This window comes from Papaver somniferum, chromosome 1, assembly GCF_003573695.1.
Source record: "Papaver somniferum cultivar HN1 chromosome 1, ASM357369v1, whole genome shotgun sequence".
In the NCBI taxonomy this organism is placed as follows: Eukaryota; Viridiplantae; Streptophyta; class Magnoliopsida; order Ranunculales; family Papaveraceae; genus Papaver; species Papaver somniferum.
In genome coordinates this window covers 50,143,607-50,215,695 of record NC_039358.1, presented here as the reverse complement: position 1 = coordinate 50,215,695, position 72,089 = coordinate 50,143,607, and the positions used below count along the sequence as shown (strand labels likewise).

Genomic DNA, 72,089 nt, shown 5'->3' with positions numbered 1-72,089 from the left:
TTACGAAGCAATCCATATTCACCGTTAGATGAAAACCTGATTTAGATTCAAGATAATATTTCTCAACCGTTAGATCGAAAACTTAGCTTGTCACACACACTTGGGTAGATGTTTACTGGGTTCGTGAAAACCATGCCCAAACGTGTACGTGTATGTTGGTTCAACATAGTAACCCAAAAGGTTAACCATATGAGCAATTCATATTAACCTAGTTCTTCTTCACCATAACTAGTTCAATTGACTCAAATGAACTAGTTAGAGAGTTGTTCAATTGCTATGAGATCTTATTTAACTACATAAGACACAGTTGAAAAAAAGATGATTCGATTCGATGAATCGGCTCATGAACTTTATAGCCACGGTTTGCATAAAGCATTCCTTAGTAATTTAAGTTTCATGTCCAGAGAACATCTTTAGATCATAACCACTTAAGCTCACAAACAAGTTCACGGACTTAAGGAAACCGAGAGATTTTTCCAAACTCAGCAGAAAATCTCGGCAAAGAGACTTCCGCCAGTTCGCGGACTAGGTTCGCAAACTGAGTTCGCGGATTAAACACGCAAACGAGTTTTTGGAAAATCCCAGCAGAAATTCTCGGCAAGAGAACTTCCGTCAGTTCGCGAACTGAGTTCGCGGACTTGGCAAAGCCAATTCTTCCGGTTTCTCTCAATCAACAAAGTTCGAAAACTTAGGATTAAAGAATACATGGTTATGTAATCTAAACTCTCATTCCAATCATTGAGACATTCTCAGAGGATGTTATATAGACGTTATTCACAGATTGTTTCACGTCAGAGCAACTCTCAAAGTAATTGAAACTTTTCATGACTTTCGTCACTAGGTGAAGATAAACTTGATCAAAGCGAAACGCTTTACCAACATACGATTTCGAGAAAAAGATAAGTAGTGAATACTCAGCTCGAAATATCAAATGTGTATGATCAAGTATATATATCATACGACTTTTTGTCTCATAAGAAGTGGGAGATAGAAGAGATAGACTTTTGAGTGATAGATAAGTTCAAGTCTCCACATACCTTTTTGTTGATGAAATTCCACGGTTCCTTGAGTAGATCTTCGTCGTTGTATGATGAATCGCCATGAAGTCCTTGAGCTCAACTACACTTTTTTATCCTAGTCCGAGACTTAGCTATAATAGACTAGAAATCAAGACTCATAGTTTTGATCACTAACATTGACAAACATGCTTGATATAGCAACTCATTCGAGGTCGACCGAGCTATGCTCTAACAATCTCCCCCTTTGTCAATTTTAGTGACAAAACTATTAATACATATGGAATACAAAAAAGATAAACTTTAGTAGCTCCTATTCCATAGTCTAATCTTCAACGTTCCTTGAAATCTTTGTCCTTCCAAGTACTCCAATGATCCCAAAGGTTGTAAGTTTAGCACCACCGTTGTTCAAGATCCATATCTATAACAATGGGAGAAATCGAGATTCCCGATCATTATTATAAAATGTCATAGTATCATTATGTAACATCAAATTCCAATTGCATCACGACTTTAACAACAATACTATGGTGATATATATCACTCCCCCTTAGTCAATACTCCATCTCGATCATGGAAACCACTCCCCCTTACACAATGATCCGAAAACCATATGTATTTGTAGTGTGAACTACATTATTTCTCCCCCTTTTGGTCAATAAAATTGGCAAAGGTAAAAGAACGGGATCATAATGAAATTTCCACAAGAGACATTTCATAGACTAAAACAAAAATACATACCAACTTAATTTAGATGCAATCATAAATCCGAAGCTAAATGCATTCATCAAGGAGTTTTAAGATACAAGATAACCCCTATAAAATTCCACAGCCGCACACCCCGCAAGATATTACCATTAAGCACAAGTTCAAAAGAACTCTCCCCCATTTGATGTCATTCCCGAAAGAACAACAAGAGCGACCTTAATTTCGAAAGAAAAGAAGAATTTTTTAATTAGACACCAAAAAACATGGAAATGATTTTCTATATCCAAAACTCAACCAAATTAATCACAAGTAAACCCATGATTAACTTCATCGGAATACTCAACTAAAACAAACCACAAAAGTGATCAATTTAATTGATTGTGCTCAACATAAGAAAACTCACGGAGCTACGACTAAGATAACCACATGGAGATGACTACCTTAATCGTTCAAATACTCAACATAAGGAAAACCTTACGGAATATACGACTACATCAACCAATAGAACATGATTAGTATAGCCGTTCATATACCTAACACAAGAACTTGTGGAATATATGAAAAACTCAACTAGATTAATTACAAGAGAACCTATAATTAATCTAATTGGAATACACAACCAAACTAATCACCGAGGAAATCAATTTAATTGTCAAAAGATTTTGCTCAACAAAAGAAGACTTTCGGAGCAAATAACTAAATAACCAATCAAGATGATTAATTTAGTTCAAGAATGCTCAACATATCTCATGGAACAACCAACAAGGCCAATATTAATCGACATAGTTGTAACGTGCTCAGCATAAGATACACAATGGAGCCTTCACGGTAAAACATAACAAAATGTATCAATGAAGATCAATACCATGGATAACATACAAGGATCTATTCTATTTTCCATCACTATTTGCATAACGACATAATAGACTTTATCCTTGTCAAACAAAAGATTTCATCCTATTTTCCATCAAATAAATGACCGCATAGGCATAACTTTTATAATTGTCAAAAGTCCATTCGTCCTTTCATAAATACGAATATCAATTTATGAACGACTTTACTTTTGACACAATATGGGACCTTCAAGTTCACGGACGCAAACAATACATATCCCATAGAAATATTGAAATACTTCAAAACAGATTAATACTGCAATAATATCATCCTCCAAATATTTTTAGAATTTAAAACAAATAAACCTAAAAAATAACATAAGAAGATGAAAACAAAAATAGCTATGTGTAGTCACAATCTTCGCTATTAAAGCTCTAGTTATTCTTCCAACTCAACCAAAAAGAAGACATACTAGGCAACAAACTAGAACCAAGATCAGACGAAAAACTAAATCCTGTATGCAACCAGGGATTGAACAAGAATGAGTTCCTCAGTTTCCTTCCTTAGTTCGCCTTTTAGGTAGTCAAGGTTCCTTGTTGCAAAACTGAGTTGTTCTCGAACGACCTTAAAGTATTCAAGAAGATTTCCTACCAGTTGTGAAGAAATCTGAACTGGTAGTTTGTCTTCGTTTTCATGATCAAGAGCATGAAAGCACGAGATATCAATAGGACAAATCTCAACATCATCAACCTTGTTGCTTCCCTCCATTGTGCACCAAAAAGACTTTTAGAAAATCTTTTTGACTTCTGGAACACATTATATATATATAAGGAATTCTATCAAACCCTAGGAAACATGCCGTTCGTGAGGGTTGGTGCGTGATCTGGAGAAACGGGCCTAAGATAGACCAAAGAATCCCAAAACGTAAAAAGAAATAGATGTTGAGGAGCAAACGGAATAAAGTAACATCGAATGCAGTACAATCCTGACAGGTTTCCCAAGATGAAAATCCTGAGAATCATGAGCATCCCTTTTTAACTAAACATAATTAAAAGAGATGCAATATGAACATGTAAGGGTGTAATAAGATGAGCATCTTGCTCATCATTATTTACTTCTTCTTTTTCCTTTTCATCGGTATTTATCAAGCTATCTGGTATAGTTGAAGAAACATTATCAAGAGAAGATTTAGAAGTACCTGTGTTAACAACATTCCATGTTTTCTTGATATTCCGTCTTAGTTTGTTTATACAGATCTTCAGATCATACACCCTATTGTTGACGTGTAGAAAATCTGAGTTGGAAGACTTGAATTCACAGTCCTTTTTGAGAAGATTAGAGGAACTTAACTCATTTTTCTTTCAATTGTTCCTTTTTCTCTTTCCAGACTGATTTACAACACATGTCACACTTTTGTTGTTTTTTCTTCCACCGTTGTAGGCATCCTTCGGTTTGAAAACATAATTAGGAAAAGCCTTATCACAGTATACCCCTTGAGGCCGAGCAAGGTTGATTCCAATCTGTGATATAGGTTTAAAAACTTCCTTAGACATCCAAGTAAGAATGTTGTGAATTTTTGCATTCCTTATCCGAAGACGACACCTTCGCTCAGAGTGTCCTTTGTTTCCGCAGTAATAGCAGTTGAAGGACTTACGTTCAGTAGTTCTCTTTTGAGTAGGTTTAGAAGAAGTAGAATCCTTGTTTTTGCAAGCTGACACAGGTTCTTCACATGGAGAATTATTAACATCCTTAACAAACTTAATATTACCATTGTTAGGAGCGTCTATTCCTTTATACCCCAGACCACGTTTATCATGATGTTCTTTACAGGCTCCCAGTGGTGGGCCCGGGAAAGCGTATAAAATTTGAAGCGAAATGAAACGCGGGCCTACAGTAATACCGCAAGTGCACGGTCGTCAGTTGTAGCTCGTGCAAGTACGGGTCGATCCACAGAGACTGTGGGTGTTTGGAGTTTCTAGCTATTTGGGTTCTAAATTGCTATTGGGCTTTAGGTATCAAAGGGTTGTGGTACCAATGGGTTATGAATACCCTTTGGAACTGTTGGGCTTTGAATACCCTTTGAGTAAATTGGGCTTAATGGGTTTTTGGTCTTTTGATGTGAACTGGGCTTGGTAACAGTGAACTGGGCCTTAGGTTTTTGGAATGAACTGAGCCTTGGGCTCAGTTGGCTGGGCCTTTAGATTAGCTAGGCTTCTGAGCTATGAACTAGGCTTTAGGCCTTAACCTGGACTTTGAACCTGGGCTTTTAGCCTTTGGTTCTAAGCTAACTGTTTGGAGCAGCAGCAGACAAGGCTGGGCTGGAGAAGAAGCAGCAGCAGCAGTGGTGGCTTCAGCAGCAGCAGAAGCAGTGCACAGCAGCAGCAAAAGCAGTAGCAATTAGTAGCAGCTGGGGGAGAACAAGGCAGCAGAGCACTAGGCAGTGAATGCAGTAACAAGAACAGGAGAAACAAAAGAGAAGAAAGAGCAAATAGTGGCAGTGAAACTGTGATATTTACAAAGCAATGAAGATGGTAGTGAAATAATGAGACAATGGAAATGAAGCAAAGAGAAAGACCAAGGCAGTGAAGTAAATGTGACAGTGAAGCAAAGGTAACAGTGGCAGTTAACAGGAAACAAAGCCAAATAAACCAAGGCTGTTAGCCAAGGGCAGGGAGGAGTTTGCAGCTGTGGCTAAGCTAAGGCTTAGAATCCACCTTGTGTCCTAGCTAAACAATGCAATTCTAGATTTAAAAACTTAAGCATCCAACTAGAATGGGAAGAGAATCAGCTTGCTCACTGATTTTCCCCTAGCATTGACTGTCTTTTGACAGAACAATCAATCACAGGCATATCAGAGCACCAACTTCTTCCCATTACTCAAGCAAAACAGGCCTTCCTAGCAATTCATCATTCAATAGAACTAAGGTTTCATCTGAGCCTCAGCAGTGACTCAGAACATAATTAACACTACAATGGAACTAAACATGATCATTTAAACTACTAAACAGTGAAAGAAAATTGCAAAAGAAGAACCCTAAAAATTAACAGTGAAATCAAATTGACATTGAGAATTAAATTAACCCAATTAGGGGGTATCTCGGCTAACCAAGAACAACTTTTAACATCCTACATCACTTCCCTTTTATAGCTTACAACAAAATACAAAACCCTAATTCGAAACCCTAATTTTTTGGGGAAAATCAAATTCTCTCACCAATTTCCTGAATTGAGCTCGACCCATGCTTTGGGTATGTCCCCTCTGCTCTTCTGAAGCTTTTCCTGCCCTCAATTTTGTCTTCTCCTCGCTGTTGGTGAAACCCTAGCTCGAGATTTCTTGTCAAACCCACACCTAGGGTTCAGAGATGTGAATTTGGAAAGAAGTCTAGGCTAGGGAGAGATGTCGTGTTGTTGTCGGGTGGTTGTGGTGGTGGTGTGGTTCGAGAAAAAGGTGTAGCTGGTGGAGGTGATGGAGTTGCAGAGCTGTGGAGCAGCTCTCTGCAGTTTGGGGAAGATGAGAAGAAGAACCCGATGGAGAAGAAGGGTCCGTTTGGTTGGGTAATAGGGTTCGGTGACTAGGGTGTGAAGCAGGGATAGCGAACTTTGATGAACATCGAGTAAAGAGCGTTGGATGATCCCATATAGATTGAATCGAACGGCTACGATGGAGAGGTATGTGGCGACCGTTGGATTATGAGATACAACAAAATTGACGGCTTCAGATGGAGTTAGGTACTATGGTGTTTGACAGGAGCTTCGGATTTTGATGCACAATGATGAGGCGACCGTTGGATGACAAGATGGATCCAATCTGACGGCTCTCATGGAAATGGGTGTGGATAATGGAAATGGATTTGGGTAAGGGTTTTGGGCCTTGGGTATGCCAAGCCCATATCTTCTTTAAGAACAATTCTTCCTCTTCAAGCCCACTTCTCGTTGATCCGGCTCTTGCAAACATCATTCTTCGCTTCCTCCTAGCGGGAGTCTTTGCCGTTCCTTTGCTCTTTTCGCTCCGTGAGATAACCATGCTTTATTTAGTACCTAAAAAGGCAAAATTAATTAAGAAAAGTATTTATTCTTGAAAACAACAAAAATACAGAATATGGGATAAAATGTAGAATCAATGCACAAAAGATGAGCTAAATGCCAACAAAAAGATATAGAAATATGCACTTTTTAGCACTCATCACCCAGCATAGAAGACAGTTTTTTAGAGCTAGAACCGAACCTATTTAGATTCTCTTCTAGTGATTTTACCTTATTAAGAGCAGCAGTGACTTTGGTTTCCAAGGATTTCTCTTTGGTAAGAAGACTGCATTCTTTGTCATTGAAACAATTATGTTGAGATTCACATCTTGCTTCAGTTTCGGCAAGTCTCTCTTTTAACATACAGAGGTTACGAAGAAGATTATGACATTCAAATTTTCTTGAGTGAACCTCTTCTTCATGATAATTAACGGTAGATTGTAATCGTTTGTATCTACCATCATAACCTTTGAAGAGTTTTCTCAACTTTCTGTTTTCTTGACAGAGAGGACCCATGTACTTTCTCAAGCAAGCAGTTGTCCTTGTTTCTTTCAATTCACGATTAAACAACTTGATGTATTGAGAAACTTACTCATCAAGACATGTCCTTCTTCTGAATCACTATCATCTGAGAGATCATCCAACTGTTCATCAAGAGATTTTCTCCAGTTGAATGCAGATTCGGATGGAGGAGACTTGAAGGAGTTTTCCTTAGTGGTTTCAGATCTTTGAAACTTATCTGAGCAGCCCTGTACTGATGTTGCATTGTCAGAGATAGTACTCTTGTCCATAGAGTTAGATCGCTACAAACACAGACTTATGAGGTCTTTAACGTGTTTGCCTGCTCTGATACCAATTGAAAAAGTGGGGTCTAACAACAACACCCAATAATTCGATTAGCAATTTGTATGGACGAACTCCGAAATACTTTGCTAGAGAATAAACTAGACAGTCATACTCAATCTAGATTAAAGTATCTCAAGGAGTCAATATCTCTCACTTGTTTTGATTTACTCAAGCTAAAACAATAACGAGTCTTTAATCAAACACAAGGAATAACTTGGACGGTACCAAAGACCAATATCCAAGGATGAATCAATATCAATCAACAACCAAATGTTGGATTTCCAATTGATGATCTTACAGCACAACCTGTATTATTTCAATTATATAAAATATAATGCGGAAAAGAAATAACAAAGACACCAGAAGTTTTGTTAACGAGGAAACCGAAAATGCAGAAAAACCCCGGGACCTAGTCCATATTGAATACACACTGTATTAAGCCGCTACAAACACTAGCCTACTACAAGCTAACTTCGGACTGGACTATGGTTGAACCCCAATCAGTCTCCCACTAATTCAAGGTACAGTTGTACTCCTACACCTCTGATCCCAGCAGGATACTACGAACTTGATTCCCTTAGCTGATCTCACTCACAACTAAGAGTTGTTGCAATCCAAAATCGCAGACTTGATAATAAACAAATCTGTCTCACACACAAAAGTCTATCAAACTCTCACAGAAAAACCCTAGGTTATTGTTCCGTCTTAAGATATAAAATCAAGGTAAACAGGAACCAATTGATAATCCGGTCTTTTATTCCCGAAGAACAGCCTAGATTAATCAATCACCTCTCAACAATCTTTCTTGACTACACAAGCGGTTTGTTGAGGAATCACAAACAGTGAGACGAAGATGTTTGTGACTACTTTATCTTGCCTATCGTAGAACTCTCACTATCTCAAGCCAATCAATAGATTGTACTCGTACGATATAAGATGCAAGATCGGATCACACAACTACGATAAAAGTAGTATCGGTCTGGCTTCACAATCCCAATGAAGTCTTTAAGTCGTTAACCTGGTTTTAGAGAAGAAAACCAAAGGTTAAAGGAGAACTGACTCTAGCGAGCGCACTAGTATCACACAGACGTGTGGGGATTAGTTTTGCACAATGCTAGATGTCTCCTTTATATAGCCTTCAAATCAGGGTTTTGCCTTAGTTACAAAGCAATCCATATTCACCGTTAGATGAAAACCTTATTTAGATTCAAGCTAATATTTCTCAACCGTTAGATCGAAAACTTAGCTTGTCACACACACTTGGGTAGAAATTTACTGGGTTTGTGAAAACCATGCCCGAACGTGTACGTGTATGTTGGTTCAACATAGTAACCCAAAAGGTTAACCATATGAACAATTCATATTAACCTAGTTCTTCTTCACCATAACTAGTTCAATTGACTCAAATGAACTAGTTAGAGAGTTGTTCAATTGCTATGAGATCTTATGTAACTACACAAGACACAAATGAAACAAATATGATTCGATTCGATAAATCGGCTCATGAACTTTATAGCCACAGTTTGCATAAAGCATTCCTTAGTAATTTAAGTTTCATGTTCAGAGCACATCTTTAGATCATAACCACTTAAGCTCACAAACAAGTTCACGGACTTAAGGCAACCGGCAGATTTTTCCAAACTCAGCAGAAAATCTAGGCAAAGAGACTTTCGCCAGTTTGCGTACTAGGTTCGCGGACTGAGTCCGCGGACGAGTTTTTGGAAAATCCCAGTAGAAATTCTCGGCAAGAGAACTTCCGTCAGTTCGCGGACTGAGTTTGGAAACTGAGTTCGCGGACTTGGCTTATCCAATTCCTCCGGTTTCTCTCAATCAACAAAGTTCGAAAACTTCGGATTAAGGAATACATGGTTATGTAATCTAAACTCTCATTCCAATCATTCAGACATTCTCAGAGGACGTTATATAGCCGTTATTCACAGACCGTTTCATGTCAGAGCAATTCTCAAAGTAATTAAAACTTTTCATGACTTTCGTCACTAGGTGAAGATAAACTTGATCAAAGCGAAACGTTTTACTAACACACGATTTTGAGAAAAAGATAAGTAATGAATACTCAGCTCGAAATGTCAAATGTGTATGATCCAGTCTATATAGCGTACGAATTTTTGTCTCATAAGAAGTAGGAGATAGAAGAGATAGAATTTTGAGTGATAGATAAGTTCAAGTCTCCACATAACTTTTTGTTAATGAAGTTCCACGGTTCCTTGAGTAGATCTTCTTCGTTGTATGATGAATCTCCATGAAGTCCTTAAGCTCAACTACACTTTTCTATCCTAGTCCGAGACTTAGCTATAATAGACTAGAAATAAAGACTCATAGTTTTGATCACTAACATTGACAAACATGCTTGATATAGCAACGCATGCGAGGTGGACCGAGCGATGCTCTAACAATCTCCCCCTTTGTCAATTTTAATGACAAAACTATTAATACATATGGAATACAAAAAAGATTAATTTTAGTGGCTCATCTTCCATAGTCTAATCTTCAACGTTCCTTGAAATCTTCGTCCTTCAAAGTACTCCAATGATCCCAAAGGTTGTAAGTTTAGCACCACCGTTGTTGAAGATCCGTACCTATAACAATGAGAGAAATCGAGATTCTCGATCACTATTATACAGTGTCATAGTATCATTATGCAACATCAAAGTCCAATTGCATCACGACTTTAGCAACAACACTATGGTGATATGTATCACTCCCCCTTAGTCAATACTCCATATCGATCATGGAAACCACTGTAAAGACCCTCAAGCTCGTCAACGCTATTTGACTGGTCTAGCGATGATCATGAGACGATTAAGGCGCTAACGACTTGATTAATTTGAGACGAATGTTAATTAATAGCAATTAATCTAACAACGATCTAGATATGAAATTAGTACCATCGAATACATCACGAAAAGTTAGCGAAATAAACTACTCGAACGTGTCATTCGGACACTTGACGAAGAAGATATCATCATATAAGTATGAAGGGGTAAAATAGTAATTAGGACGTACACCGCTTGGCTGCCCATATCAATCTTCTGGGTGCCTAGAGTATTTTCATTGGCCTTATCACCCAGACGTGTCGCAGATAAATTCATTTCTCTCTTTTCTTTCTCTTTCATCTTCTTCTCTTCCCTTCTTCTATGTTCTTCGTCTGTTGGCGATTTTGAGAATCAGTTCATGATTTTGAGTTGGTTTAAAGCTTGTATATATCAAAGGTTAATTGATGGTGGTAGTTCTGGTTGATCTGGTGAAATCAAACCCAGCAGAGAAGGTAAACAAAGATTTAATTTAGGGTTTCTGTTTAATTGATTTTCTTTATGGAATTGAGAGCGTTTTGATGTTTTAATTCTTGGGTTTGTTGTTAATTAAGTTAGACATGATCGTGTAAGGCTTAATTCCAGTTTCATAGAGAGTTAGGGTTTGTTTGTTCTTCCCTAAATCTATCAGAAATTAGGGTCCATGTGAATTAGGGTGTTTGAATTGGAATCATCAGATGGAGAAAATGAATTGGTTTGTGGGGATTGAAGTTGGGTGTTGATTTAGGGTTTTACAATGAAGAGTTAGAAATCAGGGTTTGAGTTTACAATTGAGGATCAATTGAATGGTGCTGGAAAGAAGAAGAATTGGTGATTTGGATTTGATTAATGGTGACATTTAATTACATAATGGAAAGGATTGCAATTCAAGGGTGGTCTGAATTGAATTGAGGTTGTGTTGTGGTTCAAGTTATAGATATTGCAGTTCTGGTGGTGATGGTGGTGTTGATTAATGCAGTGAGAGTTATGTTAGAACTGATGTTGGCAGTGGAGTTGAACTGTGAGTGTGGCTGATATGGAATGCAAAGTTGAGTTGGTGGTGTATTGGGTGATTGTAGGATGCTGGAGTTGTAGGTGATGTTCAATTGGTAACAATGGTAGTGGTTCTGTAGCTGTTGGTGATTGGGTATGGAGATGGAGACGATTTCAGGTGGAAGATGTATGTGAAGTTGTTTAAGTGTGAGTTGCTGCCAGAGACAAAGAATGGAGCAAGGTGGTGAATCTGTAATGAATTGCAGGTGTTGATGAAGAAGTTTTATTAATGGTGGTTTTCTTAGCTGAGCTTGGAAATTTGAGATGTTTATGCATTACAGAGGAGGCCTAAGATGTGATTAAAATAAGCTGAGAAGAATGGTGTTGCAGACATGAAAATGAAGAGATACTGATGATTGCAGGTGCAAGCTGAGCTGAAGTTTAGATGTATGAATTAGGAATGTGTTAGAAAGTGCTTGTGAAAGAAGATGTCGTTGTTGTTGTTGTGTATAATAGTGGGTGGACATATGAAGTGTGGGTTGTGAGTGAATTACATGTGATATGAAGAACTAGTATGGATTCTAGCTAAAGAAGTGGATGTCTGAATTGTTAGAGAATGATGTGAGGTTAGCAGAATTGATTGAGATTCAAGTTCAAGTTTAAGAAATAAGAGTTGTAATTAGGTTAAGTTGTAAAGTTGTATTGAAGTTAGAATTGTAATTTTTGGTTCATGTCTTGGCATGTTTCGTATTGCATCTTGTTTGTGCAGTAGTATTCTCTGGCCTGTGCAATGGCTCTGGCCTGTGCAAGGCTTTTGGCCTTGAGCTTTTCAGCTTAGTCAGAACCTGACTGACCTAGCTTACCCTCACTTACATATCTGAGTGAGTTCAATCGTTTTGACTCACTGAGTTCCTATCTTGACCCGAGTTGACACAGTTGACCGATTTGGAACTGACCTTTTGACTTTGACTAGTTGACCTGGCCTTGGATGTTGACTGTTAATCGACTCTTTTACCGGCTGTGACCGTTAGTTGATCGAGTTGGATTACACCTTGTGTTAATGGGCCGAGCTTAGTGTACTTGGGCTTAGTCCTAGTTTTCCCATGTTGATTGTTTGGACCCTTTATGGTCCGAACTAGCTTTTGGTTCCTTCTACAAAGTTGTAGATATTCATAAGAAATACCTAATGGACTATAGAACCAACCTAATCGGATTAGTAAAACATTGGAAGTGTTAAAGATAGATAATGAAAAGGTGTACAATCATAAATGGGTTTAGAACCATTAGATAGTTCACTTAGCTATAACTAGATAATTGTATGACATTGTGTTATGAGCCTTGTATGAGCCTTTTGGCTAATCTTTAGAGTGCTTGTGTGATTAACAGTTAGTCGTTATTAACAACGATCGATTCAAAGGATGATCCAGTGGATTGAACATCTCGAGGTAGGCGAGACTTGTCATCAAAAGAGGTGGGAATCAATAACGAACTCTCTTGTATTCATTGTTGTTTTAAAAATCCATCTTTTATGAAATGCATGCATGTATTTGTTACTATATGATATGTGTACGCATGTATTATTTATGTGTATTACAAACTAGTTTTCTTTTACATTTTGGGATGGGCTTGGATCTTTAGAAACAACTAATATCTGTATTTTGGTAGTATTTACTTATTTCCAAAAATGTGATTCATTCCATTGACTGGAAAGTGGTTACAATCTTTTTTTGTTGTTAGCATAAAAGGGAGAAGTTTTCCTTTTGATTGGTGTGATATGTGTGCTCCCAAATGTTATATTTATTTATTGCAAACCTAGATAGGCCTCTTTGGGCTGAATATTATATAGGTCTGGTTTTAATTTGGCCATTATACCTTCCCTATTTCTGTACGGGGGCAACGCATGTCTCATACGTGAATGTTTACTGTTTTTTTTAAATTACTTTCAAAAGCTATTTTATTATGTTTTGGTGTTTAGAGAGAATGATTTTGAGAATATTATATAAGATTGTTGGATTTACACGTGGGCGGATTGTGGGCTCTCCATGGTGTAAGGACTTCGGTCGGATATAATGTTGTTACCATTTGTTTTCTTTGAATACTTGATATGTAGAGTGCGCGTACAATGAGGTACTGGTAAGGTACATATAGTTTATGACTTGAGGACGGAAACCTCATGGACGCTTTAATGATCATTGAAGAATCCGCAACAGTCATGCCTTGCTACTCCGAAGGAAGACGTCGCTCAACTGTTATTTATGTTGTGAATGTGTGCCGATTTATTGGTTGGTAAAACTTTATATTTTCGGTACTACTTATTACTTTAATATGCTTTACAGTTTTTCCGTTTTTATCGGTTTTCAGTAAAACCTGCATTGTCTTTAAATCATTTTAGTGGTTACTTGAAAGTTAGTTGTTATTTCTACGGGGCACCCCTTTTAGGGATGATGTGCCCATCCATTCCCACTTTCAGTTTCAGAGACAGATTCAGTTCAAGTGGTGCACGTGGCGATGAAAGCTTCGAGGAGTTGGTTTCGTTAGTTGGTTAGATTTCGCTATATTTATTTTTTGTTTATATTCTATTTGTAAATCAACTCACTATTGAATATGTATCATATGAGGGGAGTTCTTGTAATTATTTCATAGAGGGTTTAGATTCGGGTTAATCTTTGATTAGAACTTCTTTCTTACTGTTTAAATAGATGTTTTAGATCGTTAGTGCCTCACTTTATAGTTAATCACTTGGATTAGTCAGCTGCTAGCTTAGGGGGCGCTACAGACTTGGTATCAGAGCTCACTATTAGATCATACATGGGCGACAATAGGATTAGCCAGTGATAGATAGTGAACTAGATTTATTTAAAACTGGGTTGGGTTTGTGAGATAAATCTTAATTCACTAAAAAACAATAAAGAACTAAAATATTCTTGAATTGAATGATTGATTTTTTCAGCATGTTGATTGTTTGCTTCTTTTTTTGTGTGTATATATCTATGAAGTAAAAATTGTAGGTTGAAATCTATTGTGGTACAAGTTATAAATTTGAATAGATAACTAGAAATTAGTTCGTCTCAATTGAATGATACTTAAATAATCTAGCACTGGAGAATACTGAGGTTTGTAATTCTGGTGTGTTTGTGTTGTCTTTGTTCGTAGGAAACCATCGTCGGGTCTTGCTAACCTGGACATGCCAACTACAAGCATGGATTACCATTCATAGTAGGAGGAATTGCTTCTATTAGTGAACTGATAGATCCCAAATTTTATTTAGAAACCGATAGAGTACCTTTTCTCATAATTAGAACCATTAATTTATTGAATTAGAAATGAAGTTAAATTATAAAGGTAATTAAGATAATAGTTCGACCATTAGTGTTAATAATAATAAATGATAATAGGATTACTAATAATCATAGAAAAAAATAATATTGACACTTATCTTATAGTATTGTATTGAACTTTATCTAATTAAAAATCTTATTAGTAAGTGTATAACGATAAAAGTAATAATTAGGATCAAGTGGCTATACAAAATTGTTAGTAATTATCCACAGTCAGATTTCATAAATTAAATAAAATTAGAAATTTATTCTTGTGCATTGAAACCAGATAGATAATATAAGACATATCACGTCAAGACTTAAAAACATGCGGTCCAAATATCTTAATAATCTTATACCCAAATCATTTTTAGTTCGGGGACACATCTGATTTAATAAATCATTAGAAATGAAACAAATATACGTGAAGAAATAATAATAGTACTTGAATGCTTAGTATAAAAAAAAACTTAGACTTGAAAGTAAATAAATTCATATATTAATAGGAATTTACATTAAAGACTATTAGAATACATTTATAATTTTATGCAGACTCAAATTGAAATAATATTAAGCAACCAATGCTAATATTTAATTAGATAAATATATATATAGTATAAAGACTCGATACGATTAGGTAAAATTAATTATAGTCATACTTAGAAAATTAAGACTTAGTGTACCAACGAGGCTATAAACAAACTAATAACGGTAATAATAAATATATAGAAAATAGTAACACTAGAGTATCTATATGAATAAATGTATAACAAATATGGAACTACGTCAAATTAAGAAATTTTTAAATATTAGACTATATTTTTAGCGTGGAGAGCCTAGACTTACTTATCTGTTAGAATCAAATTCACCATAATGAGCTTAGAGACAACCATATTATGAATTAGAAAATTAGTTTATTGAACCTAGAGCTACAAATTATAAATTTTAGTTGTAGAAACTCAAAAAGGCTTGTGTTTCTTTCCTTGTTGTTTTGACTCATTTAAAATGAGTTGTTTTCTTTTCGTGCGTTTGTAAGTATGAGCAGTACTTGCACTTAGTTGAGAGATAGTGTTTACTTATAAGGTGGGGAGTTCTAAAGACCGAAAAGGCTGGTACGATTTTCGAGGAAGAAAATTTTATAAGGTGAGGAGAATGTAAAGACCCTCAAGCTCGTCAACTCTATTTGACTGGTCTAGTGACGATCAAGAGACGATTAAGGCGCTAACGACTTGATTAATTTAAGACGAACGTTAATTAATAGAAATTAATCTAAGAACGATCTAGATACGAAATTAGTACCATCGAATAGATCACGAAAATTTACGCGAAATAGACTACTCGAACGTGTCATTCGGACACTGGACGAAGAAGATATCATCAGATAAGTATGAAGGGGTAAAATAGTAATTAGGACGTACACCGCTTGGCTTCCCGTATCAATCTTCTGGGTGCCTAGAGTATTTTCATTGGCCTTATCACCCAGACGTGTTGCAGAGAAATTCATTTCTCTCTTTTCTTTCTCTTTCATCTTCTTCTTTCTTCTCTTCCCTTCTTCTATGTTCTTCGTCTGTTGGCGATTTTGAGAATCAGTTCATGATTCTGAGTTGATTTAAAGCATGTAGAGATCGTAGGTTAATTGATGGTGGTAGTTCTGGTTGATCTGGTGAAATCAAACCCAACAGAGAAGGTAAACAAAGATTTAATTTAGGGTTTCTGTTTAATTAATTTTCTTTATGGAATTGAGAGCGTTTTGATGTTTTAATTCTTGGGTTTGTTGTTAATTAAGTTAGACATGATCGTGTAAGGTTTAATTCCAGTTTCATAGAGAGATGGGTTTGTTTGTTCTTCCCTAAATCTATCAGAAATTAGGGTCCATGTGAATTAGGGTGTTTGAATTGGAATCAACAGATGGAGAATATGAATTGGTTTGTGGGGATTGAAGTTGGGTGTTGATTTTGGGTTTTACAATGAACATTTAGAAATCAGGGTTTGAGTTTACAATTGAGGATCAGTTGAATGGTGCTGGAAAGAAGAAGAATTGGTGATTTGGATTTGATTAATGGTGACATTTAATTACAGAATGGAAGGGATTGCAATTCAAGGGTGGTCTAAATTGAATTGAGGTTGTGTTGTGGTTCAAGTTATAGATATTGCAGGTCTGGTGGTGATGGTGGTGTTGATTAATGCAGTGAGAGTTATGTTAGAACTGATGTTGGCAGTGGAGTTGAACTGTGGGTGTGGCTGATATGAAATGCAAAGTTGAGTTGGTGGTGTATTGGGTGATTGTAGGATGATGGAGTTGTAGGTGTTGTTCAATTGGTAACAATGGTGGTGGTTCTGTAGCTATTGGTGATTGAGTATGTGTTGATGGTGGATTTTCATTAAAGGCTAAAATTGTAAAATCCAAAATTATGCGTTGATATCCTGCAAAGGATAAAGCCACTGATAAAACGATGAATATTTCTTCACTTAGGTAATTTACTTAGAATGGAGCATGTAGAAACAATCCCATGTACCCTATGAATTTATGGCATCATGACCAACCTTGTATTTCCTGTGTTGTTCCTACTGAACTCTCATTATTGGTGCGGCATGACGACTGAGTGTTACTCTCAGCAGAGTAACACGAATCTCCAAGTGTCACTAATGAGGCATGCAAGAAATACCTGTACAGGATACAACTCTCGGTGTGTTATACTAGCCCGATTAAGCATATTTGAATCTAGACTGACCATATCAGTCTCAGAAACAATCACGACCACGCAAGTTGGTTGTATGATTTAACCACCCTAGACGATCCTCAGCAGGAGCATACTACTACATTAATGACCACCAGCGGGCCCACTTATTCCCTTGTCGGTCGAATACCTACCATGCCTCCAAAACTACCACCGAACACCAGCCTGAAGTTGGATGTCCAGACTGGTATGGAGAAGCTTGGAGGAATCGTACAAACAAAGGCCGCCTATGGCAGTCTCAAGTTCATCACGTCCGTCCAACTTCAGCCCATGAGTGAAGTAATGGAACTCTTGGAGGCATGGATTCAAGACGATACTATCAAGCTTCCTCCTATCAGACGCCCGCCAACTGAGAAAGACATGGAGGACCCCAAGTACTACCGCTACCATAGGTTTGTCCATCATCCAACCAAAGACTGCAACAGGCTGAAACAAATCTTCAAAGAAAAAATAGAGGCAGGAGAACTCCAGCTTGGAAATGAAGGTGTTAATAGAGATCCTCTCCCTATCAGGAACTGCATGATTTCCGGGGATTCTGTTCGCAAGACTGTACAATCTATGATGAAACGTTTGTGCGAGATTTTATATTTCTCCAAGGCGCAACGTCAGGACATATTTGCAGCCCTCAACCGCGTTGTCTCAGGCAGGCGTTTGTATCTAGAAAGGGAAGCGGTCTCGAAACCTCAGTCTTTACTAGAAGATTCAAGCAAGGGAAACTGGGGACTCCTAACCGTCGCTCGTTCGAAGGATGTTAAGTTCGATAACACATTGATTGATACGGTCTCCGAATTCAACATCATCATTGTCAAGATCTTGAAGGCAACAATGATTTCAAAGAAAGAAGCTACTCGCAGCCCAACTGTGATTAAGAATCCAGAGGGAGAACTTGGAGATGCATATGGATACATCGATCTTGAAGTAAAATTGGGTGATGCCTCGACGCAAGCAACATTCTACATAGTCAAAGAGCATTCCAATTACGACATGGTCCTGGGACGCTCTTGGATACATGACAACAAGGCAACGCTGGGAGCTTGTCCTCTACCGGCTACGATACCCGAAAGAATCTCCAACAAGCCGTCCGGACCTGAAGACTGTGTGTTACAGCACCTGCATCTTGCCAATGTGACACAACTTCCTGGAGAGAGCCCATCAGCATACATTAAGAGGTTCCGAGCTCAAGTAAGTCTCACCACGCAACCCTTTTTGCAACCAATCACTCCTCACTCTGACAAATCCTTGGGACTGTTTCCAACCAACAAACCAAGCCCGGCTAGGAGATGTGAATGGGAGGCCGGCCCCTTCAAACGTTTTATCAATAGATTAGAGGTTGTCTCGATCAAAGACGATAAGACCAAGGTCCAAATATCTGCACGCCCAAACCCATTTGGAATTGGACATCTGGTGATGAAGATGACTACATTCAAGGTTGGGGGCATGACAGTGAAAATGACCACTCCACCTGACTCGCCCACCGAAAGAGAGGATGAACCATACTTGGTAGCAGATGTTATCCTAGGCGGCTACTGCAAGCTCATCAACGCTGACAAGCTGGAAGGCATAACAATTCACTCACGATGGCTCAAACCCTACCATACTTAATACGTTGTGCTACCACTTTCCAGCGTCCTCCACACTTAAAAAAAAACGTTGTGCTATTTCCTCCAGCGTGTTTCTTTTACAATTACCTTTTCATACCATATTTGTAATTCCTCCAGAAAATGATTGCAATACTTGCATTCATAATTAGGGTTTCAATGTTCAATTTTCAAGTTAATTGAAATATTATTTCCATCTAAGAACTTTTTTACCCCCTAAAGGAAGACACAAAATCTTGAGTCAGCCTAAATCAACCCACTAGAGCAAGCCAGGAAGGAAACCCTAAGCAAACATTTCGTAAGAAGTCAAGAATATGTGAATAAAAGAAGATGCTTTGAGCCATTTATCCCAGCAAGACCAGGGAGATCTCGCGTCAGGAGCATATACAGGTCGTTGGTATTCCATTATGGCATTATTTCTTTTATCATGAAAAATCACATACATATGAAGGCACACCATTTTTCCTGAAAAGGTTCAGATGTAGTCTTATGGAAGATTGTAACATAAAAACCTTTATTCAAACAAGCAAACAAAAGAAGAAGATCTTGAACTCAGCCGCCACTGGGTACAAGGAAGATTTTCACGAATTACGGGAATATATTTGAAAAGAGAAAAAGAAGCAAAGAGGTTTAGCCATCAAGAAGGTCGACCGCGCCTACACCACCGCTAGGACCTGCTTCAACACCATCGCCATCGTGGACCGCTACTGCTTCTTCCTCCGGATCTGCCTCAGCTTCCGCTTCGGATATTTCTGCAGCAACGCTATCCGCCTCAACAGCATCACCAAAGACAGCTTCCACATCTTCCTCAAGAGCCACGACAGCGTTATGAATTGTGTTGAGCACTTTCAGACACTCAGGTTCTTCTGTGTCAGAATCGAGGATTATCACGCCATCATGGATTGGGTAATCATATTTATATTCACCGAGAGGCCGTTTGTGTTCAACCCTCCGCCTCTTTAGCCGTGCTGCAAATCTCTCAGCTCTTGCGCTTGTTGATTCTCGCAATGCTTCTGACCGGTTGTCAGCCGTGCAAATATAAATATAGTATGTGATAAGAAAGAGTTCGTTCCCACAGAGAGGTCTTGGATTGTCAATATGTTCCGGTTTCCTATATAAAATAATGGGGGGATTTTATGATTTTTATAATCTAAAAGTAAAATAAAAGCAAAAAAAACAAATAAAGCGAAGCAAACACGCAAATCAAGATGTAAAGAAATTGATTAAGGATCAGTTTTCATCCACAAACATGTTTTTCAACAATAACAAGAATTGATATTTAATCTCAATTTTTATCAAAGGCCCTAGGATACCTTGATCGCAAGAATATCCCGCTAATTTCCTCCTATCATCAACAAACACATTAAAAGATACGAATATGAATTCTACCTAAGAGAACAACCTAACGTGTAAAAGCACTATCAAGTTTAATTCCCTAGATGCACTAAGTTTTATGAAATCAGGCCAATCAAAGCAATCGAACGTGTAAAAGCACTAATCCGATTTAACAAAGGTTATGACTCACATGTAATTACTAGGATGTATCACTACAAGCAATAATCACAATTATACTACTTGTATTCAAGGTGTATCATGTTTACGTATAATAAACCCTAAACTAGTAATAGATATGATTACGAGTTCTACCAATTTGCAACTTGACGAAACTAACAATCAATCATACATGCGATATTTCTAGTGAATCATAATCGATAATTGTGAGACAAAACTAATTTATTGAATGAAAACCCATATTTGGAAATCCAACTTATTCCTTAATCAATAATAAAATCTAAGTACTCATGGCATAGGAGTTCATCACAAGAAGAAAAAGAAAACCCATGTTTCGAAACCCCAGGATAAAAGTAGAGAAGAAGAGATAATAAGATATATAGGTTTAGAGAAAAACTTTTCTATTTATATGCTTCTCCCAATCCAAAGGATACTCTTTCCATTATTAAGTCTTCTAAAAACCCATCTCCAAGTGGTCCACTAGGCCCATGTATGAGAAATATGTCTATGGAATTTTGGGTCCAAAACTGGTCGCCGGAGTTGATGACGTCATCGCCGGGATCTGGCCAGAAAAGACACCGTCGGCTACCTGAATATCATTGCCGCCGCCACCTGAAAGTTCTTCTCCGTCGACGGATTATTCCGTCACTAAGTCGTCAAAGATAACGGTCTTTGTTAGTCTACTGGGTCAAAGGAAGGGAAGTCAGCTACTGAGTCAGCTTGTCTTGGTCAGGCTGCGTTGGCTTACTCGGCTGAGTTAGGATGCATCGGTCATCGCCGAGTTGACTCACCGGTGCATAAAACTGGACAGAGTTTCCTCTTTTTCAGGTGTATTCCCAGGCCAAATTTCAGGCCTATTTCTTCACCTGCTAAGAAGCCTATTATTCATCTAGTTTCAAACATCATTCACTCATTTCAGGCTTCAGCTGTAGTACTAACCTAGTCTTCATACCTCCCACCAGATTCAATTACACACAGACCCGTCTTCCAATCAAACCCATTTCTCTGTAACACCAGTTCGTAGCAGCAGAACCTTCTTTTATCTTGCAGTTTCTCAAATTTTATCTTCTCTCTAAGTTACAGCTACACCCATTTGATTTTAATTATTTCAGCAGAACCCATGTTTGGGATCGCCAGTAGCAATTCCTCTTCACTGTATCTCAATCCTCTCTGAGATCGACAACAACTTCAATCAATGGCAGTAGCAGACTCATCTTCTCCTAGCCCTTCTCGGCTTCATACCCATTCCACCGAAACTTCAACAGAGACTACCATCTTCGATTCAATAGCAAGTTCATCACCATCTTCAATAATTCTCAGAATCAAACAAACCCTTTTCTTCTTCGATTCAGAAACAACCTCGAACCCTAATTTTTGGATCTAATTCATCTTCATCAATTGTCTTCGTCTTGACAGAAACACAGCTCAGATTTATCATCTCCTTCTCTCTGTCAAATTCCTCAAACCCTTGTTAGCAACAACATTACTTCTTCTTCCAATTCCTTGACAATCACCATGAACCCATCTTATATTCGTTCTCAATTCAACACAGATCCCCTTTTCATCTCTCGAGTATCAACGACAACAGTCACCCACAACTCTCGATCTCTCCATGGCTGCGCCTTTCAGGTGTACTGATGATTGAGAAAATGAAGAACGAGAGAATAAACTCTCGATTTTAGGGTTAGGTGGTTTGGGTTTGGATGGTACACCCCGCTGCTGGATACGACCCACTTATTGACAGCCCCCTTATCCTCAGCTGGTATGTGTTTAGTACTCCTCCAAATAGATTTGCCCCTTAACCTTGACTTGGCTTCAGATAGTGTTCACTCATGAAATGACAATTTTGCCCTTTTCTCTCAAATTGAGTGATTTCTTCTTCTTTTGCTTCATATGTCTCCAAAACGCCTAAAAGGTCAAAACAAACGTAAAATACACAATTCACACGAAAAATAGCAAAGAAAGCATAATCAATAGATAATAAATCTAGGTGTTTATGACCCCTATCAGATTCCCCCACACTTAGACTTTGCTAGTTCTCGAGCAAATCAAACTAAAACTTACAACTTCAAAGCGTTCCAGCGTCCCAAGCATCCATTGAGATATGAGGACATAGAGTTTCTGCATGCTAGTAATAAGAAGTTAGAAATACGAAAGAACATATTCTCATTCTTAAATGTTGAGTGAGAAATAACCACACCATAATGAGAGAACGCGTGTTTGAGAACGATCAATAAGCATTTCGCCTCGACTTCTGCCTCACCAAAAAGGATTTTATGAAAATTGTACTCAAAAAGACGGCTTTTTTATGGGTCTCACATGAGTGCAGGTAGGAATGAAGAGAGAAATCCTGCAGCACGTTGAATGGTGGGAAGGATAACTCCCGAAATATTTTAAAAACCCACATCTTTTAACATTTTGAAAAACCATTTTTTCTGACGATCTCTAAGAAAGGAAATCAACCACTATTATCGAGGATGAGATTACTTACTCACATTCACATCCGATTGCCAATTATCATAACACCACTCTCACGACATCCAATAGAAACGTCTTCGCTCCTCGTTTTCATCTTCTTCATCTTCGTATTCGGCTTCAACTATTGATGATAAACACTTGAACTTCTAATTCCTTGACAATTTGTAACTCTTTATCTTAAATCCTTGTCGCTTGAGACTTCCTTATAGATTTTCCTTCCCCACGGCTTATTAAATAAATAAAAACCCAAAATACCAAAATTTCTCTTATCATCGTTTTTTTTTTCAATAAGAGAAATAAAATACAAAACAAAATAAAACAAACCATGGCCGTGGCAAAAGTACTTTACCGCTTGATTCTTCACAACTTGTATCGTCTCGAAATCATAAACTTCAATAATTCTCACCTTTTGCTTTTCTTTGCTCTTGTAAATAAGTCTTCAACGTATATGTAAAAATCTGCTCATTGTATGTTGCTTTACTTGGATATAAAATTTGCTCTTTTTTCTCGTTCAGTTGCTTGTAAACCTTGAACGTCTTCAACTTTCCTTGTAGATTTTGATGTTGCTCCTTGTTGTTGATGATAGTAGTGTTTCTATGGATCCGTTGTTGTCGAGAGAGAGAATGGTGCTAACTGCAAATCGAACTACAAGAAGGAGGCTTTCATCCATAGACGTCACCCTCATGATTGACAAAATTAGCACTCAAGAGATCAAAAATAGTGCTGAAAATTGGTGTGAAGTTGGGTAGCTCACCATTCTACCCGGAATTAACGTACGGTGACACACACTCAAAAGAAAGCTCTTTAGTTAGATGGAAAAATTTCTGGTCGGTGCCTCACATGATATAAATAGGGTAGTCTCCACTAATGATTGATCAACAACTCTAATAATGCATTTCTCCCTGCTCCTAATTTGCATCACCGACATGATTAAATCCATTATTTAACACTCTAACAAGTAAGAAATCCGAACGTAGATCCCTAACACTTCCAAGTTCAGTTATGTCGGTCAGAATTCTCTATGTAAACATACCTAGAAGTATGCTAGTGACTCTAAAATCTCTAAAAGTTGGAGGTTTTATGCAATACCTTTTTTTTTTTAAATTTTTTTTATAAAATACATGCTTAACCACTCCCCCACACTTAAACTTTACATTGTCCTCAATGTAATTGAATCGTCCTAGTAAAGTCAAGGTGAGAAATTTTAACATGATATGTAAATAACAAAATAAAAATCAAAAGGATAAGAAATAAAAAACCTATGGGTTGCCTCCCATTAAGCGCTTGTTATAAAATCGACGACCTGACTTAAATCTTGTAAGATTTGCTCCCCATATACTAAAAATCGGAAAATTTGGGGATCCACCCATAGAACCTGTTTTGCACACAATAACTCCATACAAATATTAGCACAAGAAAATAGAAACGAAGCTATTAACCGATAAAAGTTTCCTCCACACTTATTCTTGTCCACACTTGGAAGTGTATAATGAATGTTGAAGTCGGGTACTTCCACGGTTTCTTGTTCCAAAACCTGCATAGTATGAGAATCAAGTATCTCTAATGGTCGAAATCGAGAAACAAAGTCATTCAACAATATTCTCGAAGCACATACATTCAAACCAATAAGAGGTAAAGGAGAAGAATCAATATGCAAAGGGTTAGACAAACCTTGCACAATCTCTTGTATCACATAATCCTCTTCATCCTTGAAAAACTCAAGTGAATTATGCACCTCTTTTATATCATGGTCCTCTATCAAACCTTGCAACCATTCTTCATCCGTTTCTACCTTAACTAAAGTCTCGGCATCAACATCTTCATTGCAATCCTTTGCAATATCAATTGGGTCTTCCATAATATTGGTCATATCGGTTTCATTCTCAACACACTTCTCTTTGTTGTAAGGCACATACTCTTTTGCGGATGCAATTCTGTCCATAAGGAATTTCTTTAGAACACTCATTACATCATCCTCAAGCTTTAACTTTTGAATAGGTTCTTGATCATTATAAAGATCAAGGCTTGAGTAAGCTACACTGTTGTCATCATATTCCTCTTCGTCTTCATTAGACTCAAACCTTGTTGCAACGAAATTCTGTAAAACACTAGTTTCATCATACTCATTTACCTTTTGAATAGGTGCTTGATAATTATAAAGATCAAGAGTTGAGTCATCTACACTAGTGTCATCAAATATCTCCAAAGGTTTGCCATTTTCAACAAAATCATTCTCGTCATCATTTTCAGACTCATCATAATAAGAATCTTCATCGGTTTCCCATCCTTTATCACGACGCCGTTTAAGCTCCATATGAATGGTCCTACTAATTGCATCGACAAGCTCTTCCGAGTTTCCATCATCTTCCAACTTGTTTAATTTTTGTGCAAGTTTTCTAACGTTCACACGCTTACCACCATTGGCTACAATAGGTTCTCTTTCCCATGACTCTTCCCTTTGAATGGGTGAATGATCATAACTACGATCTAAAGTCGGGTAAGAAAAAGTATTGCAGAAATTGGTTTGTGCAACGTTCCTTTATCACTGTCAAGTTGGTCTAGTCCATTTATAGCACTCATACATCTCGGATAAACAAAATAAGAAGCAGAATTGTCCCACCTAGGTGCTTGACTTACATACCCACTACAAGGTTGTTGTTGGTATGTATGAAAATCACCATATGCTCTTGGATATTGATCATAGCCAATAAATTGGTTTTGATCGTATCCCATAGGTGGCGGACAATCATCATAGTGTTGAGGAGGTTGAAAACCGTATCCATTGTTCCAATATGCTCCTTCCATAATAGGCACCTGAAACAAGAGTTCTCAAACCAAGGTTAATAACCAGAAAAATAAGAAAAACAAAAATAATAAACAAACTAAAAACAAAAATAAGAAACCAAAAACAAGTGACAACCGCTGCCTCCCCGGCAGCGGCGCCAAAATTTGACCGGTTGTCAGCCGTGCAAATATAATTCATTTTCTCGCTCAACTAGATATAAATATAGTATGTGATAAGAAAGAGTTTGGTCCCACAGATAGGTCTTGGGTTGTCAATATGTACCGTTTTCCTATATAAAATAATGGGGGGATTTTCTGATTTTTATAATCTAAAAGTAAAATAAAAGCAAACAAAACAAATAAAGTGAAGCAAACACGCAAATAAAGATGTAAAGAAATTGATTAAGGATCAGTTTTCATCCACAAACATGTTTTTCAACAGTAACTAGAATTGATATTTAATCTCAATTTTTATCAAAGGCCCTAGGATACCTTGATCGCAAGAATATCCCACTAATTTCCTCTTATTATCAACAAACACATTAAAAGATGCGAATATGAATTCTACCTAAGAGAACAACCTAACGTGTAAAAGCACTATCAAGTTTAATTCCCTAGTGCACTAAGTTTTATGAAATCAGGCCAATCAAAGCAATCGAACGTGTAAAAGCACTAATCCGATTTAACAAAGGTTATGACTCACATGTGATTACTAGGATGTATCACTACAAGCAATAATCACAATTATACTACTTGTATTCAAGGTGTATCACGTTTACGTATAATAAAACCTAAACTAGCAATAGATATGATTACGAGTTCTACCAATTTGCAACTTGACGAAACTAACAATCAATCATACATGCGATATTTCTAGTGAATCATAATCGATAATTGTGAGACAAAACTAATTTATTGAATGAAAACCCATATTTGGAAATCCAACTTATTCCTTAATCAATAATAAAATCTAAGTACTCATGGCATAGGAGTTCATCACAAGGAGAAAAAGAAAACCCATGTTTCGAAACCCCAGGCTAAAGTAGAGAAGAAGAGATAATAAGATATATAGGTTTAGAGAAAAACTTTTCTATTTATATGCTTCTCCCAATCCAAAGGATACTCTTTCCAATATTAAGTCTTCTCAAAACCCATCTCCAAGTGGTCCACTAGGCCCATGTATGAGAAATATGTCTCTGGAATTTTGGGTCCAAAACTGGTCGCCGGAGTTGATGACGTCATCGCCAGAATCTGGCCGGAAAAGACATCGTCGGCTACCTGAATATCACTGCCGCCGCCACCTGAAAGTTCTTCTCCGTCGAAGGAATATTCCGTCACTAAGCCGTCAAAGTTAACGGTCAAGATAACGGTCTTTGTTAGTCTACTGGGTCAAAGGAAGGGAAGTCAACTACTGAGTCAGCTTGTCTTGGTCAGGATGCGTTGGCTTACTCGGCTGAGTTAGGCTGGATCGGTCATCGCTGAGTTGACTCTCCGGTGCATAAAACTGGACAGAGTTTCCTCTGTTTCAGGTGTATTCCCAGGACAAATTTCAGGCCTATTTCTTCACCTGCTAAGAAGCCTAGCATTCATCTAGTTTCAAACATCATTCACTCATTTCAGGCTTCAGCTGCAGTACAAACCTACTCTTCATACCTCCCACCAGATTCAATTACACAAACCCATCTTCCAATCGAACCCATTTCTCTGTAACACCAGTTCGTAGCAGCAGAACTTTCTTCTATCTTGCAGTTTCTCAAATTTTATCTTCTCTCTAAGTTACAACTACACCCATTTGATTTTAAGTATTTCAGCAGAACCCATGTTTGGGATCGCCAGTAGCAATTCCTCTTCCCTGTATCTCAATCCTCTCTGAGATCGACAACAACTTCAATCAATGGAAGTAGCAGACTCATCTTCTCCTAGCCCTTCTCGGCTTCATACCCATTCCACCGAAACTTCAACAGAGACTACCATCTTCGATTCAATAACAAGTTCATCACCATCTTCAATAATTCTCAGAATCAAACAAACCCTTTTCTTCTTCAATTCAGAAACAACCTCGAACCTTAATTTTTGGATCTAATTCATCTTCATCAATTGTCTTCTTCTTGACAGAAACACAGCTCAGATTTATCATCTCCTTCTCTCTGTCAAATTCCTCAAACCCTTGTTAGCAACAACATTACTTCTTCTTCCAATTCCTTGACAATCACCATGAACCCATCTTCTATTCGTTCTCAATTCAACACAGATCCCCTTTTCATCTCTCGAGTATCAACGACAAAAGTCACCCACAACTCTCGATCTCTCCATGGCTGCGCCTTTCAGGTGTACTGATGATTGAGAAAATGAAGAACGAGAGAATAAACTCTCAGTTTTAGGGTTAGGTGGTTTGGGTTTGGATGGTACACCCCACTGCTGGATACGACCCACTTATTGACAACCCCGTTATCCTCAGCTGGTCTGTGTTTAGTACTCCTCCAAATAGAGCTGCCCCTTAACCTTGACTGGGCTTCAAATAATGTTCGCTCATGAAATGACAATTTTGCCCTTTTCTCTCAAATTGAGTGATTTCTTCTTATTTTGCTCCATATGTCTCCAAAACGCCTAAAAGGTCAAAACAAACGTAAAATACACAATTCACACGAAAAATAGCAAAGAAAGCATAATCAATAGATAATAAATCTAGGTGTTTATGACCCCTATCAGATTCATCGCGCCTCCATTGCTCCTCCATATCGATCGCAGCTGAAAGGGCACAGATGCGTCCCCTAGTAATACGCAGGTGCAGAATGGACATCCCCTGTATAGCACGACCGACTTCACGAAGTGGGATATCAATTTTATCCATTACCTCCTCATGTGCACCAGCCTCCTCAGGCTTATTGACTTTGAAACTTTTTTCTGGAGAAGTTACAGAGTGATCATGACCAATCGCCTCCATGATAAACTGCGGAGAAGAAGAAGTTATGGTTACAAAAAAAAATCATCATTATTGTTGATCGATCAGAAGATCAGATAAGCGCAGAGCAGTACCTGGAATACAAAAGAAAACGATTCTGTGATAGGAGGAGTCCTTAGAATTTTCTTTATACTTTCACGATCCAACAAAATCCCAGGGAGAAACGGAGTCTTCACTTGCCACCTATAAAGGATGCTAATTTGGGATAAATATCAACAATGCTTATCGGATATATTTGAGAGAAGCCGCCGTATAATGGAAGGGAGTACACCCAGTCCAAGAAGCGGTCCAAGCTCTGTCCAGATATGTGCGGAGGAAACCAAAGGGAACCGACTCACCTGACCAAGTCCTGCTTCCCCCACAACCCTAATCAGGTTCGACCATCCAGACAACACCTGACAATATCTATCTATGCGGTAAATGCGTATTTACTCTAGCTTAATCATTTCAGTATACAAATTTGTCACCATCTCATGCCTACCCCACAATAGCGTTAACCATTATGCTATAGGTAGGGGACTTAATATTGATGGTGGATTTTCATTGAAGGATAAAATTGGAAAAGCCAAAATTATGCGCTGATATCCTGCAAAGGATAAAGCCACTAATAAAATGATGAATACTTCTTCACTTCGCTAATTTGCTTAGAATGGATCATGTAGCAACAATCCCATGTGCCCTATGAATTTATGGCATCATGACCAACCTTGTATTTCTTGTGTTGTTCCCACTGAACTCTCATTATTGGTGCGACACGACGACTGAGTGTTACTCTCAGCAGAGCAACACGAATCTCCAAGTGTCACTAATGAGGCATGCAAGAAATACCTGTACAGCCTACAACTCTCGGTGTGTTATACTAGCCCGATTAAACATATTTGAATCTGGACTGACCATATCATTCTCAGAAACAATCACGACCACACAAGTTGGCCGTATGATTTAACCAGCCTAAACGATCCTCAACATGAGCATGTTACTACATTAATGACCACCAGCGGGCCCACTTATGCCCTGGTCGGTCGAATACCTACCATGCCTCCCAAACTACCACCGAACACCAGCCCGAAGTTGGATGTCCAGACTGGTATGGAGCAGCTTGGAGGAATCGTACAAACAAAGCCTCCTATGGCTGCCTCAAGTTCATCACGTCTGTCCAACTTCACCGGCGTGGTTGGACAGCGTGGATCATCCCAAATCCGGTCGAACAAGCGTCGTGGTGTACACCGACGGACCTTCTTCCTACCTACATGATCGACTCTTCCTTAACCTGACCAGATTGCGAATATACGATTGTATTAAGTTGTGTCAGCGTGAACAATTGAGGGTCGCAGGAAATTCCACTAAAGGTCCCAAATTGATCACGACCATCCAATTTCACTGGCATGATTGGATGGCTTAGATCGGACCCATAGCCACCAGGCAGGTATTAGCGCGTTCACCACCGGCCCAACGTGGGCCCCACATGGTCGGCCTCCCCAAAGGAGAAGCGTGGCTTGCCAATTCGTCCAGCCAAAGCAGTGTGGACGTGAAACCCTAATTAGGGTTTGCGGCACATCACATGTGTCGCAAATCAGTCTCAACCATCCATCTTCGCAGGTATAGACGGAGGGTGTAGATGTAAAATCAAAGGGCCCAGAACATGTCAACACAATCACCGTGGGCCCGCATACATACATGACTAATCGGTCAAGACCAACTATGGTTGGTCGTCTCGATTTGTGCGCCCAAACTAGGCATGGCCGCGCGTTTTCAATAGCAAATCGATCTCGACCACTCAACTTTGCCAGACAAATTGAGTGGCTTAGATCACATCTTCACGGGATAGTGAGGTACGGACGTGTACACTGGCCTGCCGACTGCACGCCTGACTGATCGGCCAAGACCGACCATGGTTGGTCGTCTCGAAACGCGCCCCCGAAGTAGGCACGACTTGTGGTCTTCAATTCCTTTGCGACATGGGATTTCTGTCGCAAATCGATCTCAACCACTCCTCTTTGCCAGACAAATTGAGTGGCTTAGATCGCATCTCTATGGGACAGTGAGGTACAGACACATGCACCAGCATGCCTTCTACATGCATGCCCAATCGGCCCTGCCAAAAACGTGTCCCATGCTTGGATTCGACCAAGCTAAAGGTTGGTGTTCGAGCACCTCCTAAACCCTAATCCGACGGTCGCATATGTGGGTCGCAAGCCATCTCATCCGTCCAACTTCACCAGCCTGGACGGACAGCCTAAGACAGGAGTTAGGCGACCAGTGAGGTATCACCACGATCACCGTCCACCACTCTTCCACACAGAGTGATCGGGCAAGTCAGGGCTTACCTGTACAGCCTCCAAACGATCACTCGAAGATGGCTGGACGTGATGTTATTTTCCGCGACTTACTCCGTTAACCTTAAAACAGCGATGCTTCATACACGCTGAATATATTCGATGCATTACGTACATAGAATGCACATGATATTTCACAAATATCGACTTCTTAAATAACTTAGTTTTTTAATCTAGCATCACATGATGCTTTCTGTGGGTCCCACGATCCACACTCGAGACATTAATCATGTCACAAACTGGGGGATACATAGTGGGGTATTGGTCTGGCGGTTTACAGCGTGCAGCGCACAACACGCCATCACAAGAACGTGTTAGGAAGACATGGACGGTTAGTGATGATGGGAAAAGTGGGCAAGACTGATCGTGTGACACTAACACACGCAGCTCCACTACTCCATCACTCCACTTCCTCCACTTCCCACGAGAGATGTGGGTAAGGCACATTGACTTGTATATATAGGTTCTCCTCCCTATTTCCAGAACAAGACAACAGAAACCAAGTGTTGATACAACCGTATCCAAACACCAGAACTGATAGCTTACATTCTGCAAGCCAGATCAGCTTTCTGATACAAGTCATACACAACCAACACCTCCACAATCTCAACACCTTCTTCGCTTCCCTTCCTAAGATCAACCCCATCTCCTTCACTTTGCGACCGAAGCAAGTATGGAACGGCCATTTCTTGGTTTAGGCCGGAGTTGTACAGATTGAATTCTCGAATCACAAGCACTCCCGTGCAGTGCATTTGTTTAGGGTTTAGATTCATTTCTCATCCACACACCCCAAATTACCAAAACCAGCAGAAATAGTTTTCACCCATAAACAATTGGCGACCACAGTGGGAGGTTAATCTCTCGGTTGTAAAGTAAATTTCTTCAAGATCTGATTCAATTTCATCAATTTCGAAGGGGTAGATCTTAGATTCAATTCAATCATCAACCCGTTTCAAGATGGTAGAACTTAGGTCAGGATAAACAATCAATTCTGACAGAGTTAGTGCAGATAACACTCTCAATATTGATGTACCTGTCAGTGGAGCTAATGTAGTCAATACATCTCGTGGAGTCGTCTCTTCTACCACCAATGCCAGCGGAGCAGGAGAGGTCCCAGTAAGCGTAACGCCTCCTATCACCAGAGCCAGAGCAGCCGCGAATCCCGGCATTGCCTCAAGTGTAACGCCTCCGGCGATCACCAGAACAACAACTTCCACTCCTTCATCAGGACGAGGAGCCGGAGGAGCAAGAGGAGGACCATCTCCTATTACCATCCCAGACTTGATGGAGAGGCAGGAAGCTCTTGCTAAGGGAGAAGTTTTCCTTTACGCATGTATTATTTGTGTGTATTACAAACTAGTTTTCTTTTACATTTTTGGATGGGCTTGGATCTTTAGAAACAACTAATATCTGTGTTTTCGGAGTATTTACTTATTTTCCAAAATGTGATTCTTTCCATTGACTGGAAAGTGGTTACAATCTTTTTTTGTTGTTAGCATGAAAGGGAGAAGTTTTCCTTTTGATTGGTGTGAGATGTGTGCTCCCAAATGTTATATCTATTTATTGCAAACTTAGATAGGCCTCGTTGGGCTGAATATTATATAGGTCTGGTTTTAATTTGGCCATTATACTTTCCCTATTTCTGTACGGGGGAAACGCATGTCTCATACGTGAATTTTTACTGTTTCTTTTAAATTACTTTCAAAAGATATTTTATTATGTTTCGGTGTTTAGAGAGAATGATGTTGAGAATATTATATAATATTATTGGATTTACACGTGGGAGGATTGTGGGCTCTCCACGGTGTAAGGACTTCGGTCGGATATAATGTTGTTACCATTTGTTTTCTTTGAATACTTGATATGTAGAGTGCGTGTAGAATGAGGTACTGGTAAGGTACATATAGTTTATGACTTGAAGACGGAAACCTCATGGGCGCTTTAATGATCATTGAAGAATCGCAACAGTCATGCCTTTCTACTCTGAAGGAAGACGTCGCTCAACTATTATTTATGTTGTGAATGTGTGCTGATTTATTGGTTGGTAAAACTTTATATTTTCAGTACTACTTATTACTTTAATATGCTTTACAGTTTTTCCGTTTTTATCGGTTTTCAGTAAAACCTGCATTGTCTTTAAATCATTTTAGTGATTACTTGAAAGTTAGTTGTTATTTCTACAGGGCACCCTTTTTAGGGATGATGTGCTCACCCATTCCCACTTTCAGTTTCAGAGACAGATTCAATTCAAGTGGTGCACGTGGCGATGAAAGCTTCGAGGAGTTGGTTTCGTTAGTTGGTTAGCTTCCGCTATGTTTATTTTTTGTTTATATTCTATTTGTAAATCAACTCACTATTGAATATGTATCATATGAGAGGAGTTCTTGTAATTATTTCAGAGAGGGTTTAGATTCGGGTTAATCTTTGATTAGAACTTCTTTCTTACTGTTTAAATAGATGTTTTTGATCGTTAGTGCCTTAATTTATAGTTAATCTCTTGGATTAGTCAGCTGCTAGCTTAGGGGGCGCTACAGACTTGGTATCAGAGATCACTATTAGATCTTACATGGGCGGCAATAGGATTATCCAGTGATAGATAGTGAACTAGATTTGTTTAGAACTGGGTTGGGTTTGTGAGATAAATATTAATTCACTAAAAAAAAATAAATAACTAAAATATTCTTGAATTGAATGATTGATTTATTCAGCATGTTGATTGTTTGCTTCTTTTTGTGTGTGTATATATCTACGAAGTAAAAATTGTAGGTTGAAATCTATCGTGGTACAAGTTAGAAATTTGAATAGATAACTAGAAATTAGTTTGTCTCAATTGAATGATGCTTAAATAATCTAGCACTGGAGAATAGTGAGGTTTGTAATTCTGGTGTGTTTGTGTTGTCTTTGTTCGTAGGAAACCATCGTCGGGTCTTGCTAACCTAGACAGATGATAATGTTTTTTGATGATGTAGTAATGAGGTTCAAACTCTCGGACTTGTGAAGATTAAATTTAAAGATTTAATAAAATTATATACAAAAATATTAACAAAGTGGGCGAGAGGTATGAGAAAATAATCAAGACACTGATTCCACTATTACACATGAATTAATGATGGTAAATAATCCAAAACTCTAATTATCTTTTAAGTCCTTTATATCTTAACTCACTAATAATCAAGCAAATTCTCAAACATCAATTGTATCCCTTAAGCATAGATTATCTAAACAAAGCATAACCTATCTAATTGAATCACAACTGATTAGGAAAATTACGCAAACAATTTAAAACTCTGAAAAAGTAGTGATTGAGTGAATTATAATTAAATATTAGAGAAAATAAAATAGTTACCAATTATTCATGCATAAATAGCTTCCTCATTGCATTGGTTGTGGGAGAATTAGCCGCTCATCATGTTGGAAACACGCTCAAAAATCATTAGTATTTCTCAAAGGGTGTTTACAAATGATAAAAAGGGAGAAATAATTCAAAACCGGGTTTGTAACAATTATATTTGTTACAAACCAGAGAACTACGACCCTCGGAAAATAAGACTGTCCTGCGGCAGTAACAAATAAGACTGTCACTCTAACAAATAAGATTGTCGTGCGGCAGTCACTGAAACTGTAGCAAAATAAGACTGCTCCGTGTGGGTCTTATGTTCTTCGTGTTCTTGGTGCAGCAGCAGCAACAGCAGAAACCGAGTTTGGGAAAACTCGAATTTCTTCTTCTCTGGCTCTCCTCAGCCCCCCAGACTCTCAACACCCTCTCTAGGACTCCCAGGGAATCTATTTAAATAAAAAACACGCGTTGAATCTCCTCCATTAATCCCAAATAATCTTCTTTTACTCGGGATATTTTCTTTCTTTTTTTATCAATGATTTTGATTTTTACGCATCTGCAGATGGATTAAATTCCTTATAAATCTTCTTCACGTTCCAAAGTGTTGATTAAGGCTTCCAAACACCTGCAGTACACGTTTAGATTCACCACAACTCGTGTAAGCTCATGTTTTTCCTCCAACTCCCTGTTTGGATTAAACCAAGTTATCCAGACAAATTTGATCGAAACAAACACCCATACTAGCTTTGTTAGGACATATCACAACTACCCATTAAGTTTCAGCCCTTTAGTCAACCCAAAACTCCTTCAAGAATCGATCGAAAGTTACACAGTTGAGAATAAAATTTTCCCGCCAAAACGAATTTTTGAAATGTTGAAGATGGTGTCCCCCTAACCAAACTGGGGGTGCGAATAGCAGGTGCCCAACTGAGCTTCCCCTTATCCAAATTGAAGGTGTCTTTAGTACTTTTCTCCGAGAGTCCAAATAGCACTTTTGGGCAACTTTTTCCACACAAGTGTATTTCTCCAAAAACACCTACAAACACACAAAGCATCAAAATTAGTACAAAAATTGAGCACTAACAATAGAGACATTGAGTACAATTTAGATACAAAAATGTGTCTATCAAATACCCCCAAACTTATTATTTGCTAGTCCTCGAGCAAAACTAACAAAAAATAAAACCGAGTTAATCTCGGGAGGGTTTACCAGAGGTGTACCCACAAAACCATGATTTCTAATTGGTCACAAGTATCCAAAGAGCTATGAGGACATACATATTCTCAAACTATCTCCAAGTAACTAGAATGCCAGAGAAATTAAAGGTGTCAGCTCTAAAGCTGACTGAAGAAAAGGGGAGACACATCCGCAACACTGCTAGATAAAGAGATATCCGCTACACATCTAGATAAACATTGTAAGATGCGTCCGCTGCTTTACAGCTGGATAAGATTAGGAGAGAGATAAAGATGAGAGGGACATCTGCTACACAGCTGGACTAATTACGTGTGATGAGTTAAACCAGTGCTAGAAAGATCTTGTGCCACATTGAAAGCGGACTAACAAAGCAACCAAATGTATCTTTCTTCGACTCTCTCATAGTGCTCAGTAGAAACAACGTCTTCTTCGGTCTTCAACTGTTGATGATAAACTATCGAACCTCATAGAACCTTGACAATTAACTCTTCTCTTCGATTTCTTGCTTGACTTATAAATTTCTACTTCCCTTTGGCCTTATTGAACAAAACGTAACGATAATTTTTTTTCATTTTTTTTTTGTTGGAAACAAAAATTACAAGACAACAATTTACATGGCCATGAGAGAAGGACTTTCAAAACTTGGATCTTCGCAACTTGTGATGTCTTGGTATCATGGATTCTAACAACTTATATCATTTGCTATTATAACTTCAACTTTGATTTTTGAATTATTCTTTTCTATTGTTGCTTCTAAACCTAAAACGTCTTCAACTTTCTTCATATATTTTGATGTCGCTCCGCTTGTTGATGATGATAAGTTTCTACTGAGAGAGAGTCGCAATCCAGTAACTAAGACTACATTGTGAGGTTGCTTTGTCTTTCTGGCATTTCCTGACCTACTTGCCTTTCCATCATGTATGGTTAGGTCCATCACGGTTACCCTCTAAAAGGAACAAGTTCTCTCCTGAATTTCAAGGATCTCAATGTCTTTTTCTCTAATGTCTCAAAAGGTTGTTATCCCTAGCATTCCAATTTCTATCTTTTCGGTGAGAAACAGTATGTAAACTTAGCTAACCGGGTACCATGTGATGCTAGAAGTTTCAAAAGTGCAACTAAAAAGTTCTTCCCCACCCCCAAACTTAAATCTAACATTGTCCTCGATGTTCTAAAGATAAAATTAAAAGCATGAACAAGGAGAAACTGTTACCACTTGAAGAAAAAGAGTTAAGGAAAGATATTACCATGTTGCATGAGCATGGGTTACCTCCCAAGAAGTGCTAAGTTTAAAGTCTTCAGCCAGACTTAGGAAAGGATTAGTCAACTCGAACCGTATAACAGTAGCCGGAATAACTGTGGGTCTTCAAAACCAAATAGAGATGACCAAAGGAAACTGCAGTAAACCAAGAAAATGAACAAGACTAGCATGCCCTTACCTAGTTTCCTGATTAATACAACTACATCTAATTGTGGTTCAGGTTCAGGTTCTACAAAAGGGTCTAAATATATTTCTTTAGGCTGCAACTCCTCAAAAGTGAGATCCGAATTATTAGGTCCTAGAGTCTGTAAAAACTCAAATAAAAATTTAGAAGCACATAATAATAACCGAAATAATTGAGGATCCTCTAAGTAAATCAGGTTTGACTTAAAAAAATTGACCACAATGAGGATAGTAGTCATTCTTAAGAAAATGTGTTGATTCTAATTTCCTAAAGCATTTAGGTTTAGTCTCACAACTAAATATTCGACACATTTGAAATATAAACGTTCCCACATTTGGAATAAAACTATTTGGTGGGAAAACAAAGTCAATAAGGGTATCATAGCCTGGGCAAACCACATCAACCAGAGGATGGGTTTCTAATGACTGAACTTCTTTCTGGACATTATTAGGTTCGGGAAAACGTGTATGGAGATAATCTTGTACGATGGTTGAGGCACAAATGTCAAGCCCTACACGAGGGAACTTTATAAGAGTTAAAGGTAAAGCACAGGGAGAATGATAATCACCCCCAAACTTAGAGTTTTGGGTGTCTCTAGGTAGACTAACTACAATTTCCCTAATTTCTAGATCATCGGAATCCTGAAAATGGTCAATTGCTTCTGTTAGGTTATACTCAGGTGATGCATCCTCACTCATATTTAAAAGCTCTAAGAGTTCATATTCTTCGTCTAAGACTATTGTTTCTAAATAGCTACACTCTAAAACATTATTCTCAGAATAAACTCGTTCCTTTAAATCATTATCGTCTTTGTAAACAGGAAATACTACATCGTCTAATACGAGGGTATCTCTAGTCAAATCCTCGTCCTTTTGAATAGGTGAATAATTATTAAAATTATTTGGATTTGAAATAGAAATAATATTATCATTGTAAAGCTCAATTGGAGTATCCATTTCCTGATCACTATTCCTACATATGTATGATTCTCCATCAACAATATCCTCATCATAATAACATGAAACAGATCGAACCTTATCAAAACAAGTAATGCTACCAATTCTAACCTTGTTATCTTGATTATGTAAATAACTATCTTCATTCTCAAGGGTATTATTGGATACACTATATTGGCAATTCAAGTAATTTCGAGCAATTCTTTCGTTCGTCTCAGCTATCCGCTTGAGGTGGTCTTCTAAAGAAGGTTCACTCATTATTGTAGTTCTTTCGTCTATAATTATACTATTCATCTCATCTAACTTACGCGTCGACTCAGCTAACTTCCTGAGGGACTCTTCTAAAGGAGGAATAGGAACAGAGGGATCATAAAAAGGACTACTTTTCAATAGTTTGATTGTATCCTCTAGAGACGAAGAACTAGTACTATAATCTTCTTGCTCGTAAGACTGATGCATGTGTGGATAGTAATTGGGCTCACCAGGGTATGACCCATATCCTTCCAAAGGATGGCGTTCCCAACCACTATTCCCACCATGGTCATAGAAAGGATGATGTCCATATTCAAATTCAGGTCGATAATCATTGTATTGGCTTCTATCATACCAGTTCGACATTCTTAATTGCAAGGGAATTCTACACAATCACAAACAAGGCTGACTCGACCAAATCAAACCTATAAAATCTAGCAAACAACAAGCATGATGGCTCCACTTAGATTGTTTCTAGACCAACTTATAATATTTCGAAAAGGAATTCTTTACAATCTGGGAAAACCTCTCTGGAATCAATCCGAGTTTAAGTAAGTTGAATTGAGACGAGGGAAGCTGCGAGGAGCTTTGATACCCAAGGTCTCACCGGTATTATAAGGCGGCGCAGTCACGCATTCAACTCGCAGAAACCATCATGAACTTCAAAGTATGCTCAAAAGAGTAACCAATATTTTTCGAACGACTTTCCTATTAAGCTCGTTACCCTATAGGTATCGTTCTAGTCAAAATTTTAAACTTAGGTTCGCGTTTGGTTTCGTTTTCCTAAGGCGGGCAAGAAGGAAACGATGATGAAATCCGAGTCCTTATCTTAATTTGGCCAGGCCTTGCCCTTTACTAGGAAATTAAAACAACGGTATTCAAATCCTCAGCATATATTCACCTTAAGGCATACAATAAACCCGCTGACAGGGGATTCGCGGGTGTTTCGAAAGCTTACCTCCCGTACCAGACGGGCGCAGAACCGCTGAAGTCGACTCGGGCCACGACTCCTATGACATGTGCGAACCCGAGGGGCCAAGACGATATTGTAATCGTCGTCCTTCCCTGCAAACAGTTTTATATTTAATGTACCCTTCCTTAGGGTTTAAAAAAAAAATTTCCAAGTCCAAAGTCCAAATAAAGTGCAAAAGAAAAGAAATAAAAAAATAAATAATAATAATAATTACAAAAAATGGAAGGTCTTTAAAAAAATAAAATAAATTCTCTCTCTTTTTTTTTTAATTTTTCTTTCGCTCCTTTTTTTTTTTTTGCTTTGTCTTTTTCCTTTTCTGTTGGCTTTAAGCTTTGATTCCAAGTCTTTAGTATGCAACTTCAAACCTGTAATACAAAGACACACCCAAAGAAACGTAAAAAGAACAAATGAAATAAAAAGGACAGCTTCACACTAATATCATGAAAACGTGGAAACGCTGAAACTATCAAAAATCGAGATTTATCCCTAAACCAAGTTTTTACTGCACAAGGAAGTGCATAAAGAACAAAATATGGGGATTCTTTTGAGACTGGGGAATTATCAATCGGCTCATGCACTGTATCAGGAATAGGCAAGTCCTCTGGGTATTTGGATGCAAAGTGATCCAACAAAATTTGAGAAGCACACAATTCTAACCCTATATTAGGCAACTTTTGAAAGTCTAGGGGTCTAGAAACAACCTCTAAGTCGGGTGAATGATTTTGTGAGGTAGATTCATCTATGAAAAATTATCCCCGGCAGCGGCACCAAAAATTGATAGGATATAGGAATACCCTATATGTATAATAACCGCAATCGCACGGTGTCTACAATGTAGACAGAGGCAAGTACAGGTCGTTCCCATGAGGAGCAGTGGAAATACGTAATCAATATCTCTAATGGTCTAACAAATAAAGATGTTTTTGGATTTTTGAAATAATAAAGACGATGAGAAAAATAAACTCAATTAACAAAACGAGTCAAATGGGAGAGTTGGTAACTAGGGTTTAATGTATCCACCACTATTTCTATTCAAATACTGAAATGAAACATAATTCATGAATTATTTATTGTTCGTTCTATTGACATCACCTATTATATATATTAGAGTCGCAAATATCACTCGGGCGCCCTAAACATGGCACATCAAACGACTAAACCAAAGCATGCACCATCAAATTGCATTAGCGAGAAATTTATACGAAACTAAATACAGGTTCTCAAATAATACCTGACTATTCTAAGCATATCCCATCAAAGGATTTAACCCAAACATGGAATATCAAATAAATAGACAAATATATTTTCGATCCTAACAATTATGCACAAAAGTTATACGAAGCCGGTGAAGCAACAACTCATATTATCATTAAATCAATATATAAAATCATGAAATTATTTATTCAAATCAAAATGGTCCATTGCTATATAATCCAATCAATCAAAAATGGCCTAATAGTCATGTAGTTTCAACCATAGAAACCCTAGTTACAAAATAATTAGCGAGATATGGTTTTCTCAAAAACCATAAACAAATATATTAAGTATTCACTAGCTAATCGAAATAGAATTGGAAAAACGGAAGAAAGCAAACCCTTCTCCGTCTCTAAACGGAAGAAACCAAACCCTTCTCCGTCTCTCCTTCACGGCTCTGTAGCCGCCTCCCTTCTGGTCGTCTCCCAAAACCGGCCTCCTTGACTCCCTTCTGTTCGTCTCCCAAAACCCGCCTCCTTGAAGATTTTCAGTTTTTTATTATTTCTTTCTTCCTCACGCCACAAATGTATTACCAACGAATGAGAGTGTGCCACATCACCCTTCCAGCATCACTTATCTAAGGTATGAAATTACTTCCTGCATGTGGATGCATGAAAGTATATTCTTGCCTTATTTGTGGGATCCACGTACCCAGCTTCCTTTGTGTTCCTGCCGAATTGATTGAATCACCATTCGTGCCTTGACTCTCTCCAGAACTCAAATGGCAGCAACACCAGTCTAGTGCTCTTCTCGTCTTCTCAGCAACTTCGAGGCACAATTTCAGGTCAAATAAACGCGGCCACAGTCACCTCAGTAATCCATCGTTGTCCCCATTAAATCGATACCACCATCGTCAGTCGAGTTCAGAAGCTCTTGAGCATCACCAGCTCTTTCCTATACTCCGACCATTCCTTCCTAAATCCAACACATCAAACTCCCCTTCTGCATCTCGTCATCACTGGTTGCAGGGCTCAACCAATTATTCACTCGAGCACAAACCTATGTTGACAGATCCAACAATGAAGCTTCGACTTTCTCCCCTTCAGATCCAATCCCGGAAGACAGCAAATACTCTGACTGATCATTTGTAATTACAATTACAACCACCACGTGCCATCAAATAGCCCTTAACGTCTTTGTTGCTGCTTCATGTCGATGATGTTTCCAACAACAAACTGAACCAAAACTCAACTTCAAAACACCATTAGACTCAGCCAATTAACACGCACCATTACTCCAGCAACAGTGTCACCTCTTGTAGCCTGAATTCGCTGCATCTCCATCGTTGCTGCTCAAAACCAGCATCACTTCAATCTTCCCTGTCATATCGTCACGGCATCCAGCAAACACCAATCTTTTCTTAGTACTTCCAGTCGACATTTATCTCCAGCACTGCCAGATAGCATTCACTCGGCCAACATTTCTATTGTAAATTTCAGACCGAACACAACCCAACTCTTCACTGATTAGAACTCCATGCAAAATCAGCCAACATAGCCATACCATGACAGAACTTTCAAATCCATTGTTTCCAGCCAACATCACCAGCTAAACAAATACATTTTTAGTCGGAAGCTTCCATTTCATCTTCTTTCCTGATTCGAAAACTGACCGTAGGACAAGCTTTAACCAGTTCAACATGATCGAGCCAGCTAACTCACTTCGAACAACAACCCATAATACCCTGGAACCCATTATAGTTGCCAACCCATACATCTCCACTTCCTTGTCTTCTAAATATCATCATCAAGATCGGTGTTATTGATGCAGGAATCCGAAATATCCATCACTGCCTATAAGATTTGGTTTCACAACTGCTTGAATGAGATCGAGACCAACCCACCACGTCTGCTGCTCGGAGAAATCCATTTAGACACCACCAGCTCCCATTAGGAAATTAAAGTTTCTTTTGTTACGTAAAGAAATGAGATTCCACTTCCACAGACTGTGTTGATAGGAAGGCACGTGCCACTTCTTGCTCTTAGTGCTTGACACGGAAGAATATGAGACAGCTTAAAATAATTAGTCATAGTGGGCTCTCTCTCTCTTGATTTGAGTAGTAGCTATGTAGATCTTCATGTTGCGAATGACTCTTTAGCTTGTAGCTTAGCCACGTTTCCCATTTTGGTGCCAGTGATTGAATTTACTCTTCAAGCTGCAAATTTTGGTGTTCAATACTCGAATGATTGAAATCCCTTGTACTTTCTACAAAAGCAGTGCTTATCAACACTCCGCACTTATTTTTTTTTTTTGCTAGTGCTCGAGCAAAACAAAAAAAAATAGACCCATTCAACAATTGGTCATGTGTAAAACCTCAAGACCCGCTCCACAGCTGGTCTTAACATGATAAGAAAATAAGAAATAGACCCACTCAACAGCTGGTCATAATAATAAAAAAAATTTTAAATTTTTTTTTATATTAGACCCGCTCAACAGCTGGTCATAATATACCTACAAACCTACAATAGACCCGTTCAACAGCTGGTCAACAGTCCAACTACAAGCATGGATTACCATTCATAGTAGGACTTGCTTCTATTAGTGAACTGATAGATCCCAAATTTTATTTAGAAACTGATAGAGTACCATTTCTCATAATTAGAACCATTAATTTATTGAATTAGAAATGAAGTTAAATTGTAAAGGTAATTAAGATAATAGTTCGACCATTAGTGTTAATAGTAATAAATGATAATAGGATTACTAATAATCATAGCAAAAATAATATTGACACTTATCTTATAGTATTGTATTGAACTTTATCTAATTAAAAATCTTATTAGTAAGTGTATAACGATAAAAGTAATAATTAGGATCAAGTGGCTGTATGAAATTGTTAGTAATTATCCACAGTCATATTTCATAAATTAAATAAAATTAGAAATATTTTCTTGTGCATTGAAACCAAATAGATAATATAAGACATATCACGTCAAGACTTAAAAACGTGCGGACCAAATATCTTAATAATCTTATACCCAAATCATTTTTAGTTCGGGGACACATTTGATTTAATAAATATACGTGAAGAAATAATAATAGTACTTGAATGCTTAGTATAAAAAAAAAATAGACTTGAAAGTAAATAAATTCGTATATTAATAGGAATTTACATTAAAGACTATTACACTACATTTATAATTTTATGCAGACTCAAATTGAAATAATATTAAGCTATCAATGCTAATATTTAATTAGATAAATATATATATATATATATATAGTATACAGACTCGATATGATTAGGTAAAACCAATTATAGTCATACTTAGAAAATTAAAACTTAGTGTACCAACGAGGCTATAAACAAATTAATAACGATAATAATAAAGATATAGAAAATAGTAACACTACTGGTAATAGTTTTTCAATAATTTTGTTGATAGCAAATTTATAGTAGATAATAATATTTGAAAAATTTATATATAGTATAATAGTAAGTTAAAATATCAAATATTATAGATTTACGTGAAAACAAATTTGGAGTAGCTATATGAATAAACCTATAACAAATATTGAACTACGTCAAATTAAGAAATTTTTAAATATTAGACTATATTTTTAGCGTGAAGAGCCTAGACTTACTTATCTGTTAGAATCAACTTCACCATAGTGAGCTTAGAGACAATCATATTATGAATTAGAAAATTAGTTTATTGAACCTAGAGCTACAAATTATAAATTTTAGTTGTAGAAACCCAAAAAGGCTTGTGTTTCTTTCCTTGTTGTTTTGACTCATTTAAAATGAGTTGTTTTCTTTTCGTGCGTTTGTAAGTATGAGCAGTACTTGCACTTAGTTGAGAGATAGTGTTTTCTTATAAGGTGAGGAGTTCTGAAGACCGGAAAGGCCGGTACGATTTTCGAGGACGAAAATGTTATAAGGTGAGGAGAATGTAAATACCCTCAAGCTCGTCAACGTTATTTGACTGGTGTAGCGATGATCAAGAGACGATTAAAGCGCTAACGACTTGATTAATTTGAGACAAACATTAATTAATAAAATTTAATCTAATAACGATCTAGATACGAAATTAGTACCATCGAATCGATCACGAAAAATTACGCAAAATAGACTACTCGAACGTGTCATTCAGACACTGGACGAAGAAGATATCATTAAGTATGAAGGAGTAAAATAGTAATTAGGCCGTACACCGCTTGGATGCCCATATCAATCTTCTGGGTGCCTAGAGTATTTTCATTGGCCTTATCACCCAGACGTGTTGCAGAGAAATTCATTTCTCTCTTTTCTTTCTCTTTCATCTTCTTCTTTCTTCTTCTCTTCCCTTCTTCTATGTTCTTCGTCTGTTGGCGATTTTTAGAATCAGTTCATGATTCTGAGTTGATTTAAAGCTTGTAGAGATCGAAGGTTAATTGATGGTGGTAATTCTGGTTGATCTGGTGAAATCAAACCCAGCAGAGAAGGTAAACAAAGATTTAATTTAGGGTTTCTGTTTAATTGATTTTCTTTATGGAATGGAGAGCGTTTTGATGTTTTAATTCTTGGGTTTGTTGTTAATTAAGTTAGACATGATCGTGTAAGGTTTAATTCCAGTTTCATAGAGAGTTAGGGTTTGTTTGTTATAAATCTATTAGAAATTAGGGTCCATGTGAATTAGGGTGTTTGAATTGGAATCAGCAGATGGAGAATATGAATTGGTTTGTAGGGATTGAAGTTGGGTGTTGATTTAGGGTTTTACAATGAAGATTTAGAAATCAGGGTTTGAGTTTACAATTGAGGATCAGTTGAATGGTGCTGGAAAGAAGAAGAATTGGTGATTTGGATTTGATTAATGGTGACATTTAATTACAGAATGGAAGGGATTGCAATTCAAGGGTGGTCTGAGTTGAATTGAGGTTGTGTTGTGGTTCAAGTTATAGATATTGCAGGTCTGGTGGTGATGGTGGTGTTGATTAATGCAGTGAGAGTTATGTTAGAACTGATGTTGGCAGTGGAGTTGAACTGTGGGTGTGGCTGATATGGAATGCAAAGTTGAGTTGGTGGTGTATTGGGTGATTGTAGGATGCTGGAGTTGTAGGTGTTGTTCAATTGGTAACAATGTTGGTGGTTCTGTAGCTGTTGGTGATTAGATATGGAGATGGAGACGATTTCAGGTGGAAGATGCATGTGAAGTTTTTTAAGTGTGAGTTGCTGCCGGAGACAAAGAATGGAGCAAGGTGGTGAATCTGTAATGAATTGCAGGTGTTGATGAAGAAGTTTTATTAATGGTGGTTTTCTTAGCTGAGCTTGGAAATTTGAGATGTTTATGCATTACAGAGGAGGCCTAAGATGTGATTAAAATAAGATGAGAAGAATGGTGTTGCAGACATGAAGATGAAGAGATACTGATGATTGCAGGTGCAAGCTGAGCTGAAGTTTAGATGTATGAATTATGAATGTGTTAGCAAGTGCATGTGAAAGAAGATGTCGTTGCTGTTGTTGTGTAGAATAGTGGGTGGACATATGAAGTGTGGGTTGTGAGTGAATTACATGTGATATGAAGAACTAGTATGGATTCTAGCTAAAGAAGTGGATGTCTGAATTGTTAGAGAATGATGTGAGGTTAGCAGAATTGATTGAGATTCAAGTTCAAGTTTAAGAAATAAGGGTTGTAATTAGGTTAAGTTGTAGAGTTGCATTGAAGTTAGAATTGTAATTTTTGGTTCATGTCTTGGCATGTTTTGTATTGCATCTTGTTTGTGCAGTAGTATTCTTTGGCCCGAGCAATGGCTCTGGCCTGTGCAAGGATTTTGACCTTGAGCTTTTCAGCTTAGTCAGAACCTGACTGACCTAGCTTACCCTTACTTAGATATCTGAGTGAGTTCAATCGTTTTGGCTCACTGAGTTCCCTATCTTGACCCGAATTGACACAGTTGACCGATTTGGGCCTGACCTTTTGACTTTGACCAGTTGACCTGGCCTTGGATGTTGACTGTTAATCGACTCTTTTACAGGCTTGACCGTTAGTTGACCGAGTTGGATCAAACCTTGTGTTAGTGGGCCGAGCTTAGTGGACTTGGGCTTGGGCTTAGGCCTAGTTTTCCCATGTTGATTGTTTGGACCCTTTATAGTCCGAACTAGCTTTTGGTTCCTTCTACAAAGTTGTAGATATTCATAAGAAATACCTGATGGACTATAGAACCAACCTAATTGGATTAGCAAAACATTGGAAGTGTTAAAGATAGATAATGAAAAGGTGTACAATCATTAATGGGCTTAGAACCATTAGATAGTTCACTTAGCTATAACTAGAAAATTGTATGACATTGTGTTATGAGCCTTGTATGAGCCTTTTGGCTAATCTTTAGAGTGCTTGTGTGATTAACAGTTAGTCGTTATTAACAACGATCGATTCAAAGGATGATCCAGTGGATTGAACATCTCGAGGTAGGCGAGAGTTGTCATCAAAAGAGGTGGGAATCAATAACGAACTCTCTTGTATTCATTATTGTTTTAAAAATCTATCTTTTATGAAATGCATGCATGTCTTTGTTACTATATGATATGTGTACGCATGTATTATTTGTGTGTATTACAAACTAGTTCTCTTTTACATTTTGGGATGAACTTGGATCTTTAGAAACAATTAATATCTGTGTTTTGGGTGTATTTACTTATTTTCCAAAATGTGATTCTTTCGATTGACTGGAAAGCGGTTACAATCTTTATTTTCTTGTTAGCATGAAAGGGAGAAGTTTTACTTTTGATTGGTGTGAGATGTGTGCTCCCAAATGTTATATCTATTTATTGCAAACCTAGATAGGCCTCGTTGGGCTGAATATTATACAGGTCTGGTTTTAATTTGGCCATTATACTTTCCCTATTTCTGTATGGGGGCAACGCATGTCACATACATGAATGTTTACTGTTTCTTTTAAATTATTTTCAAAAGCTATTTTATTATGTTTTGGTGTTTAGAGAGGATAATGTTGAGAATATTATATAAGATTGTTGGATTTACACGTGGGCGGATTGTGTGATCTCCATGGTGTAAGGACTTCGGTCGGATATAATGTTGTTACCATTTGTTTTCTTTGAATACTTGATATGTAGAGTGCGCGTAGAATGAGATACTGGTAAGGTACATATTGTTTTCTTTGAAACCTCATGGGCGCTTTAATGATCATTGAAGAATCCGCAACAGTCATGCCTTGTTACTCCGAAGGAAAACGTTGCTCAACTATTATTTATGTTGTGAATGTGTGTCGATTATTGGTTGGTAAAAATTTATATTTTCAGTACTACTTATTACTTTAATATGCTTTACAGTTTTTCCGTTTTTATCGGTTTTTACTAAAACCTGCATTGTCTTTAAATCATTTTAGTGATTACTTGAAAGTTAATTGTTATTTCTTCGGGGCACCCCTTTTAGGGATGATGTGCTCACCCATTTCCACTTTCAGTTTCAGAGACAGATTCAATTCAAGTGGTGCATGTGGCGATGAAAGCTTCGAGGAGTTGGTTTCGTTAGTTGGTTTAGCTTCCGCTATGTTTATTTTGTGTTTATATTCTATTTGTAAATCAACTCACTATTGAATATGTATCATATGAGAGGAGTTCTTGTAATTATTTCAAAGAGGGTTTAGATTCGAGTAAATCTTTGATTAGAACTTCTTTCTTACTGTTTAAATAGATGTTTTAGATCGTTAGTGCCTCTTTTTATAGTTAATCTCTTGGATTAGTCAGCTGCTAGCTTAGGGAGAGCTACAACCACTCCCCCTTACACAATGATCCGAAAACCATATGTATATGTAGTGTGAACTACATTATTTTTTCCCCTTTTTGTCAATAAAATTGGCAAAGGTACAAGAACGGGATCATAATGAAATTTTCACAAGAGACATTTCATAGACTAAAAGAAAAATACATACCAACTTAATTTAGATGCAATCATAAAGCTGAAGCTAAATGCATTCATCAAGGAGTTTTAAGATACAAGATAACCCCAATAAAATTCCACATCCGCACACCCCGCAAGATATTACCATTAAGCACAAGTTCAAAAGAACTCCCCCATTTGATGTCATTCCCGAAAGAACAACAAGAGCGACCTTAATTTCGAAAGAAAAGAAGGATTTTTTAATTGGACACCAAAAACCATGAAAATGATTTTCTATATCCAAAACTCAACCAAACTAATCACAAGTAAACCCCTGATCAACTTAATCGGAATACGGAACTAAAACAAACCACAAAAGTGATCAATTTAATTGATTGTGCTCAACATAAGAAAACTCACGGAGCTACGACTAAGATAACCACATGGAGATGACTACCTTAATCGTTCAAATACTCAACATAAGGAAAACCTTACGGAATATACGACTACATCAACCAATAGAACATGATTAGTATAGCCGTTCATATACCTAACACAAGAACTTGTGGAATATATGAAAAACTCAACTAGATTAATTACAAGAGAACCTATAATTAACCTAATAGGAATATACAACCAAACTAATCACCGAAGCAATCAATTTAATTGTCAGAAGATTTTGCTCGACAAAAGAAGACTTTCGGAGCAAATAACTAAATAACCAATCAAGATGATTAATTTAGTTCAAAAATGCTCAACATATCTCATGGAATAACCAACAAGGCTAATATTAATCGACATAGTTGTAAGGTGCTCAACATAAGATACACAATGGAGCCTTCACGGCAAAATATAACAAAATGAATCAATGAAGATCAATATCGTGGATAACATACAAGGATCTATTCTATTTTCCATCACGATTTGCATAACGACATAATAGACTTTATCCTTGTCAAACAAAAGATTTCATCCTATTTTCCATCAAATAAATGACTGCGTAGGCATAACTTTTGTAATTGTCAAAAGTCCATCGTCCTTTCATCAATACGAATATCAATTTATGAACGACTTTACTTTTGAGACAATATGGGACCTTCAATTTCACGGACGCAAACAATACATATCCCATAAAAATATTGCAATACTTCAAAACAGATTAATACTACAATAATATCATCCTCCAAATATTTTTAGAATCTAAAACAAATAAACCTAAAAAATAACATAAGAAGATGAAAACAAAAATAGCTATGTGTAGTCACAATCTTCCCTATTAAAGCTCTAGTTATTCTTCCAACTCAACCAAAAAGAAGACATACTAAGCAACAGACTAGAACCAAGATCAAACGAGGAACTAAATCCTGTCTGCAACCAGGGATTGAACAAGAATGAGTTCCTCAGATGCCTTCCTTAGTTCGCCTTTTAGGTAGTCAAGGTTCCTTGTTGCAAAACTGAGTTGTTCTCGAACGACCTTAAAGTATTCAAGAAGATTTCCTACCAGTTGTGAAGAAATCTGAACTGGTAGTTTGTCTTCGTTTTCATGATCAAGAGCATGAAAGTACGAGATATCAATAGGACAAATCTCAACATCATCAACCTTGTTGCTTCCCTCTATTGTGCACCAAAAAGACTTTTATAAAATCTTTTTGACTTCTGGAACACATTATATATATAAGGAATTCCATCAAACCCTAGGAAACATGTCGTTCGTGAGGGTTGGTGCGTGAACTGGAGAAACGGGCCTAAGATAAACCAAAAAATCCCAAAACGTAAAAAGAAATAGATGTTGAGGAGCAAACGGAATAAAGCAACATCGAATGCAGTACAATCCTGACAGCTTTACCAAGATGAAAATCCTGAGAATCATGAGCATCCCTTTTTAACTAAACATAATTAAAAGAGATGCAATATGAACATGTCAGGGTGTAATAAGATGAGCATCTTGCTCATCATTATTTACTTCTTTTTACTTTTCATCGGTATTTATCAAGATACCTGGTATAGTTGAAGAAGCATTATCAAGAGAAGATTTAGAAGTACATGTGTTAACAGCATTCCATGTTTTCTTGATATTCCGTCTTAGTTTGTTTATACAGATCTTCATATCAGACACCCTATTGTTGACGTGTAGAAAATCTGAGTTGGAAGACTTGAATTCACAGTCCTTTTTGAGAAGATTAGAGGAACTTAACTCGTTTTTATTTCTCCTGTTCCTTTTTCTCTTTCCAGACTGATTTATAGCACCTGTCCCACTTTTGCTGTTTTTCCTTCCACTGTTTTAGGCATCCTTCGGTTTGAAAACATAATTAGGAAAAGCCTTATCACAGTATACGCCTTGAAGCCAAGCAAGGTTGAATCCAATCTGTGATATAGGTTTAACAACTTCCTTAAACATCCAAGTAAGAATGTTGTGAAGTTTTGCATTCCTTATCCGAAGACGACACCTTCGCTCAGAGTGTCCTTTGTTTCCGCAGTAATAGCAGTTGAAGGACTTACGTTCAGTAGTTCTCTTATGAGCAGGTTTAGAAGAAGTAGAATCCTTGTTTTTGCAAGCTGACACAGGTTCTTCACATGGAGAATTATAAATAGCTTTAACAAACTTAATCTTACCACTGTTAGGAGCGTCTATTTCTTTATATCCCAGACCACGTTTATCATGATGTTCTTTACAGGCTCCCAGCATAGAAGACAGTTTTGTAGATCTAGAACCGAACCTATTTAGATTCTCTTCTAGTGATTTTACCTATTAAGAGCAGCAGTGACTTTGGTTTCCGAGGATTTGTCTTTGGTAAGAAGACTGCGTTCTTTGTCATTGAAACATTTCTGTTGAGATTCACATCTTGCTTCAGTTTCGGAAAGTCTCTCTTTTAACAAACATAGGTTACAAAGAAGATTATCACATTTAGATATTTTTGAGCGAACCTCTTCTTCATGATCTTTAACGGTAGATTGTAACAGTTTGTATCCACCATCATAACCTTTGAAGAGTTTTCTCAAGCAAGCATTTGTCCTTGTTTCTTTCAATTCACGATTAAATAACTTGATGTATTGAGAAAATTCCTCATCAAGACTCTGTCCTTCTTCTGAATCACTATCATTCAAGAGATCATCCAACTGTTCATCAAGAGATTTTCTCCAGTTGCATGCAGATTCGGCTGGAGGAGACGTGAAGGAGTTTTCCTTAGTGGTTTCAGATCTTTGAAACTTATCCGAGCAGCCCTGTACTGATGTTGCGTTGTCAGAGATAGTACTCTTGTCCATAGAGTCAAATCGCTACAAACACAGACTAATGAGGTCTTTAACTTGTTTTCCTGCTCTGATACCAATTGAAAAAGCGGGGGTCTAACAACACCACCCAATAATTCGATTAGCAATATGTATGGACAAACTCCGAAATACTTTGCTAGAGAATCAACCAGACAGTCAGACTCAATCTAGATTAAAGTATCTCAAGGAGTCAATATCTCTCACTTGTTTTGATTTACTCAAGCTAAAACAATAGTGAGTCTTTAATCAAACACAAGGAATAACTTGGACGGTACCAAAGACCAATATCCAAGGATCAATAAATATCAATCAACAACCAAAGGTTGGATTTCCAATTGATGATCTTAACGCACAACCTATATTATTTCAGTTATATAAAATATAATGCGGAAAAAAATAACACAGACACCAGAAGTTTTGTTAACGAGGAAACCGCAAATGCAGAAAACCCCCGGGACCTAGTCCAGATTGAATATACATTGTATTAAGCCGCTACAGACACTAGCCTACTACAAGCTAACTTCGGACTGGACTATAGTTGAACCCCAATCAGTCTCCCACTAATTCAAGGTACAGTTGTAATCATACGCCTCTGATCCCAGCAGGATACTGCGCACTTGATTCCCTTAGCTGATCTTACCCACAACTAAGAGTTGATGCAACCCAAAATCGCAGACTTGATATTAAACAAATCTGTCTCACACTGAAAAGTCTATCAAAGTATAAATCTTTCTCCCACAGAAAAACCCTAGGTTTTGTTCTGTATTAAGATATGAAATCAAGGTAAACATGAACCAATTGATAATCCAGTCTTATATTCCCGAAGAACAACCTAGATTAATCAATCACTTCTCAACAATCCTTCTTGACTACACAAGCGGTTTGTTGAGGAATCACAAACAGTGAGACGAAGATGTTTGTGACTTCTTTATCTTTCCTATCGGAAAACTCTCACGATCTCAAGCCAATCAATAGATTGTACTCGTACGATAAAAGATGCAAGATCAGATCACACAACTACGATAAAAGTAGTATCGGTCTGGCTTCACAATCCCAATGAAGTCTTTAAGTCTTTAACCTGGTTTTAGAGAAGAAAACCAAAGGTTAAAAGAGAATCGACTCTAGCGAGCGCACTAGTATCACACAGACGTGTGGGGATTAGTTTTGCACAATGCTAGATGTCTCCTTTATATAGCCTTCAAATCAGGGTTTTTCCTTAGTTACAAAGCAATCCATATTCACCGTTAGATGAAAACCAGATTTAGATTCAAGATAATATTTCTCAACCATTAGATCGAAAATTTAGCTTGTTACACACACTTGGGTAGACGTTTACTGGGTTTGTGAAAACCATACCCAAACGTGTACGTGTATGTTGGTTCAACATAGTAACCCAAAAGGTTAACCATATGAGCAATTCATATTAACCTAGTTATTCTTCACCATAACTAGTTCAATTGACTCAAATGAAATAGTTAGAGAGTTGTTCAATTGCTATGAGATTTTATGTAACTACACAAGACACAATTGAAACAAAGATGTTTCGATTCGATGAATCGACTCATGAACTTTATAGTCACGATTTGCATAAAACATTCCTTAGTAATTTAAGTTTCATGTTCAGAGCACATCTTTAGATCATAACCACTTAATTTCACAAAGAAGTTCACGAACTTAAGGCAACCGACAGAGTTTTCCAAACTCAGCAGAAAATCTCGGCAAAGAGACTTCCGCCAGTTCGCGGACTAGGTTCTCGGACTGAGTTCGCAAACGAGTTTTTGGAAAATCCCAGCAGAAATTCTCGGCAAGAGAACTTCCGTCAGTTCGTGGACTGAGTTTGCAAACTGAGTTCGCGGACTTGGCAAAGCCAATTCCTCCAGTTTCTCTCAATCAACAAAGTTCGAAAACTTCGGATTAAGGAATACATGGTTATGTAATCTAAACTCTCATTCCAATCATTGAGACATTCTCAGAGGACATTATATAGCCGTTATTCACAGACCGTTTCACGTCAGAGCAATTCTCAAAGTAATTGAAACTTTTCATGACTTTCGTCACTAGGTGAAGATAAACTTGATCAAAGCGAAACGCTTTACCAACACACGATTTCGAGAAAAAGATAAGTAGTGAATACTCAGCTCGAAATGTCAAATGTGTATGATCCAGTCTATATAGCATACGACTTTTTGTCTGATAAGAAGTAGGAGATAGAAGAGATATACTTTTGAGTGATAGATAAGTTCAAGTCTCCACATACCTTTTTGTTGATGAAGTTCCACGGTTCCTTGAGTAGATCTTCGTCGTTGTATGATGAATCGCCATGAAGTCCTTGAGCTCAACTACACTTTTCTATCCTAGTCCGAGACTCAGCTATAATATACTAGAAATCAAGAATCATTGTTTTGATCAGTAACATTGACAAACATGCTTGATATAGCAACGCATGCGAGGTCGACCGAGCTATGCTCTAACAGTTTGTACAACAATTAAAAAAAACTCTGAGACAGAGAAAAAGAAAGTCTCAAAAGAATTTGTCTTCAATCAATGAAAATGATAGAAAAGTTCACAAAAACTATGATTATGGAACTTGTTCCATGTGCTCTGGTTATTCTAATAAGGAGGTTAGTGAGTTAACCAAAGCATGGATGGAAACTCTTGACTATTGTCCTGAGGAAGAATCCTGTGAATGTTCTCTCACCTACTTTGCTGATAATCACACTTGTCCCTCAAACAGCTCTGACTGTTCCATGATAAACGATCTATCTTCCCTAGAGAAGAAAATTGATCTTTTAACGAAATATTTGTACTCAATGAAGAGTATGTTTCAACTGGAGAAGGAAGCATGGATTAAAAGGATTGAAAATCTGGAGAGTTAACTGAAAAAATTGAGACAAGAGAAAACTACATCTCGCAATCGTGATTCCAAGAAGAAGAATCAATTAACTTCGATAAACTCTCTCAAACTATATCAGCATATTACTCCTGAAAACATGTCATACTCAAACTCTCTGGTAATGAGAAAGACATAAAATAAATAGCACAACGAATCAATTATGTCTTTTGTATAAAAACCAGGATAACCCAGAGATAGTGTGCACAAAGGTTCTTGAAAATGCTTCTTCCAGTAATTCTTTTTTTCAGGAGGAGAAAAGAAAATCTCATAAGAAATTTGTTTCACTTTCTAAAGAGATAATCAGAACCATTCATAGTTTTCGAAAATCAATTAACAGAGCTTTCAGAACATGCAGAAAGGAAGACGTCTACCCTTGATCGTCTCCCTATAAAAGGAATAACAAAATCTTCCTCTTCTCATAAGAATCCACCTGATCCTTTATTGGATAGGAGAAATTACAATTTGTAATAGGTTCTGAGATTGTTCCTTTTTTCCCTTGAACAAGGACTATAATCTTCAAGAGGGATGTGAAAAGATTTTTGTTATTTCTTATTGTCTTGTCTCTGTACCTTCTTTTTCCTGGAATTGTATTTTCTGAGTCAAGAACCGTTTATGTGCTTAAACGGTTTTCCTAATAAAGTCATTTTCTTTTGGATACCCAAAATTCTGTTAGGTTTTTGGTCAAAGGTCTTTTTAGGAATTTGTTCGATATCTTCTTTTTAAGTTGTAAGATTACATTCTTTTAAGCAAGCATTCCATTTTCTGTATCCTATCATGTCATCTTCAAGCCTTTCTAGTAAAGAAGATGATGTATGGACTGTTCTTTTTCCCTCTAAGAAAGTTCGTTTTGGTTCCTCCGATAATGAGATGTGTCAAGACAAACGTGATTCCTCGTCCGATGTGAATCCTACCGTCTCTCATTTTGAAAAACTCTCATTAACTATGAATCTTGTCTTGGAACAAGTACGTGCTTTGAAGAGTAAACTCGAATCTTCTACCAAAAGTCTTGAGGATAGATAATCTCGAATCCAGGATTGATCTAATCGAAGACGAGCTTGATGATTATAGGGAATATGAGAAGAGTCTTCAAAGTAAGTGAAATGATTTTTCTACTTCTTGCTTAATAATGTCTTGGAAACTTCGTATGAGAATTTATTCTTGTGTTTTAAGAAGGATAACTAGGGTTTGGAATAACCTATATTATGATTGCACATAACTATTGCCAACGATTTTCATCTTGCAATGTTTTTAGATTTATTTATTTAAATTCTAAAGATTTTTTGGAAGATGATTTTTGCAGTATTAATCTTTATTGGTTTCATATATTGCAAATAATGTTATGGGATATGTGTGTTTACGTCCGTGAACTATGATTGTCCCATATATGTCAAAAGTTAAGTCTATTATGTCATTATACAAATATTGATGGAAAATAGAATGAACTTTTGAATTACAAAGATTAAGTATGTGGTATCATTATGAAAATATTGATGAAAAATAGAATGAATTTTTGAATATTCCGCAGTATTGATCTTTCCCTGATCCACTTCTATGTGAAAGTACTGTACGGCTCCGTAAGTTTTCTTATGTTGAGCATTTCCGATTAAATTAAACATTAAGGTTCCTTTGTGGTTAATTTAATCGAGTTTTCTTGATACAAATCCATGTTTCATGTGATTTGTTAATGTCCAAAGAAATCCTTCTTTTCTTGCAAAAGTAAGGTCTCTCTTTTTGTTATTTAGGGAATGACATTATATGGGGGAGAGTTCTTAATTGAACTTGTGCTGAATTGCCAAATCTTTGTGGGGAGTGCGTTGTGGAATATTGTAGGAGTTATCTTGTATCTTTATAAACTCTTTGATGAATACACTAAGTTTCGACTATGTGAAATCATCGAAACAAAGTTGATATGTTCTCTTTTAGTCATGAAGTATCTCTATGAGAATTTCAGTATGGTCCCGCTAGTTTTCGTACCTTTGCCAGTTTATATTGACAAAAAGGGGGAGAATTATTGTGTAGTTCACACTACAAATACATATGGTATACAAATCATTATGTAAGGGGAAGTGGTTTTCATTGTTAGATGAAGTATTGACTAAGGAGGAGTCATACATACCACTATAGTATTATTGTCAAAGTTGTGATACAATTGAACTTTGATGTTGTGTAATAATACTATGACACTGTATAACAATAATTGAGAACAATTGTTTTCTTATTTCTATGGCTACGGATCTTCAAAAACTATGATGCTGAGTTGAGCACGTTCAGAATCACTAAAGTACTTGGAAGTGACGAAGATTTCGAGTAATGTTGAAGAACATAGGAAATCAAGCATTTGGATGAGAAGCTACAAAGTTTATTTATTTTGTAATCCATATGTATTGATAGTTTTGTCACTAAAATTAACAAAGGAGGATATTGTTAAAACACTGCTCGGTCGAACTCACAAGAGTTGGTATCTCAAGCTTGTTTGTCAATTTTAGTTGTCAAAACTATAAGTCTTGATTTCTAGTATACTTATAGCTATGTCTCGGGTTAGGATAGAATGTGTAGTTGAGATTTAGACTTTATGACGTTCATCGATTGAAGACGAAGAAATACTAAGGGGAGCTTGTGGAACTTCATCAACAAAAGGCATGTGGAGACTTGAACTCATCTATCACTCAGAAGTCCATTTCTATTCTATCTCCCATTGAGACAAAAATCATGTAGCTATATATACTTTACTTTATACACGTTTGATATTTCGAGTTGAGTTTAACTCGCTTACATATTTATCGAAATATATGTTGGAAAGCTTTCGCTTTAACCAAGTTCATCTTTTACTCTTGACGAAACTCAAAAGATGATCATGTGAAAATCGCCTGGTAACATCTTACATGATTTGTGTGAGACAGTCATTTGATGTAGACTCGGAATGTTTCGTATTGATCATTTGATCACTTGAAAATTGCTTTGAAGCTAATAGTTTGTGTGAGACAACTATTCTTGTCTTCTAAGAATGTTTCAATGATTAAAATGGGAGTTTAGAACTATTAACCTTTGATTGGATATAGCACAGTATGCGTACTTGTATGCTTACTGTTGCAAGTGTATTCCAAGTCCGAGAATTTATTATGCATACCCGTATGCGTACTGTTCAACAGTTGAAGTTCGGGAACTATAGTATGCATACCTGTATTCGTACTGATTTAACTGAGTTCGGTCATGAACGACAGTATGCTTACCCATTGCATACTGGTAAACAAGACCAAGTCCAGGAACTTAGGTATGCGTACCCGTTTTCATACCTGAGTGGGTTAAGTTCTAAAATCGGTTATGTATGTTTACATACTCATGAACAAATACATTTATATAATAAGGAATGCAATCTTTGCAAACCATGACTATAATGTTCATGAACCAATTCGAGATTTTGCTTCAATTGTGTCTTGTATACTTCTATGAGAATATAAACAAATGAACAACCCTATAACTAGTTTCATTTGAACTAGTTGTATTTAAGATGAACATGGTTGATATGAAAGTGTTCATATGGCTAACTCCGGTTAACTATTGTTGAGCCAACCAAGTACACGTTTAGGTACGGTTACCCATATCTAAATGAAGGCACATTTTATTTGTGTGTAACAAGATAAGACAATCTAACGGTTGAAAGATATTAGATTGAATCTAATCAGGTTTTAATCTAACTGTGAATATTGAATGTTTTGTTACCAAGATAGCATTGATTGCAAACCCTGATTTGAAGACTATATAAGGGAGAACTCTAGCAACTGGGAAACCTAATCCCCATACCTCTTGTGTGATACTAGTTGCGACTAGAGTCGATTCTCCTTTAACCTAGGTTTTTCCTAAAACCATTATAGGTTAACGACTTAAAGACTTCATTGGGATTCTGAAGCCAGGCCCAACTATTTTCTCTGTAGTTGCGTGTTCTGATCTTACTTTGTTCTATCGTATTGATTACTATCTTCTCTAAGATTTTCTCGAGATTTAATCTCCGATAGGTAAGATAAAAAGTAATCACAAAGCTCTTCGTCTCATTCTTTGTGATTCCACAATATCTTGTTTCGCTACCATACGATTAATATTATTGTGAGGTGATTAATATTACTAGGCTGTTCTTCGGGAATATAAGTCCGGGGTATCAATTGGTTCCTGTTCACCTTGATTTATCAAAAGACGGAACAAAAACTCGTAGGTATTTCTTTGGGAGAAATATTTATCTATTCAATAGACTTTTCTTTGTGAGACAAATTTGTTTATCAAGTCTTCGACTTTGGGTCGTAGCAACTCTTAGTCTTGGGTGAGAACAACTAAGGGAATCAAGTGCGTAGAGTCCTGCTGGGATTCAGAGGCGTAAGGAACGCGACTGCACCTTAATCAATGTGAGATTGGTTAGGGATCAACTACATTCCAGTTCGAAGTTAACTTGTAGTAAGATAGAGTTTGTAGCGGCTTAATACAGTGTGGTTTTCAAATCTGGACTAGGTACCAGGGTTTTTCTGCATTTGCGGTTTTCTCGTTAACAAAATTTCTGGTGTCTGTGTTATTTCTTTTCCGCATTATATTTTCTATATAATTGAAATACCACAGGTTGTGCGTAGTTCAATCAATTGGTGAATTAAACCTTTGGTGGTTTATAAAAATTGATTGATGCTTGGATATTGATATTCGGTACCATCCAAGTTATTTCCCATATTAATCTGGCTGACAGATTTTCTATATGTTCGATTGCATATTGATTTGAGAAATTGAGATATAACTCTTGGATATATTTTCCTTGATTGAGTCTGACTGTCTAGTTGATTCTCTTGGAATTATATTGGAGTTAGTCCATACAGATTGCTAAATGAAATATTGGGTGTGGTGGTTAGACCCCCGCTTTTTTAGCATTGTTAGCACATTTTCATATAAAAAGTTGGACTCTAGCAGGGACTTTTAGGGACCCAATACGGTTCCAATAGGTTTTATCCGCATGCACCCCAGGGCCTCTAAAACACATATAAGCTGACTTAGATGAGAATCTCCCATTTTTAGTCAAATCCCAAGCCCTCCTATCAGGAGTTGTCACATGGCTGAAAGGGATCAAGGCAATCTTCTGACAAGTAGACTGATTAAAGTGATGCTGCAACTTTACAATGTCCCGGGATCTAGTGTCCGGGTCAATGAAACTGCTAACAGTCAAAGAAGAGTCAGAAATTGTGACAGGCCTCGGGACAACCTTACCCTGAGAAGGTACCAAATTATCGCACCAGGTATCAATAAATTTACCATCACCCACAATCCAAGAAATAAATGGTTTGATTTTTCCTTTATGACAAACATGCACTTCCAGGCCCAGGAAGTAGTCTTTGGGAATTTAGCATTTAAGAAATCACAGTTATGAAAATATTTAACTTTAAACATACCTAACAGAGTATTCGCATTCTCAGCATGTCTCCAAGTATTTCTTACCAACATAACAAGATTCTTCAATTCAGCTTTCCTAAAACCAGTTCCACATTCCGATTTAGGATTACACATATTATCCCAAGCTATCAAACGAATCTACCTATCATTAGGATGCATAGATTCACCCCACCAAAATTCGTTGAGATGATAGTCCATCTTATGACACAGGTTTTTAGGGATTAAGAAGGAAGACATCTAACATAGAGGGATATATTGACCAACATTTTTAACTAACGTTGATTTACCATCTTGTGAAAGAGGACTATTAGACTAGTTAAAAGTTCTAGCATCAATAGCTTTTAAAAATCCCATGTGAGTTTTGGTTTTTGATCTTAGGAAAGTAATAGGGGCTTCTAAATAACTTTCACCTGGACTTTGGTTTTTAACTCCCAGAATATTACTCAGACGACTTATGTCCTTATTATCAATTTTACCATTAAAAGATAGAATACAAGATTTTTCAAAGTTAATTTCATGTCCTGATGCAAGGAAGTACATGTGCAATTCATCCTTAATTTTTACAAAATCATTATCAATGGCATGCGAGAAAATAAAACTGTCATCAACAAATAGCTAATCGGTAATTTGGTGGGGGGTGGGGGGATATTTGCAAACCTTGACACCGTGGATAACATCATAGGCCTCCAGAAAAGACAGATGAGCCGAGAAAGCTGGGGATATAATATCACCTAGTCTAAGCCCTCTTTCAGGTTTAAAATGTCCAACAGGAGAGCCATTAACCTTGAGACAATACGACAAAGTTGAAAAATAATTCATAATGAAACCATACCATTTAGTATCAAAGCCTAATTAGCCATGACTCTAGCAAGAAAAGACCATTCACGTTTATCATAAGCCTTAGACATATCAAGTTTAATAACAACCAAATTTAGCTTTCCCTTTTTCCTTTCTGACTTTATGAACAAGTGCATGAGCAAGTAAGACATTATCATAGATTTGCCTTTTAGGAACAAAAACACTTTGGTTAAGGAAATCAATTTATCCATCAAGGGTTGATCCTATTTGTCAAGGTTTTAGATACCACTTTATAAACAAAGTTATAAAGTCCAATAAGTTTAAATTGATGGAACATGTCAGCCATGCATTGAAACTTTAGGAATAAGATCCATGTTTGTATGGTTCAACTGGGTTAAGATATGGCCATTATTAAAGAATTCTTTCACCATACTAACAACATTTGGACCAACAATGCTGCAATAAGTTTAGAAGAATTTTCCAGTAAAGCTATCAGGACCAGGGGTTTTCTACCGCTCATTTTAAAAGCAACAAATTTAATCTCTTCATCAGAAATTAGAGAATTTAGTATAACATTATCTTGCAAGTTGATTATGCAGGGAATAGCTCCCAAAATTTCTTCCTGAAAATGTTGAGTGCCTGAAGTGTAGATGGTTTTAAAATGGTCAATGAAAGCATTTCCTATTCTAGCTCTATCAGTGATATAGGACTTGAACTGATACTAGATCCTCAGGATGGTGAGTTTGGGTATACAAAATATCTGGTTGAGCTTTCTTTACATTTTGAACAATATTACCAAAAGATTCCAAGTTTTACTTATTTAGATTAACTTTAGTCTTATTAATTTTCATTTTGAGATTATAGGCTTTAAAACCTACGTGATCCTCTTCCCAAGAATATTCTATGACATCCTTGCAAGAAGGATCAGCAATCCACATGGCTTGAAACATATATGGCTTCATAACATGGTCTTCTGAATGATTCAAATTAACATAAATAGGACAATGATCAGAGTTGATCCTGGGAAAACGGGTAACAACAATGCAAGGAAATACAATATCAACAATAATGGTAAAGAAAAACCTATCAAGTCTTTCTAAAGTACGATTATTTTCCTGCATATTAGACAAAGTGTGATCAGGACCAGAAAAACAAGGGTCAATGGGAGAAAACTTAGTAGAGTAATCAATCAGGTTTTGTAAATCAGTTGTTTCCAAAGGTAGACCACCTAGTTTGTCCTCACCACTCAGAACTCAGAAGGCTATTGAAATCACCTAATATTTCCAAGGTTCATTATCGGGTGGAGGTATAAATTCCATGTTTTTGGCCCAAAACGTGTTTCTCAAGGATTTTTGGTTTACCGTAAATGAAAGTCAGACAACAAAGGATATGGGGATAAGCATCTGTGGTAGTATAGTAAGCACCTCTATCGTTCATACTGATCCAACTCGAAGTAATCCAGAAATCGTGAAGAAAATCAAATACTCTCAACTGCGACCCAAATTAAAAAACTTCAGAAGAAGTAATCTTGATAACTAGAAGAGAGAAAGGACCTTTATGTTTGTACCTTTACATTACATGGTAAACAAATCGGTCCTTAATCTCAATAGCTTTGTAATTTTTTACTGTAATCTAATCCGGAGACTTAGATTACTGACTTCGATTACGAAAGTTTGCCACCTTCACTAATTGTTTTGAATGTGAATGTGCAAAGAATTTATCTGTCAATAAGACTATTAGTCCAGCTCTCACATATATTTTTAGAATCGGTTTTGGTTAATGAATCAAATACTATTATTTTTTTGTTTTTTTATTCTGTGTTACGACAAAGTTGGAACATAATACTCTCAACTTTTTTTTGTTTGACTCCTGGCCAATTGGGTTAGTCCTCGTTGGTTATCGTATTGGTGACCCCATAGAAACAACCACAGATGTGATTTAACAGGTTGTTGCGCAATACATTGTTGAAGAGTCGAGCCCAAAGACCAAAAGACATATCCCTTCCTAAGAGCAACCACAGTCATGCACGAGACTAATTAAATACTAAAAGCTAAAAAAAGTTGGCTTTAGTGGAGGTGTAACGCAATGGTGAAAGATTAAAATGTGGTCTGGAGGACAATGTAACAATGCATGAAGTTAAGCGGGTGTTGATGGTGGATTTTTGTTTAAGGCTAAAAATTGTAAAAGCCGAAATAATGCGCTAACATCCTGCAAAGGATAAAGCCACTGATAAAATAGAGAATACTTCTCCATTGAAAACTTATAGCATTATCAATTAATGCATGACCATCCTTGTATTTCATGTACTGCTTCACTCTTAACATTATTGGTGTGGCATGACGACTGAGTGTTGCTCTCAGCAGAGCAACACGAATATCCAAGCATTAAATAAGGAGGCACGTATGAAATACCCGTACATGCTATAACTCTCGGAGTGTTATACTAGACCGATCGAGCATCTGGACTGTCCGTATCAGTCTCAGAAACAATCACGACCATCCAACTTCACCAGCATGATTGGATAGCTTAGGGAGAATCCATAACCCTCAAACAGGTATTGGAATGTTCAACACCGGACCAATGCGGACCCCGCATGGTCGGCCTACCCAAAAGGGTGGTTTTCCAATTCGTCCAGCCAAAGCAGCGTGGACGAGAAACCCTAAATTAGGGTTTGCAGCAATTACATGTGTCGCAAATCAGTCTCAACCATCCATCTTCGCAGGCATACATGGAGGGTGTAGATGTAGATTCAAAGGGCCCAGAGCATGTCAACACAAATACCGTGGGCCCGCCTACATACATGACCGATCGGTCAAGACCAAACATGGATAGTCGTCCCAATTCGTGAGCCCAAACAAGGCATGACGCACGGCTGGCAAAACCCTAATTAGGGTTTTCGATCACGAGCGTCCATTTTCACCTGATCGAATGAAGGGTCTAGGAGTCGATTAAGCAGGTCCAGTGAGTATCAACGCGATCATTGTGGGCCCACATATCTCCATACCCGATCGGCCAAGGCATATCATGCCTGGTCGTCTCGATTCGCACGCCCAAACTAGGCGTGGTCACACCTCCCAATTGCAAACTAATCTCGACCACTCAACTTTGCCGGACAAATTGAGCGGCTCAGATCACGTTTCTATGGGGTATTAAGGTATAGATGTGTACACCAGCCCGCCGTCTGTATACCAGACTAATCGGCCAAGACCGACCAAGATTGGTCGTCTCGAAACGCGCGCCCGAAGTTGGCATGACGCGCGGCTTTTGCGGCACCGGATTTCTGTCGCAAATCGATCTCAACCACTTAACTTCGCCGGACAAATTTAGTGGCTTAGATCACACTTTCACGAGACAATGAGGTATGGGCGCCTACACCGGCATGCCGTCTACACGCATGCACGATCGGCCCGGCAAAAATTGCGTCCCAAGCTTGGTTTCGACCAAGCTGAAGAGTGATGCTTGCGCACCTCTTCATAAACCCTAATTCCACTAACGGTCGCAGATGAGTGTCTCAAAGATCATCTTGTCCGTTCAACTTCACCTGCTTGGTTATACAACCCTGGTCAGGAGTTAACTGGTCAATGAGGTGTCGTGGTGATTATCATCCGCCACTCTACCACACCATGTGGTCGGCCAAGTCAGGACTTGCTTGCGCAGCCTCCAAACCATCACATGAAGTAGGCTGGCATGAATCTATTTTAAGACACTCAAACAACGATGCTTCATATATGCTGAGTATATTCGATGCATTACTTGCATAGAATACACACGATACTTCACAAGTTTCGACTTCCTAAATAACTTAGTTATTTAATATAGCATCACATGCTGCTTTATGTGGGTCCCACGATCCACACACTCGAGACATCAATCATGTCACAAACTGGGGATACATACTGGGGTATTGGTCTGGCAATTTACAGCGTGCAGCGCACAACGCGCCATCACAAGAACGTGTCAGGAAGTCATGGACGGATAGTGATGATGGGAGAAGTGGGCAAGACTGATCGTGTAACACTAACACACGCAACTCCACTACTCCATCATTCCACTTTCTCCACTTCCCATGAGAGACGTGGGTTAGGCTCAATGACTTGTATAAATAGGTTCTCCTCCCTATTTTCAAACAAGACAAGACAACAGAAACCAAGTGTTGTTACAATTGTATTCAAACACCAGAACTGATAGCTTACACTCTGCAAGCCAGTTCGGTCTTCTGATACAAGTCATACATAGCCAACACCTTCACAATCTCAACACCTTCTTCACTTCCCTTCCTAAGACCAACCCCATATCCTTCACTTTGTGACCAAAACAAGTCTGGAACGACCATTTCTTGGTTTAGGCCGGACTTGCACAGATTGATTTCTCAAATCACAAGCAGTCCTGTGCAGTGCATATGTTTAGGGTTTAGATTCATTTCTCATCCACATACCCCAAATTACCAAAACCGGCAGAAATAGTTTTCACCCATAAACAATTAGCGACCAAAGTGGGAGGTTAATCTCTCGGTTGTAAAGTCAATTTCTTCAATACCATTCGATCGGTTTCAAATGGTTGGTCTTAGGACCGCCTCAACGGCCTCAAATCCTGGTGATTCGTCCAACGGAGATACCCCTCCTCCCAACGGCGTACCTGACAATATAATCAGGAGACTTCCAACGTTGAGTGAACTAGCGCGGGTACAGGAGATTCACACGAAGAACATGGGGCTGATCAAGGAAGCGATAAATGGCATACTTGACCTCCTCGTCAAGATCACATCAGAGATGAGCGTTCCAGAGGCTTCCACACCGGGGACTGGTCCCTCTCAAATCAACAACTTTACTACGAACCAGAGACCAGTGGATCAGGAAGCGACATCTCTAGTGGAAAGTTTGTGTGAACTTTTACACCTCTCGAACAATCAGCAGGCGGAGACGTTTGCTGCAATTAACCAGATAACCCTGGACATACACCTGGATCCTTCACGTCCAGAGGTCCTAAGCGCATCGGAAACATCTGTAAATAATGTTACATTTACAGAAGAAGATATGATGGCAAAAGAAGGTCACAACCGAGCCCTGCATGTTACCGCACACATCAAGGGTTCAGAGTTCAGAAGGGCCCTCATCGACACAGGAGCATCTTCGAATGTGATTACTCTCAAGATTCTCAGGACAACCAAGGTTCGCCCATGCAAGATCGTACGATAGCCCACCACAATGACAAACTTCGAAGGAAACCAGACCAGCACGTACGGGTATGTCAATCTGAATTTATCAGTAGGACCCGTTCAATCAAAAGTGAGATTTGAAGTCATAGAGAAGGATCCGGACTATCATATGATACTAGGGAGACCGTGGCTTCATGACAATAAGGTCATCCCTTCAACGTATCACCAGTGCCTAAAGACCATGCTAAATAAGGAAGTCATATGTATTCCTGTATCATTATCTCCGTACGCACCAATATGTGGAGTGGAACTTTTCGATCCAAAGGAAACTCCGCAGGGAAGATCAGACAAAGTCATGTGCACCCCAGTACCCACGTGGGCTTCAATTCAGGAAGAAGATCGACTTGCATCACTAAGGGCTAAGCACCACGACGCACCTTTGATGATGAGGCGTCTGTCTTTATCCGGTGAAGGTTCAACCCACGTTCACACCAAGAGGGAACGAACTTTCGAGGCAAGCCGTGATCAGAAGGGGAAAACAATATGCCGACGCCGTTGTTAGAAATTAGCAGGAGAGACTGGCACCCAGTCTCTCCTCCCAGATGAGTGCTTCAAGAACGATGGGTCGCAAGAAGAAGTATTGGACGCTCCGCGACAGTTACAAGATGGCACCAACTCCACAACTGACGAGCTCGAAACTGTTAACATCGGGAATGAAGAATCTCCCAGGCCTGTCTTTATCAGTTCGACTTTGTCCACAGACGAACGCGCGAGTCTTGTCCAGCTTCTCAAGGAGTATCAAGACGTATTTGCCTGGACATATGAGGAAATGCCTGGTCTGGATGAAAAATTGGTCACTCACCATCTACATATCATACCTGGATCCAAGCCGATCAAACAGTCTCCGAGACAATTCAGACACGAAGATGGAAAAGCAAATCAAAACCGAAATTCAGAAGTTGCTAGTTGCTGGCTTCATCAAACCTATTCACCATCCGACCTGGTTATCTAATGTGGTTCCAGTAAAGAAGAAAAACGGACAGATACGGTGCTGTGTGGACTTCAGAGACCTGAAAAAGTGCTTCCCCAAGGACGATTTTCCTCTGCCTAACATCGACATGTTAGTAGATGCTACCAGCGGACACGGCATGTTCTCCTTCATGGATGGTTACAATGGCTACAATAAAATAAGGATGTATGAACACGATGCATGTAAGACAGCTTTTCGAACCCCTCTTGGAAATTTTTACTATACTGTTATGCCCTTCGGTTTAAAGAATGTCGGTGCAACATATCAACGCGCTATGACGGAAATCTTCCATGACATGATGCATAAGCAAGTAGAAGACTACGTGGATGATATTGTGGTCAAGTCAAGAGGTCGGATAAATCATACAGGAGTCTTACGACAAGTGTTCGAAAGGTGCCGTGAATACAAATTGAAGATGAATCCTTTGAAATGCGCCTTCGGTGTCTCTTCAGGCAAATTTATGGGATTCCAAGTGATTGCTGAAGGGATCAAAGTAGACTCGTCCAAGACTCAAGCCATCCTCACGATGCTTCCACCACAAACTGTGAAGGAATTTCAGAGCTTCATGGGCAAGGTGAACTACATTCGTCGTTTTATACCTGGCTTGGCCCAGCTTGTCGCTGCATTCACCCCCTTGCTGAAGAAGGGAGAAAATTTTATTTGGACTGCAACTCAACATGAAGCGTTTCAAAAGATTCAACGAATATTATCATCTCCAGCCATCATGAGGTCTCCCGTCCAAGGGAAGCCGCTATATCTCTACACCGCCTTCAGCGATACTGCTATAGGGGATTTACTCGCCCAGGAAGACGATGAGGGAATCGAACGCCCCATATATTACTTCAGTCGAATATTAAGAGATGCTGAGCTCAGGTATCCCAAGGCGGAGAAGGCATGTTTAGCTCTAATCCATTCCATTCAGAAGTTCAGACATTACCTACTGTCCAACAAGGTGGTACTCATATCTAAATCTGATCCTGCGAAGTTTTTGCTTTCAAAACCGGTCCTGATGGGAAGTACGGCCAAGTGGCTTCTCCAAATGTCGGAATTGGACATAACACATACGTCGCCTAGAGCTATCAAGGGGCAAGCAATCGCAAATTTATTAGTAGCATTCCCTGGGGAAGGCACTACGGGGCTACACGAAGATCTTCCTGGAGAATTTCCAGACATCTCTGTTGTCGAGGAAGAAGCATGGATCTTGTATTTTGACGGCTCCGCTACCCCTAGAAGTAACACAGGAGGAGCAGGCGTGGTCTTAGTATCCCCGACTGGGGAAGTATTCTCACACTCCTTCAAGCTGGACTTCCAATGCACCAACAACTCAACAGAGTATGAAGCCTTCCTCATAGGGCTGTCAATAGCCAAACAAGCAGGAGTCACACGTATGGAGATAAGAGGTGACTCCAAACTACTGGTGAATCATATGAATGGAATATACGCATTGAAGGAAGTAACGCTAGCTCCATGCCGATATGAAGCACAAAGGTTATTAAACTACTTTACCGATACAACCATAACCCATATTGGTCGCAGCAACAACAAACACGCCGATTGCCTAGCAACGCTGGCTTCCAAATTGAAGTTCGAAGGTTTTGAAGAAACCATGACAGTAAAGAGGAGAACCATAGAATCAACATGGTTGTCACAGTACAAAGACACTGAGGCTCACGATTGGCGAACGTCGATCATTCAGGAGCTCAGCAGCTCACTCTCCCAAGGAAAGGTCAGTCTCAAAACCCTGCAGAACTTCTTCATGCTTCATGGTATGCTATATCATCGAAACCCGGATGGTTCTCTATCAAGATGTCTTGGAGATGATGAGGCATAACAATAGCTTAACCGTGTTCACAATGAAATTTGCGGACAACCACTGGTGGTAACGCTTTACCGACGACTTCAACGCCTAGGCTATTACTGGCCAGAGATGGAGACTCAATCCAGACTACTTCAGAAGTCCTGCTCAAATTGTCAAGCGCCGCCATACCAATTGGAGGTTTTTAATGTGAACTACACTGGGGACTGGAGAGAGCCGTACATTAGCTATCTCCGTGAGGAGGAAACTCCCACTAATCAAAAGGATGCTGTCAAGATAAAGCAAAAATCCAAGCGGTTCGTATTTCACGAAGGGATTCTGTATCGCAAGAGCTTCGGAGGTGATCTATTGCGATGCCTGGCTGGGGTAGAAATCCCAATCATGCTGAAGGAAACGCACGAACGGGAACATCAAAGGGTAGTATCTCCATGAGGATAACATATACCATATATAAAATTTACAGAATAATCCAACGGTTAAAATTATACGAAACTTAGGTTTTTCGACGCTGTTATAATTAGGGTTTTCTAAACGAAGACAGTTCTACTAAAATCAGAACTTGGAGATTGCATCATATTCTGCTTTGATTGAAATTTTAACAGAGTAAATAACGACTAATTGGGTTGAACATACTAAATTTGAATGAAAATCTAACGGTTCCATTTATATGTTTGATAATCATGCTTTAGTGGAACTCTAATATATACTATGAAATGAAATTTCTTTGTTCAAAAGAAATACCTGGTAACGCATCCATGCAAAAAAATCGACCGATCCAATATATCTCTGCGTTATAGCTTCGTGCATGATAACGTGTTGTAGTAGAATAATAAAGAAAAAAGGAAGAGGCAGAGAAGAAAGGATTTTTACTGAATAGCCTATTACATAGGTAAATTATCCTTTATATACATGTAAAGAGAAACCCTTAGGCTTCTAGTTGGGCCGCACACCTATGGGCCGTAGGCCCTACAACAAAGTAATCCTTTCTTGTAAAAAATGATCAAGGATCATATAGGAATTTAGTTTATTTTCCCTCTTGCCACTCGGAACACATAAACCCATAATAAGAGAGTCAAATTACTGAAGGGAAAAATATCGTTTAGTCCTTTTAGGTCCGGGCCCACATCAGTTTAGTCCTTTCAGAAATCACCTTTACCATTTAGTCCACAATTAAATAAAAATACCAAACAGACAATAATACCCTTACCTAACTGTTATCGCCTTCAACACACGATCTCCCCTAAAAACGCGTTAACCGTCTCTCTCCTTCTTTTTTCCATTTTCAGTCTCTTCAGTTTTCATTTTCGGAGAAAAAACCACTTCATCTTCTTCTCTTCAAAACCCAGAGAACGAATAGCATCAAACCAAGAATCTACCAAATATCAGTCGAAAATAGTCGAACCACCTAATTCGTTTTCAAAAATCATAAAACCAAACCCAAAAAATCGTAGACCCTAGAAAAATTAAAGAAATCAAAACCCTAAATGGGTAAATCGGAGAGGAAAGTAGTAGTACAAATATCTTCAGACGAAGAAGTTGAAGAAAGAAACAACCAATTAGTTGTTTATGAAGGAGGTAATCAAGAAGAAGAAGAACCAGCGACAAAGAAATCAAAAGCAAGAAACCAGCAAAAGGTATTAAAAACACTAATTCGAAGTTGATTTTTGATCTTCTGAAGTTGAATTTGTTGTTGATTCAGTTTTGTATTCCAATTTTTAAGTTATAGGTAGGGTATATCTTGTCGGAGTTCATTTTGTAGAATGAAGTTAGTAGATCTATATGATGAAGTTGTATTTATGAGTTCATTCTTTAGAATGAAGGTGTATATCTGTTTGATGTTTGATGAATAATACCATGTTTCTTCTTTGATATTTGCCAGACTTCATTTCTGGAATGAAGTCTAGAAAATTGTGTTGAGTTCATGTCTCTTCTTTGATGTTTGCCGGACTTCATTTCTAGAATGAAGTCTAGAAAAATTGTGTTGAGTTCATGTTTCTTCTTTGATGTTTGCAGTCTAGAAAAATTGTGTTGAGTTCATGTTTCTTCTTTAATGTTTGCTGGACTTCATTTCTAGAATGAAGTCTAGAAAAATTGTGCTGAGTTCATGTTTCTTCTTTGATGTTTGCCGGACTTCATTTCTAGAATGAAGTCTAGAAAAATTGTGTTGAGTTCATGTTTATTCTTTGATGTTTGCTGGACTTCATTTCTAGAATGAAGTCTAGAAAAATTGTTGATCTAGATTTTACAGTTCATTACATATAATGGACATCATTTGGAAGAATGGAGTCCATTATCTAGATTCTTCTTGTGTTGGTTCTTCTTTGTCTGAGTTCATTTTGTATAAAATGGAACATGTTTCTTCTGTAAAAATCGTATACCTACATATTATACCTAGATTTTGTACAAAAATGAAGTAAGCAGGTGTTAACATTATCTGGATTCATTCTTGTGTTGGGTCTTCTTTGAAAGCCTCATTTTATTAAATGAACTTCGAACTGCTTGAGAGTTCACCAAGTGGAATGAACTGAAGTATTGGTCCTTCTCAAGCCACAATTTATCTTCTTTTATCAGCTAATATTTATTAAAAAGTAACCATTAATGTTCTTTTCTTTTTCTTTAAAAAATTATAGATAAGAAGGTAAAGTGTAGCTTTGCTGGAGCCATTGCTCTTACTGATAAGATTAAAGCTCTTCCAAAAGATAAGGTTTTGAATGAAGAACATAAAACTGCTTTGTATAGGAGTCCGTTGGGGAGTGTAGCCAAAGTATTTCTGGAAGAGAACATTGTTGCTACTGAATAGAATAAGTCAACACCTGCTGTCCAAGTTGTCTGCAATGCACACCAGTTCGTTCCTGAAACAAATGATCACACATTCGTTTTCAAAGTAAAGGGGCAAACATATGTGCTAAGATCATCACCTGAAAAGTTTTCATCAGTGTTTGGAATACCATGTATTCCTGGAGGTGGAATAGAATAATATTTCTTGGACTCTAGAAACGTAGCTGACTGCACTTCTGAAAGGTTCTATAAAACCTACAAATTTGTTCCACCAAAAAAGAAACTTTCTGATATAAAGAACACAAAATTGAAAGACAAAATCGTTGAGTTGATTAGGAATAGAGGATCTATTGAAGATCTTGTAACCATGTTTGAACTCTTTCTATTATCTACTGTTTTTCTTACTACTGGTGATGGAGGTTCCATCTACACCAAGTACCTAGCCTGCCTAGAATCAATAGATAAAGTATCTCTGCCCATCTCATACACAATCATTTGATGGAAAGCTTGAGAAGAGGTTCTTCTGAAGGGTGTTACCTTTACTTGTTGGTGAGATGAAAGACTATTCATAATTATGTTTATTCATTTTGATGTTTGTTGAAATGAATTGTTTCTGGTAACTGACTAGTATAATTCTTCTTTTTACATCCTTGGTTTGCTGAGCATTCAAAGAAATTAAAACCCAAGTGGCAGGTGCAGAAATCAGTAGACTACCGTCCAAGATTTGCAAGGTGGAATATCGAA

At 37.8% G+C, this 72,089-nt stretch overlaps 1 long non-coding RNA gene across 1 annotated transcript; it reads left to right on the top strand.

The window, feature by feature from the left end:
• Positions 1-44,611: 44,611 nt before the first annotated feature.
• Positions 44,612-47,998, top strand: LOC113286239. The gene is made up of 3 exons (XR_003329187.1): positions 44,612-44,792; positions 46,697-46,781; positions 47,772-47,998. It is a non-coding gene; the product is annotated as an uncharacterized LOC113286239 (long non-coding RNA).
• Positions 47,999-72,089: the final 24,091 nt, after the last annotated feature.